Raw genomic sequence first — 72,089 nt, 5'->3', positions numbered from 1 at the left:
AGAGGAAGACTGGAAAGACTTCCGCTGTGGAAAGGCCTGGCTGGAGATGGTCCAGGCTGCAGTGGGGTGGGCAGGAGGGCAGTGAGCAGCCCTGGCCTGCATATTCCAGCTCTATTGGGAGAGCAAGGGCAGTTGAGATGAGGCGAGTAAACATTTTTTAGTTAATGGGCAGTTACTGCAATTTCACATAGCACTTCAAACTTGTGCTGTGGCTCAATTTCCCTTCTGCAGTCAACTTGCAGCCTTTTGAAACACATTTGCAGAGTTAAATTTGCTTTAGCGCTTTTTAAAACATCTTTTGGAGAGGGCGGAGACGAGCTTTGGCTTGGCTCAGGCTGTCCACTGATCCTCTTTTCCACTTCCTTAAGTCCCTGGATTTCCGTGTCCTGGCTCGGGGAATACACTGAGGCTCCTCAGGGGAGAGTCACAGAAAGTAAAACATACCCAAACCTAGGTGTGGACTCCTCCTCAGGGGAGGGTCGCCCCGGGCACCTTTCCGTTGTTCGGATTCATTAGGAAGAGCAGTGATGCTTTGGGTGCCTTCCTTCAGCTGCATTGGCCTATGGCAGGGCAGGATGGGGCCAGGCGGGAAAATCCAAGAGAGACAGTGAGAGGAGAAGAGAGAGTGGGGACAGACGCCAAACCGCCATCCAAGGAGCAACATGTGATGGGACACGGGTAAAGCCACGGAACACATGGCGATGCACAGATAAGCGGCTGTGGGACCGTGGGGCTGGGCAGAACCAGAGAAACTTACAGGTACATCATACACTTGAAATTATTCAGAATGTAGACAGAAGTCACAATGTGCTCGAGGATACTTTTTTTTTTTTTTTTTTTTTTTTGAGACAAGGTCTCATGGAGTCCAGGTTGGACTCAAACTCACTTTGTAGCTGAGGATGACCCTGAACTTCTGATCCCCCTGCCTGTGCTAGGATTACAGATATGCATTGTTGTGCTCAGTTTATGCAGTGCTGGGATAGGATCCCGGGCTTCGTACATGCCAGGCAGGCTCTACAACCTGAGTTACCTCCTCAGCCCGCAGTGCCACGGAACAGGCCTAGACGGTGAGTTACCTCCCCAGCCCGCAGTGCCACGGAACAGGCCTAGACGGTGAGTTACCTCCTCATCCCCGCAGTGCCACGGAACAGGCCTAGACGGTGAGTTACCTCCTCATCCCCGCAGTGCCACGGAACAGGCCTAGACGGTGAGTTACCTCCCCAGCCCGCAGTGCCATGGAACAGGCCTAGACGGTGAGTTACCTCCTCATCCCCGCAGTGCCACGGAACAGGCCTAGACGGTGAGTTACCTCCTCATCCCCGCAGTGCCACGGAACAGGCCTAGACGGTGAGTTACCTCCCCAGCCCGCAGTGCCACGGAACAGGCCTAGACGGTGAGTTACCTCCTCATCCCCGCAGTGCCACGGAACAGGCCTAGACGGTGAGTTACCTCCTCTCAGGGAGCTGCATGGGCAGAGGAACGGAAGTGACTTTCTTTAAACACACACTCATCTGCAAACGTCAACTTTATGACTACGTGGATGTATAATTCTATACAACTTTTTAAAAATTAATTTTTAATGGAAACAAAGCCACAAGAATTATACATATAAATTGGGGCACCATGTAAGTTTTTTTTTTTTTTTTTACCCATTTGTATTTTGTGTAAGGCTGGTGGCAGGCCTTTCCATCATGAAGCCTTTCTTTATGGTGTAGAGTTAGTGCCTCTGTCCTGGCTTGGTGCAGCATTGTCCAGAGAGCTTCTGTGGCAGTGGTTCCTAACCTTCCTAACACTGCGACCCAATGCCACTCCTCATGTTGTGGTGACCCCCAACCATAAAATTATTTCAATGCTACGTCATAAATGTAATTTTGCTATTGTTACGAATCATAATGTAAATATCTGATATGTGGGAGACCCTTAAAGGGGTTGCAACCCACAGGTTAAGAACTGCTGCCCTAGAGAGAAGTGTTCCATGAGAAATTATACAACAAAAATGGATCCTTTAACAATGACAGCAGGATTCACAAGGAAAATAGGAGAGGAGGATGGAGAGCAAAGCCGCTGAGAACTTTGAGGCAGCGTCTCCGTCAGTTACAGTGTACAGTGTTCGGTTCTTGAAACAGACCACCGGGGGAAAAGGGAACACATGGCAAGGCAGTTGGAGAAATCAGGATACTACCTGAAAAGCTGATGATGTTAAGGAAGTATTGATGTCTTTTCATAATCACTTAGTGTTTAAATACTGATTTACAAAATGAAATCTGAAGGTGACATAATTTACAACTCAGTTTGTTCCTGTGACTGATCTTCCACACACACTACAGCTATGATCACTACAACTATGATCCTGTGTGTGCCATGGAATAGCTCAGAAGAAGCAGCTGCTTTGGGGACTTGGCTAGGCCACCAGACTGTGAGGTGAGGGTCACCCTGTCCTTGCTGGACACACAGACCATTTCTGGGTGATGACTCACCTTCTCCCCACATAGGCAAACCCTGGACAGAAAGCCAAATACCTGATTTTTTTTTTTTTTTTTTTTTTTTTTTTTTGCAGGTAAACTCTTTGGACAACTTCTCTCCTACTTAATTTCAGCCATCCTTCTGCCTCTAGGCCAAGATGAACTTAGTTCTCTTCTTGGCTGTCTACCAATGAGTGCCTCCTGACAAGCGATCAGGCCAGGGCTTGTGCTCACAGCTCCACCAAAAGGTGCTGCCATGGTCTTGAGTCTGCACACACACAAAAGCACCATGACCAAGGTGACTTTAGAAGGAAGGGTTATTTGGGACTTGTGGTTCTGGAGGGTCTACACCCTATAGTGGGAGAGTGGACAAGCACCTAGGGTGTTGGCAGGGGTTAGGTACAGACCCCTCTACCCCCCATGGCAGTGCAGGTGACGTTGTCCTAAACAGAAGGACTTTGGCCAGGTAAACCGAAGGATTGTTATTGGGTAAACAGGCCTAAAGATGGGTTTCTGTTTACCAGAAGAGTTGGTTGCCTATGGAGGGTTCCTGTTTACAAGGAACCTCCCTTAACCTTCCCCCAAAGGTCAACTACCTTGGGCAAGGGCACCTCGTTCTCAGCCAATCCGAACAACCCATACCAGCTCAGATCCCCACCCTGCTGCCTTGAAAATGTGCTTGCTTTTCTGTCCTTTGCTCTTCTCTCTGCTGCCCCCAATGGTATTGACAGTTTGATCCCCAATAAATCTTTCTTTCGGTCCACAGAGTGGTCTAGTCTGGAAGTTTCTCTGGATTGCTGCTTATAGCAGGAATTTCCGGGAACTCACATTTTGATCCTCAAACAGGAAGCAGAGAGAGAAAACTCCAAATGGCACGTCTTTTTTGAACCTCAAGTCCTGCCCCCAGTGACACACTAACTCCCGCAAGGTCCTAAGCCTCCCCCCAAAGCCACTCACTGATGACCAAGTGTTCAGATACACAAGGCTATGGAGGCCATCCTGTTCAAACCTTATAGCAACAGACGTAGAGATATTTAATGACCAAGTGGTGTCTAGCATGTTTTCAGAATAATTCTAGGGTGAAATAGGTGATAGGTACTTGAACTTAAAGTGTACATGTTTCAAAATAATACACAGAACCCCACTGATTTGCATACTTTTCATGCTTTTATGTATCAGTTAAAATCTAAAATGTTGTGTAGCATTTGGATATGGATATGGAAGTGAACACGTGAACTGGTAAAGTTGAACAGAGATGGGAAGAGAGAGAATGGGAAAGGGAAGGACTGTGGGGAGGGTCAGCCGAATCCTAGAATGTAGACAGAAGCTGTGTAGAAGTCCAGTGCTTCATAAGCTAACGAAAGTATAATTAGAAGAGTCTGAATGGAAGTCCCCTGCATAGGTGGACAATGATGCTCTCAGAAGTCATAGATGGTGTTAAATGAAAATCCTGGAGGCAGCTGTGGCCAGGAAGCTCTCAGAGACTGCCAGAACAATAGAGGCTGTTGATATTGCTCTTGGCCACCTCCTAGAACCAAATGACAAGTCCCTTTTGCTGAAGACATCACATGCTCAGGGCATAGAGAAAGCAAGCCGGGACTGAGCTAGAAGTGTGCTCCCTGTTGGCTAGCATTCATAGCAGCAGAGGCGCTATACAGGTTACTGGGGGTGAAAGTTCACCACCAGCCTTACCCAGCTGCGGACCCTGCAAGCTACAATATTGATGTTCCAGACAAGATGTGCCTCCTGATGCAATCATGGCATGGCTGTTTGTGCGTTAACACCCCCTCACCCCAAGTGGCTGCTGTCAGATACTTGGTCACAGTGACATGGAAATAAGAAACAAACCATTGTTCTGCTTTGGGATCCATTCAGTTCCTCAGGCCACACCATCCATGTTCAGAGTGGGTCTTCCACACTCATTGACCACATGCCAATTATTTCTGGGAACATCCTCACAGGCACACCTGGAAGAATGCTTTATTCTTTTCTAGGTACCTCTCAATCCAGTCAGGTACCGTAAGCCACCGTCATGTCTGCTGTTTCCTCGTGGGCGCCTATGTCCTGCAGCAACAGTGTCTTAAGTGTTTTTAGCACATGTGGTTTGGGGAGTCTGTTTTGGACTTTTGCTTTTAAAGATGCCACACAGCAGGAGGGTCATCTCTAGGAATATGTGACCTACGCTGAGGCATTATTATTGAGGAAAAATTTCAAATAGACTCTAATGCTGTTTTCAGAAGCAGGATGCAGACGAGCATGGGGAGAGATGCAGAAGAGGAGCTGTGTGAGAGTCAAGTCTGTGCAGAGAGATATTCCACGCCACTGACCTGAAAGGGGCAGGAGACAGCAAGGAGGTTTCGTAAGCAGACCTGGTGCATTTGTGCTGTCCTCCAGGTGGTTGCTTTCTCTGTCAGCTCTCAGAGTGTTGCACTCAGGGCACTTGATTATTCTGTTCCATATGGACTGTAAAACAGGAATAATGGTGCCTATCTGTTAGAGTGATTGATGGCATTTTAAGGAGGGCCAAGGGTGTGGCTCACTGGTAGGCTGCTCACTGAGCACATGGGAGGCTCTGGGTTCCATCACCAGAACCAACCACCATCACAACAGGACCAATGAAACTACTAAAACCTCTCTTAAACATCACTGATGGGGCATAAAAGTTAGAGTGATGCTCACGTACGTGTGGGTATGTTTGGGAATGTGTAAGCATGCTACTCTTTGCTTATAAGCTGTTAAATTTCTGTGAGAGTAGGTCATTGAGTAATGTGAGTCATGAGAATTATCACCAGACTCAGCAAAGATGATCATGTTATCACCACCATCATCAATTTTGTGTTCTTAACTATGGGTGAAGAAAGTAATATACTTTTGTCTAGTTACTGGCCAATCTAGTTGTGAAACTGCTTCTGCTCTTACTAAAAGCCCAAAGGATAAACATTATCCAGGCAAAGAAATTATTCAGCAATATCCACTGGAGATCCTCTGTGGCAACACCACACATACTCTTTTTTCAGAATCAATCCTCCAGGTGTTAACTAATGCTGAGTTGCCTGAAAAACAGATGCAGGAATCATTGAAAGCACTCATTATGACTCAGCAGTTGATCTGGGAAGATAGCTGGCCAGATTATAGCTGATCTACTATTTTGTCACAAGTATTTAACACACACTTAGCTTGTTGTATACTTAGGTTGTCTATGCCTAACTATGGTGGTTTAATATTACATTCCAATGAAAGTAGACAACTGCTGACCTGTTTACAGATAGCCACTGTCCTCAGTGACAACAAAGTAGATTATCCTGACAATCAATTCTCAAGACAAGAGTCCAAGCTCCGCTTAGAAACTTTCCTTATGATTTTGCTGAGGTTTGAGCAAAGATGGTGCAAGCTGGGAGACAAGTTTTAAAATGTTGTTAGACTAATTGATCAAGGTGTGTGTGCGTGTGTGTGGCCATGTCATGACATGGGTGTGGAGGTCAGCGGACAACTCTCAGGAGTCAGTCCTCTCCTCCCACTGTGAGTCCCAGCGACTGAACCTGGGCTGTCAGACTTTGTGACCTTTATTTACTGAGTCATTTCACTGGCCAGAGAGGCAAGTTTCATATTTGACTATTATTACTGTTGTGCTCATCTTAGCTATAGTTGGTTTTAAATAATAAGCGGCGCTGTTACCATGTGAGAAAGGTCACAAGGTATGACAAACCCCAGTATCAGAGCTTTATTAGGAAGAGGTGGGAGGGACAGAGGAGAGTGACCAGGTCTGTGGAAGACACATGTAGAGGGAGGAGGAGGAGAGAGCAGAAGAAAAGAAAGGGGAGGAGTCTGTGACCAACTTTTTAAGGATTTCCCTGCACATGCGCATGTGTGCTTACTGAGCTACTCCACGCATGCACAGATTGTGTGACCATGCTGCGCTCATTATGCAGTCACGCAGTGCACAGATGACGTAAGACGTAAGACCCCTTGCTTAGCTACTGAGTTGCTCATGTGTGGTCATGCAGCTGGAGGAGTGGCAGAATCCTAACACTCCAGACTTTTTGCTTATTGTAAAAAGCAGGTGAACAGGAATAGGGGCATCATTTCTCCTGGAAAAACTATTTCCAGTTGACCTGGTGGGTGTTGGTTGACTCTTGGGGGATTAGGGAAGGGGGCTTCTGAGGTAGCTGGCTGTCCTGGGGTCATCTGCTGCTTTGGGAATTGTCTGATAAGGTGCTGTCCAGGTGGATTCTCTGGAGCTCAGAAAATTTTTGAACATATTAAGAAGCAGCCATGAGAAAATTAAAGTCTTGGACTGGTAACCATGACATGACATTGTAGTGTTTATTACTCTGCTTATATTGGCTAGTGTTAGTGAGGAGAGAGAGAGAGAGAGAGAGAGAGAGAGAGAGAGAGAGAGAGAGGATTTTTGGAACATGTTTTTAATTTTTACCTGAGATAAGCTTTATCAGAGACAGATTATTTTAAGGCACCTGTTTCCTTTCTGTTTCCTTTATTAGTTTAGCATCCAGGAGACACAGGTGATCAACTGATGAGAGCTAACAATAATAGATTGTTATATTAAAGTCTGTTTTCACAGAGCCCAAACCCTTTTTGGTCTGGGGGTGTAAATACCTTTTAACTGTTGCTGTTCCTTACCACCTGGGTGTATACTTGATGATCCCTGGCTCCAGTTATATGGTGGTCCTGTAACAATTAGCTGAGTAGTTAATTAGAAGAGGAAACCAGGAAGAGAAAAGCTTGTGGGGTGAAACCTCATTCTTCTGGAATTGGTGACAAGGCAGTTGATCCTGGTGTCCTCTGGAACAGAGAGAGCAGGGCCCTGTCTGTGTCCCTGTGCCTGAGAAGCACCACCACTGACAGGTCTGGAGTGAGGCACATGGAGGGAGCAAATGAAACGAAAGCTCCTACCTTAGCTGGAAAATCTCCTCCCATTAGGTACCCCTGAAAGTACAATTAAGTGGTGGGGTCTGGTGAGGTGCATAAGGTTGTCCCTGTACCTCAGCAATGGGGAAATGAGGAGAGGTGGGACCCCGAAACTCCCTCACGACTGAGTAAATGGCTTGGTGTCCAACAGGAAGGAAATGGATCGCCCCCATGCTGCATCCTGGGTTCCCTGGGAGCCTGTGGCCAAGCCTAGGAGGTCTGCTGGAGGTCTTTGTTTGGTGTCCCCATGTCACAAGGTGCATGAGGGCAGTCAGCTGACCAGCATCTTTCTAGGTGCCTTTTTGAACAAGACTCAATTGATGGCCTGAGGGACAGGGCACGCACAAGCCCACGTGGCCTTTGTTAGCACACATTTAAAACAGGGACCTAGAAGCCCCTATGCAGCAGCTGCTCAGATAGCGTGTGCCAGCATTTGGCAAATCTGTTCATGGGCTTTCTCATCTCTCCCATGGTACCTTAAATGCCACAGCTGAAATTTCCACCTTTGGGGTCAGGAGACTTCTCTCCAGATGCTTAAACATAGCCCTGATGTCAGTAAGCTCTGGGAGACAAGAGATGGATTTTATTCTGTATCTTGAATTAGGTTTTTTTTTTTTTTTTATTGATAGTTTGATAGTTTGAGGACAGCTTTAGGAAAACCTGCCAGGAGGCAGGCTGTAAACTGATCTCTGGCTAGAGAGCCATCTGGATTATTATGATCCCAATATGGGTCCTGATCGGAAACTCACTTGTGTGCATCCTAGCCTGCTTCCAGACCAGTCTGTGCTTCTCAGGGCAGCTGGGAACGGTGACAGTGAGAGTGAATGTGGGAGCCAGAGTTGGGCAGTTAGAACAGCCTGCCTGATACCAGAAAGCAGAGTGGAGGTCTGATAGGTGGAGGTTCTTTGGAGTCAGAGATTCCTCGGGTTCAGGTTGTACATGGGCAGGAGAGAAAGACTCAGAAAGGGAGGGTTCAGAGCTTAGGTAAAAGCGTGGGGATAAGGTAACTCTTTCCATTTGCCTGTTCGCTGGCAGAAGTTAGATAATTTCCGTGAAATATCGGAGTTCAAGCAGCCATCATGTGGCCAAATTTACTGGTATCTAGGGATATTTAAGGCATTTTTCAGAGGAGGAATGGGACCAAGAGGAAGCCTTTATGTTCCATGACTGTAGCCAAGAGAAAATAAAAATTAAAATTAAAATAACAAATGAGATCCAAGACTCCCATCCTGGTGTCCCCGAGGGTAGGTAATCTGTGGACCAGCATAAATTAACAGCACCACTTACCCCACCCTCCGTCAAGGGAGGGGCAAGGGCTGGGGGTCATGCGTACCAGAGGACTCCCTGGGAGTCCAGACAGCATTCAATACTTTGTCAAGAGAGAACAAGTCGTGGTACAGCCTGAGGACCCCCAGGGGTCTGACATGGGAGAAATATATCTCAGGCTACAGTCGTGGGAAATGGCGAGAGATCAGAAAGGGAAAACTCACCAATCTAGGTAGCCAGTGTGTTGTGCAGTCCTGGAGGCTGGGCAAATGAAAAAGCGGGCAGTAGTCGATCCAGTACACCTCGGTACAGGGTCCTGGACGCAGAGCGCTGGGAGAGCCTGCTTCGTTACAGCACCAATGTTGGTTTTAAATAGTAAGCAGTGCTGTTACCATGTGAGAAAGGTCACAAGGCGCGGCAAACCCCAGTATCAGAGCTTTATTAGGAGTGGGGGGACAGAAGAGAGTGGCCAAGCCTGTGGAACACACGTGCAGAGGGGGAGGAGGAGAGAGCAGAAGAGAAGAGAGGGGAGGAGTCTGTGACCGGCTTTTTAAGGATTTCCCTACACATGTGCATGTGGGTTTATGGAGCTACACCATGCTTGTGTGACCGCACCACGTGCATTACATAATCATGCAGCACATGGATGACATAAGACGTAAGACCCCTTACTTAGCTACTGAACTGCACATGTGTGGTCATGCAGCTGGAGGAGTGGCAGAATCCTAACAATAGTGAGGAAGGCAGTACACATTGTCTACTAGCTAATCTGCTTATGAAATTGCTTTTGCTGTTATAGAAGCCCAAACTATAGCAGGCAGAAACTATCCAGGGAAAGAAACTGCTCAGCAGAGACCTACAGAGGTATACTATCACAATTTCAGTGACAAGTCAGTTTTCCATGTTCTGAGTCTAGATTTCAATATTTTCCCCATTAACTCTGGACTAGGCTTGAGAACAAATTGCTCCGAGCATTACCAAGTTGAGGTCAAGCTTGTCTTTCACACCTGAAAATGAAGTTCTTTGGAAATAGGAGTTGTCAAAAATACAACAGGAGCATGATTTGTAAACATGTGTCCTGGGTTTAGCCAAGCACACACTGTGCTAGAGAGATGAAATGGTCGCAGAGCTCTGCCCTGAAATGTTCTGTTGTTTTGATATTGAGACCATATAAACCACAAAGCAACATCCTGAAAAACACTCACCTCTGATCCTGTTCATCTCAATAAACTAGGGTCCTTGGTAGGGAGTGGAAGAAAGAGTATGACCCCAAACTAAATAAACTTCTGAGGAAGACATGGTGTTCCCTTGGGGTCAAGCACATGTTATGAGTTATTCCTTTATTACAGCCATGGAAAGATTGGCTAATAAGCTGCCAACAGCAGCAGGAGCAAAAGCAACTTCATTGGTGTGCTGTGTCAACCATGGGGAAGCCATGGACATTATAGATGACCTGTTCTCTAAAGTGAGCTGGACATTTCCTGAAAAACAGGTACCCAGAATACTTTCCTTAGGCCTTTTCATTTATTTCCTAATTAGAGAATATGTAAGCATTTAATTGTCTAAGAGTGCCCTGCTGATAGACAAAGTGGTAAAGGAAGTAAGTATAAATGACAAAAGGTGATAAATTTTTCAATACCATCTAGAGTTGAGTTCTTTAGGGTGGGTAGCCATGAGCCACAGCTCATGAGAGCATCTCCTCTTAAGGTGTGGCTAGAGTACCCAAGGGACTGACATTTTATTTAATTTACATTTCAATGGATACTTAGAGATTGCAAACAACTATTCCCATCTCCATCCTCCTTTTCTTCCCTTGTCATCTTTTCTGTCTCCCTCCCTTCTCACCAGGGCTTGCTAGGTAGCCCAGGTTGGCATCGGAACTCACAGTCTTCCTGGCTCAGCCTCCAAGTCCTTAAATTCTTCCCTTCCTCTAGTCTTGTATCTCAGGAGGCTCATCACAAAAGAACAACTGTAAAGCCTTTTGAGAGCATAAGACAGACACTAATATTCTAAGTACCAAGAGGAACACACCACAGTAAATGAAGAACTCACTATAAAACACAACCGCCACACACCACAGACCACTCCTTCCCAAAAGGTACCCTCTTAAACTTAACTTTTTTTTTAATGGTAAGCTAATTCTAAAAATGTCTATGTAAGCTAAATATTTCATGTAAAGTATTTATTATGTATACAGTGTACTGTCTGCACATATCCCTGCAGGCCAGAAGAGGACACCAGATCTCATTACAGATGGTTGTGAGCCACCATGTGGTTGCTGGGAATTGAACTCAGGACCTCTGGAAGAGCAGCCAGTGCTCTTAACCTCTGAGCCATCTCTCCAGCCCCGGATTTTTTTTTTTTTTTAATACCGGAATGCCGTTTATTGAAGGAGGGAGGAGGTCTTAAATACAGGCTTACAGCAAAATGGGAGGACCCTGGAGGGCAGAAGTTCGCTACTGATGTTTTACAATCTTGCATCTAAGCTGTTAACGTCCATTATGCAGGATACACAGACAAGGAATTTCCCTTAAGCATTCAGGAGGGTGGAACCCTGGAGGGAATTAGCATAGGGAGGATATCAAGGTCAAGGTCAGCAAGCAAGGCAACAGTTACCCAAAACAGGGGCCAGGACCCTACAGGTCCCCCCCCCCTTTTTACTAAAAAATGAGCTTCTGACTTAGATTGTGTGGGACATCAGCAGGTCGTCTTACCCGTCATGGAGACACCTGCCCAGGCCACACAGGCACTCTGTCTTAGGTTGGTGAGTGCCCCCCCCAGGAATTACCTGTCTCTGAATACTCATTATCATACAGGTTCAATCATGTGTGAGCTGCAGCATTAACTGCAGCCCTGGATTTTTAAAACTATAAATGATGGGTTGTGATTTGCCAGCTCCTGGTTTGGTTCATGTCCATACATCTCTGAGACAGCAGATGTAGGATGATGTCCAGTGGCTGCTTGTGGATGCTGGTTTGGGCTTTCTAAAGCTCTTCTTTGCTGGACAGTTTGTCAACTGAGTGTAGGCGACAAATCCATGTCCAGTGCTCTTTGTGCAGGGATAAGTTTCTACCTGGTAGCACTTCCCATTGTCTTGAAGAACTTTCCTTCACACAGAACAAACATCCGAGGTGTTAGGAGCCACCCAGCATCTTGATGTCATCTTCCGTAATGTCCCCTTTAAGCGAACACTGCCCCCCCCCCAATTCCCACGAGGTGTGCATCTCCTCTCTCTCCTTCCTTCCAATCCGTTCTCCCTTCCCCAATAAACTGTCCACGTGGACATGCGTCTGCGTGGCGTAACTTTCCACCGCTCCACCATGCTGCTGCTGCTGGCCGCCACATCTGCCTGGTGTGTCTCCCTCACGCATGGGGCACCTTGGCCCAACCCGCCAAGGCCTCCCGGGTTGTATCACCACACGAGGGACGTCCTCTCTGTTCTTTTGTCTAGCTATTGCTGGGATGTAAAGTGCTCATGTGTCTGAGACTTGGTCCCCAGGTGGTGGTGCTCCTTTGGGAAGTCGTGGAGTCACACCGAGCATAGCCTGGAGAAGAAATGGGCCACTGAGTAGGTACGTGGTTTAAAGTTGATAGGCTTTCCCCACCGCTGTTGTTTCTGCTTCCTGATCTTTCTAGAGCTGAGCAAGCAGTCTCAAGCTTCTATTCTACCACCAGCCTAGAGCCGCGGTTATCAACCTGTAGGTCGTGACCCCGCCAGGTCGTATATCACATATTCACAGCACAATTCTTAACAGTAGCAAAATCACAGTTATGAAGTAGCAATGAAATAATTTTATGGTTGGAGGTCACCACAACACAAAGATGGGTCACAGTTTTAGGAAGGTTGAGAACCACTGACCTAGAGCCGTTTGCACATCCATTCCTTCTCCTCCACAATGATGATCTGCATTGTCAAACTGAGTCAGAGCAAATCCCTCCTTCTTCATGTTGCCTCAGGGTGCTTCCTAGTCTTTGGCTTTGGTTAGCTAGCTTCCATTTCTCTCCATGTGTTTTTCTTTACATTTCTTTTAAACTTCTGGTTTTCATATTCCCTTCTTTCCATTAATTTTTAGATCTAATAGATTTTCACCTGAGTGTGAGTGAAAAAGATGTTTTCCTGATACCTTGAATGGTAATTTTGATCATTATGAATTTCCTAAAAGCTTATTTTTTTTTTAAAAGTGTTGGCCTTTGTTCTATTACCTACACGAAGAATTAAGAGAATCTTTCTGGACCAGGAAAGTTATTGAAAGCAGAGGAATTAAGGACGATCGTATGCTGCACCAAGACCCACGTACACAAAGGCCAAGGCAGACTAGAAGCCTTTCAAACTTACTGTGAGCCTTTACTAATGTGTGGTTTGGGAAAATTCTATTCTTCTTCTGTCACTGTTCTTTTAGAGTATCAACAATAGTTTTGAAGATGTGGGTAAAATCCTCATTCTGATGTTGTTTACGGGCATGAACCCACTATGGAGCTGGTATTAAAAACCAAAAATGTCTGCCACTATACAGCACATCGATGAACACTTAAGGTTACGCTAATTTTCCTGGGGGCAAGCCCCAGGAAGAAGACCCCTCCTCTGGCCCCAAGCTCTCAACCAGCATTCACATTAAAACCACATCCTCACATGCAGATGTCCTGTGTTCACGTAATTTACTTGGTCTGGGATGAGGCCTGCACATGGATTATTTCTAAAAAGCTTTCCAAGTGATTTGTTTTGTTTGTTTGTGAGACAGACAAAACCAACCGTCCATGTAGCTAGCCCTGGCTGTCTTGGAACTCACAGAAATGCTCCTACTTCTGCTGGCTGAGTGCTGGGACCAAAGGCGTGTGCCACTGCCACCACCTGGCTGATTTGTGTTTTGAGACAGGGTCTTTCAATGTAGCCCTGGCTGTCCTGGAACTCACTCTGTAGCCCAGGCTGCCTAGAACTCAGAGATCCACCCGCCCCTGCCTCCTGAGTGCTGGGATTAAAGGCATGCTACTCTCCACTGGGCTTCCAAGTGGTTTTAACAAAGGTGTAATGTGGAAAAAAAAGCAGCAAAACCAACAAGCAAAACCCTCAAAAGCTCCTGACAATCCAGCAAGTGAAACCAAACGCTTCATTCCTCCCAGTCACTGGAGAGGGTGGGGGTATTGTGTGTGTGTGTGTGTGTGTGTGTGTGTGTTAGTGTGTGTGTGTGCGTGTGTTGGTGTGTAGCACACAAGAGGAAAACAACTGCAGACTCTAACAGACACTGACAAGACTGGCAGTGAACTTGGCTGACTCTTAGATTCTATTTTTAATGTTAAATCCACACAGGTTATGTAACACTGGACTAGAAGTTTTACATAATGACTGGTGAGTTTATAGAAATGTTAATTCTCATTCCTTTGAAAGTTACTTCTATAGGAATTTACCTTTGCCTGGGGAAGCTGCAGTTTAACAAGCTATTTTTTAAAAGCACTGTTTACTTTGAATCCAAAACAACAACAACAACAACAACAAAAAACCCAAACTCTTTTATTTGGAGGTTCATTCATTTCCAAAAAAAGGACTCTATAAAAATTAACCGAGCAAAAGGGAAAAAAGCCAAACAGCGAAGCAGTAGACAGTTTGGCAAATTTGCTCAATATATGACCAGCTTATTGTTTCATGTAGGATGTCTTCTAATTCTGACTTCCTTGGTACTGAACTTAAACCTCAGTTATAGGATATCATCTGAGATTTAGTATTATTCTTCCAGATGATGCCACTCAAGTTTTAGTAACAGTCAACACTTCTTGGGTATTTTAAAATAAAACATAAACTTAACCTTTTCCATCTCAGGAAGTTTCAGAAATCCAAACTCAATAGAAACAAAATACTATAAACAGTGAAATAAAGCACAACATTTTTTTTTTAAAGACAGGATCATCTTTGTCCCAGGCTGGCCTGATCCTCTTGCCTCCGCTGAGATTAAAGATGTAGGTTACTAAGGCTGGTTTACAGGTGGGTGCTCGAAATGCAACCCAGGGATTTTCAAATGCCAGGTGAACACTCTGCCAGCTGAACTGTGCCCCTAGCCCTACCATATAGAATTCCTAAGATGCTACACACAAGTGTATGGTATCATTGCCTTTGAAACTCCCTTGAAAAGTGCTCTAGAGCTTATGTAGAGTATATATAGAGTATACTATGTAATGTACATACCTTGAGCAAACAAATGTCGAAGTGGTGACTTCCCGTAACCGGACAAACTGTACCAACTTTTTTCCTTACAGTGTAATGGGCACAAAATAAGCTTCCAATTTTCATTTATAGAGGGACAGGATTAAAGGGGTAGTTCATGAAAAGAAATATTTTTGTAGATAATACCATTATAAAGAATAAATGAGCAAAGAAAACCACACATTTTTATTTCTAGTGTGCACACGTGTGGGGGTGGGTATGCTTGCGCTATGGCACGTGTGTGGAGGTCAGAAGAGAGCTAGCAGAAATTGGTTCTTTCCACCATGTGGATCCTGAAGATTGAAGTCAGGTCCTCAGGATCGGTGGCAAGCACCTTTATAGACTGACCGCTATTATGGATTTAAGACTAACTTTTTCTCTTCCCAGATGTGATGTAATGGACTGCTTAAAACCGTCAGAAGGATCCCAGGACCTCTAAGACACAACGAGGGACTCTTGTCTCTCCATCAAAGGACTCTAGCGGCATCTTAAGGTACAGACGGGTTCTGGCTATTCAAATGGAAGATGATGCTTGGAGAATGAGCCAACTGGCTAGGTAAGTGTCAGGAGTCAAGAGTTGCACATGACCCACTATGGACATATTAAATGGGCTTGCAAGACTATGCTCTATATGCATTTTCTTCTTGCGTATTTCTTTGTGGAAAAATATCCCAACTTGTACAATGTATCAACAGATATCTTTCAGAGGCACAGACTTACACATCTAGCTTTAAGTTTTGGTTTACAGAGAAGCCTACGGGCAATTTCATTTGAGCTGTCTTGCACTGACCTGAACAGAAATAACAATGGTCCTCTGGTCAGTCTTTTAGCATGAGATCTCAACCACATTTACAAAGAGCATGGAAAGGACATGGAGTACAGGAGACAGAGAGGCCTGGTGTTAGTGTATACATGAGGCAGCAGTAACAGATGGGTGAGGGGCAGGGCAGTGCAGGGTGCCGCCTTATTAAGTTCAGCCGAATGGGCTTCTCACTTTGCAAACACATGAAATCCAGCAAACCATTAGTGTGTGCCATTTCTCATCTTAAAAGAAAGCCCTCAACTTTGGTATTGGTTATCCAACTAAAACTTGCATAATCCTAGTATTATTACTAGAATTTAGACTTTCTCATTTACAATTATGTTTTGACACACATAAAATCCTTGAAATATTTGGTAGTCATAGGTAAAACTGGGGGCTTACTGCCTTTGTGGAAGTTCCAGAAGCACATTCACCCAATTTTAATCCAATTTCGGCAAATGCTCTGACAGAATCTGTTAGAAGTTACCATTCAGCCTACGGCTGACTGAACACGGGGTGACTCAGGAGATCACTCTCAGGACTAGAGGAAGCCAGTGCTAACCATCTGCTTTCAGTCCTCTGGTGACTGGAAACAGGTTGAGGTTGGGGCAGCAGGATGAAGACGAGGAGTTGTTTTTAATCACTGCCACAAAAGCTTGGGAAAAAGATAAAATTAAGTCACCAAAGGCCATTATTTCCTTAAAGTGTTTTCAAAATAAATATGTGACCAATCTCCAGAACAATACATGGTCATGGATGTGGTAAAACAGCCAGGAAGAACGGTATTTGAGACAACGCTTGAATACTGTATAATCAAGACCCAGGAGGACATGTTTCCAGTTTCCTGGCCAAAAGAAAAACAAAAAGAACTCCCCCCTCCCCCCAAACAAGAAACACCCCAGAACCAAAAAAGGATAGTAGGGATGGTGGGGTGAGGCATTTTGAGTATTTTATGAAGCAGAAACTGTGGAAGGCATGTATCTCAAACAAAGAAAAAAATCCCAAATATACAACTCTAAAAATGTTATCAATGTTTAATGTTTTGAGGATTGAGTAACAAATCAATTGAAGATTTTTTACTTAAACTAGCTTCATTTCCTCAGAATTTTTCTAAGAGTTAGAAACTTATCATTACACTTACTGCTTTAGAACCATCGGCTTTTACCTCTGAAAAAATCTAATACCTTTAAAAAATTATAATTTTAATGTTAGCACAAAATTTATTTCCTAACATTTTGTTTTAGAAAACTTCCTTCAGCCAAAGATACCTATTTCTGAATCACAGTACTGCAAGGCACATACAGGACTCGTCTCCTCTGAAACACACAGGAGATACACTCCCTGAAACGGGATTTTAACATCCGTGGACAACGGGAACGACGACAAAGTTAGGTTAAAAACACTGCCCTTACAGGGTCATGCACCTTCTGTGAATTCACTCACCACGTGTGTGTAAATAATCCTTTAAAAGACACCGTTCCTGAAACTCAGAGCGACACCGAGGACAGCGGAAGCAGAGGCCCAAGTCTGGCAGCTGAAGGTTAAACTGTTATCGCCTCCAGAGACTGATCATCCCTACTGTTTTCAAAGACCTGAATTTCATAATGGGGCAATTCTACCAGAAACAAAAATTTCCATTTTTCTTAAAACAACGTTTATATATATTCACTGAACTTCTAGCATCAATTCTTTTATAAAGAATGCTAAATGGATTATTTTTGTTCAGTAAAACTGAAAATACACCATTTAAATCCTTCTACCAAATTTAATGCAGCTTAATTAGGGACCAGGTACACTTTTTTCCTCTCAACATTTTTGGTCAAGCACGTCTAACCATAAATGCAAATGGAAATTTAAGAGGTAGATTTTTTTTTTTCCCATGATGCATTTTGTATTTCAAGAAAATAAAAACAACCACCAAGTGTGTTTTCCTAAAGTATTTGGGGTCTAATGAAAAGAAAAATAAAAGATAGATGTGCTATCGGTCACAGCCTGACATTTTAACAGCCACAGTATTGGATGTTTTGCAACCAGATGCATTTTCAGTTCTCTCAGGGTCAAAATACGAGTCTGCCAACGGTATTAAATCCTCCTCCGCCCCCTCCACCAGTCGGCCCACAGCTTCCTGGTGGATCATTGTCGTCAAATCCATTGGGCCGAAATGAACATGAAGCAGATGCAGCCTGTAGGGCCCGGGCTCGAGCATTCAATTCTTGTTCCTAAAATTAAAAGTAATGTCTATGAAATTAAAAAGCTAAATACAATGGATGAGTACAGCACATATACAAATCTTCTAAAACCATCTTAGTCTTTACCAAGAATCCTTCATTTGAAAATACTAACATCAAGCCAGGCATAGTGGCACATGCCTCTAATCCCAGCACTCGAGGGGCAGAGGCAGGTGGATCTCTGAGTTCCAGGCCAGTCTGATCTACAGAGTGAGTTCCAGGACAGCCAGGGCTACACAGAGAAACCCTGTCTTGAAAAACCAAAAATGAATGAGATAAACTAAAAACTGACATTTATCTTTGCTAAGTAGTTATCACTTAAGTACACAAGTGAAGTACACACCCACCTTTGGAGGAAACAAGGCAGAAGGGTCAACTCCTCATACCTGTAGAGTGACAGCCCCCGAAAGTCACTGCTGCTATTCATTTAACGACAGAGGCAGGGGAAAGGCCTGCCAACTCTCAAATACATTTAAGAATGGAATTCTTTAACAGCTATACTCCGTTTTGGAAGTGTGTGAGTACAACAGGTCAGAAACCACTACTAATGCCTGAACTGTCCCTACTGATTCCTTAGGTTAACGAGTCAGGCAGACCTCAAGGAACACTCATAGGAAAATGGAGCTAGCTTTTTACAGGAGCACTTACAACTCTCTCCCACTAGTGTATCAGAATGTTTATCAGGGAATCAGAGGTACTTGTCTATGTGCTAAGTACGTGTTAGGTGCTTAATAAATACCAATACTCTTAGAGCATTATTAGCTACTGGGAAGGTGAGATGGTCTGGCAACGGGAATATCTCTGGAACCCTCTTGATAAAGTGCTGACTTCCACAAACTGTTTCTCACTTCCACATATGAACAACACACATGTATACACTCTTTCAAAAAAAAAAAAAAAAAAAAAAGTAAAAAATTTAGAAGAGGTCATTATCCAGTCTTACAAAGAGCACCCGTGAATAGATAATGGCAGATTCATGTGGCAGGGTGTAAAACCGGACCCTGAAAGAACAGTGAAAAGAATGGCTGCTCACACTCAAATCCCATGTAGCCAGAGAGACTGGGTAAGCCAGAACACGTGGATCTGGACGGCATTCTGTAGGAGTAGCTGTGGCTAGAAAACATGCTTGCCAGTCCAAGCCTGGAAACCACTTTCTCATCTGATAAACCTCTTACAACACTATCAGTCTGTTTCCTTCAGAAGGGGGGGGGGCTACAGTGGGCCTTGGGACAGCCCTCAGCTCTTCCTTCCATCCCCCCAACCTTGGAACACTGTGGTGATTGACAGTGATAAGCTACACGAGGCCAGGAAGCGAGGAGTGGATATATCCTATTTCCTTTACCTGGATATTAAGCCCTGAGAGTGGGTATTTATTAATGCTAATCAGTCCAGTTCTAAAATTCTAATTATTTTGTAAAGTTAATTAATTTTGCAGCACCCTAGAACACATCCCTTTAAAATGTATCATATATCATCCTTTGGATATTTTATAATTCAGTAAATTTGAAAGCCTCTGAAAAAATTTCCCCATAAAAATCAGTATTAATGGTTCATTTCTTCTGTTCTAATATTTTATGGGTTCTATGACCTTAAAACAGAGAATTTGAAAGTTACTATTGAAGCTCATAAAATTACTTGAACTAGCCACTTCTTATTCCTGTAATTTCATCTATAAATTACTGCTGATCCTTCCTTGTCTGTTTGTGGGACAGGGTTTCCTTATGTGGCACATGTCAGTCTCCAACTTGCAATCCTCCTGCCTCCAGTTCCACAGTGCTAGGCTTGCAGGCATACACACACCACCACCACCCCTTGCCTCTGCTGGCTCTTGTGGACACAAAGTTGGAAAATCTGACAAACAAATACTTGAGGACTCTGATTAACATTAAAGGAAATAGTTTCTTGAAAAACAATATATTCATAGATAAATTTACCTCATGTGGAACTTCTGGTCCACAGCTTTTACTCAGTAACTGTTCTACCACCCCTTGGCTCTGTGGCAGATTTTTGAAGAACAAACATCCTGCACATGTTAATTTTAGTTCTTCCTCTGATTCACCTGAATGTCAATGTTTTCCTTAAAATACTATAAAGAAGACCCTGTAGGAATCAGCATCAGACTTAGCTGTGGATGGTGTGTGGATGGTGTGGGATGGTGTGTGGGATGGTGTGTGGGATGGTGTAGGATGGTGTGTGGATGGTGTGGGACGGTGTGTGGGACGGTGTGTGGGATGGTGTGTGGGATGGTGTGTGGGATGGTGTGGGATGGTGTGTGTGGATGGTGTGGGATGGTGTGTGGACAGTGTGGGATGGTGTGGGACGGTGTGGGACTCAGAGTGGCTGCTGTGCAGGCCTTGGGTCAGTTCAACAGACCATGGAGAGGGAGAAGGAGAGAACTGGTTCTACAAAGTTGTCCTCCGACTTCCACATGTGCACTACTCCCCACAATAAATGAAATGGAAGAAGAGTTAGCAGCTGCTTTCCCTGTGGGTGGAACTGAGAGAAGCAGGGGAAGCAGGACACTGACATTCCACTAACTTCCTGTTTCTGTGTGGCACGATTGTACAATCTTTTCTAGTTAAAATGACATCTTCTGCAGCTATCAACAACTGAGGCAGAGTTGTGTAGTTAAAACAAAGTCTTCTACACTGCATATAATTGGCACCTTTGGTACTACATTTACAGCGAGTTGAAATATATAAATCCAGACTTAAGCTTCAGTATCCCTGGAAAATGTGCCCAGTTTAAAATGAGAGCAGTGATTAGCTTCTTACTGGTCACCACTGTCCGGAAGTGACCCCTGGACCTGCAACTCACCTGTAAGTACAGTTTGTTGTCCTTGGTTATGGCGTCCATCAGCTCTTTCTGCAGTGGTGGGTCTCCATTGACCCAGACGCCACTGGCCGGACTGTCACTGCGCAGGCCATTAGCACTGCTCTGTCTTTTGTACAAGAGCACGTAAGCGGTGTCTTTTGGAAACCTACTTGTGATTTTCTGGACCGACTGAAATGAAGTAAATGTCACCCTGCTGTCATTAAATAAAAACCACTCTTGGGACATTTCCTTATTTTCCAAGTCCTGTTCAATGACTGCACTGGGGCTTTCTCCCCCTAGTAAACAACTCGGGGAGGGTGCTAGTGCCAGACGTCCAGACTGGGGGCACATCTGGTATGAAGACTCTGTACCTGTGATGTTTCTGGCATAAGAATAGTAATGTCCACTTTCAGAGGACACCCCAGAGTGCACAACAACAGAACTTAATAGGTAGGGCACTAATGTGGGGCAGAAAGCTTCTTCAGTTGCAGAAGGCTTTAGTTTTTTAGCTAGGTTCTCATTAATATCAGTGAAGTCAACATCTACAGACCAACTTTCTGACAAGGAAGAGAAGGAAGCAGTTCTTTTAACTGGCAACTCCAAAACCAGTGGCAGTGACACATTGTCTAAAATTTTTCTTCTCACATGGTACTTCTGGTCATACGAGAACCTCAGGAGCGTAAGGATAAGGTACTCAGGCTCCTCCGTGATTTGCATAGTTTTCTCAGCGTTCTGGAGAGAGGCACAGTTTTCACAATAGTACTGGTTGTCCCCAGTCAGGATCTCTGGAGCCAAAAAATAATTTAGTAAGTCAGTAACTGAAGGTGTGGCTTCACCTCCTGGGTTCTGAGGTCCGTCTTTACTGACGAGGATCTTCGCAGATTCACTAGGGACAGAAGTGCTTTCTGCACAGTGAAACTCAACAGGAGGACTGCCTAACATTCTCTGATTCACAATGGAGTCACAGACGAAAGCAGCTGTTGCTGGATTATAAACTACTGGCTCTTCCTCTGGGTCAGCCACGCTGGTTTGCATTAGGCTATCATCTTGCACACTGGGTAACGATGCTGGGTCTTGAAAAGACAAGTCTTCCACAGAAGGGGTAGGACAAAAGGCCAGGGAGAGGTCTGTGAAGGCCTCCACCTTCTGTGAGGTGCTCCTGCAGTTGAGGCAGCAGATGTGAGTGCGTAGCTTCCCTCCAAACATCTTCTCTATCAGCGTCTTCTCACTGTCACTTGTGCCAGGAGACTTTGTCACGGCAGCTGCCTTACTGGCCACTTCTTGTAAGGAAGTGTCAGCGCAGTCCAGACCTTCGGCAGGCTCGTGTGAGGACTGAACTCGCAAGATCTTTTCTTCTTCATGGAGTCTGCGGGAGGGCACATCATCCCATGTTATTTATATTTTGAGACCTTGGTGGCTTAGAGAAACGTTAATTTAATCAAGAAAACAGCTGAATTTAAAGTCATTTTCTCCTCTTTTAACCATGGGTACGGAGGTTAGTCTGGGAAAGCCCTGGGGACTGTGACTTCTCTTCATTTCCTCTGGGCTCTTGGTCTACAGCTCCCGTCACCCTGCAGCCAACGACACACCCTGCTGCTACGCTGTCTTACACACATCTCCACGTGCTTGAGATCTTGGCAGCCCAGGACCAAGAAAGCACTGACTGTACTCAAAGACCCTCATAATTATAAATTGGCTCTTCAAAGGTTTTGGTCTCAGGGCCTTTTTATATTCATTAAAAAACAACAAAACAAATCCTTTGAAACCGGCGTCCCTAGCTGGCGCTGTTCCGGAAGGTCATGGAACTTTTAGGAGGTGTAGCCTTGCTGGAGTCCATTGCTGAGGGAGGCTCTCAAGTCTTTCTAGCCTGGCCTCACCTTCTTCCTGCTCTCTCTGCTTCCCATCTGCAGGCTGGCCTCACTCCTGCTGCCAGGCCTCCTTTGCCCTGATAAACTGGTTGCTCCCTACAATTGTGAGCATAAATCCCCTTCCCTTCTTGTTGATTCTGGCCATGGTATTTTATCAAGCAACAGAAAAGTCACTGACTTACTTTACTGTATAAAACAGAATAAAATATATAAAACAATATATAGAAAAATGAATCCATCACATATTAATATGCAGCATTTTTAAATGAATGGCACTGCTTCACCCATTGTAAGTATTCTAAGCATCTGGCTTCATAGAAGACAGCTGGATAATGGCACCTGGACTGCATCCTTTCCTTTCTGACTGATATCTGCTTTTTTCCCCTTGGGGGAAAAAAAAAAAAGACAAGATTTCTACTACAGCTACTTTCAGCTACAGCTTTTGGCTCTCCTAGAACTTGCTCTGTAGACCAGGCTGCTCTTGAACTCACAGAGATCTGCCTGCCTCTGCCTCTCAAGTGCTAGGACTAAAGGCATTCACCACCACTGCCAGGCCCTGATATCTGCTTTTGAAATATGTGAAGAAAAGCTGAGCTCCCACAGATATGTAGTTTAAAAAGGGAGGACTCAACAGATTTTTTGGGGGTCTCTTTATGAATCTTCTACTATGTTTGATAACAGGTACTTTAAAGTGAAAGCATCCAAAACAAAAACCAAATTAGAAACAAAGAAAACTTTAAAAACACGCAGTAACACAAGGGTATTTTGAAAATCAATTCTGAAAATGTTCTCTAAAGCTAAAATCAGTGTTAAGTGGAGCTAAAGAACTAAGAGAAGATACAGTTGAAATGAAGTTTAAAATACTCTGTACCTGTCCAGCAGAAACCTGAGGTACTCAGAGCAGTCTTGTTGTGATCTGGGAGTAAACCACGGAGGTCTGGAAGCCTCAAAAAATATCCGAGGTGCGTACGCTTCCCTCTTGATAGCAGAAAGGAAAATGCAAGAAAGTGATTCTTATAGCACACCAGTAACTGAACCTGTAACATGACGCCTAATAACGATTTCTTAAAAGCCCACTGCACTACATTTCTAGAAAAACGTGCCAGGCCTGGGTGTAACTCAGAGGCAGAGAAAACTTTATGTTAAGCAACCTTTAGTCACAAATGAACTCTGCAGAAAACTGATGCCCAGAAAAGCTGAGGGACCTGCTTAGATCAAACAGCCAAGTGGACAGCAGGGTGATTACATCAGGTCTCAGATGTCTCTCACTCTTTACACACCATCCCTGGTATTCATCCCTCTATGACACGTATGTGTTTGAGTCCCTTACTGTGTGTGTAATTGTGTATGTGTCTGAGTCCCTAATGAGTGTGTGTGTGTAGGATAGAGCAACAGGAACCACCCATATCTACTTGGCGGAAAATTTCTGTCTGTTGTAAGCCATACACATGTGGAAGGGGAGCATTCTGGTTAGGACTTGATAATCTCCCCCACCCCCCTCCAGAAGTACAAAGGCAGTTAAAATGGACTCTGGGGTCACCAGGCTCAAATCCCAGATGTTTTTACAAAAAGGAACTGCACAGACATATGAAAAGACCCTGATTACAATCCGGAAGTCTCTCAATATTTTAAATACTGCGGCAAGAAAACTGTATGTATATTAGGGCTGTTTTATGGTATTGTGAAGGGAGAAGGATCAGCATCCCAGTTGGGTGCCAACTTCAAGTTAAGTTCATTTTTCCATCGCACCCTAAATAAACTATTGACCAGACTTCTGTGGGTTCTCACTTCAAACTGGATACATATTTTAATCAGCAGACAGATTACAGATCCTCCTGCTTCTGCCTCCTGGGTGCTGGGATTAAAGGCATGCATCACCACCACCACTTTTCTCTTTTTCTTGAGGGCAGGGAAACCTAAGGTTTTCTTTCCTAATAGCTCTGACTTAATAAATAATGGAAGTAGACATGTCTGCATACATACACACACTTGTCTATGTATACAGTCAAAACAGACTAGCGATTAAATCACTAAATGACTAGAAAACAATAGGAGGGGAAAGCGTTCTGTTTTCAGTTATGGTTCAGTACTGTTTTGCAGTCTCCCTGATCCTCCTGCCCATCTCCTGAATACTGAGATTACACCTGGCTGACAGGCAGTTTCCACTTCCCTGGGTCCTGAAGTCAATTTGTTAACTATTTTCCCAGATGAAAACATCTGAGTGCATTACCAATTCTAAAGCCATGGTTGTTGCTTCTCAATCCTGTTCTTATTTTTTTCCATTTAAAAAAATTATATTTGGGGGCTGGAGAGATGGCTCAGAGGTTAAGAGCTCTGACTGCTTTTCCAGAGGTCCTGAGTTCAATTCCCAGCACCCACATGGTGGCTCACAACCATCTATAATGAGATCTGGTGCCCTCTTCTGTATACATAATAAATCTTAGAAAAAATTATATTTGATCTGTATTCCCAGCACTTGGGAGGCAGAGGCAGGAGGATTAGAAATTCAAAGCCAGTCTTGGCTACATAGTTTGAGGCCAGCCTGTGTCACATGAGATCCTGTCCAGAAAAGCAAATTATCCTTGAATATTCCTCAGCTTATACATGGGAAACAAGGCATTCCTATAACTCAATTCTATCAATTATTATTCCCTTCTTAACTACGACCCTTTCCTGACAATAGGTCATCATAATAATCATACTGTGAGGCCATTAGAATGAACCAGAAAACAATAGCTCATGTCACATATGAGTGACATACACAATTCCTATGTATGGCCAAGCCTTAGCTAGAAGTTCCTTGGAAGCAGGATCGCCCTTTGAGTCTCGCATAGGCTGCGAATAAACCTCTCAAATATGTCTGTTCAATGAATCTACTCCATGACCTTTAGCCACTGCTAAAGTTGACTTCCCTGAATTAATTTGTGGATATAAAAGGTCACCACAAAGTTTTAATTCATGAACTTAAGAGATGAACAATAATTTATAAAGATCTGCAATTATAATGAAAGGTACATAAAAGAAAACAGAAAAGCTGGACTTGGTGGCTGGTGTATACCTTTAGTCCCAGCACTTGGGAGGTAGAGGCAGGCGGATGTACATGAGTTCAAGGTCAACCTTGAACTACACAGAGAAACCTAGTCTTGAAAAACCAGAAAAAAAGTCTAGACCACAAAATCACTTTAGCTGTTCATTATTATGTCAATATATGCAAGTCCCTGTAAACTAAAAAACAAAACAAAAACCCAACCACAAGAAATCCCAACCACATTTTGAGCTCTTTCCCTTCTCCCTCGGTCCGTCCCTCCCCTCTGAGACAGGGTCTGCACACACACAGCCCAGACTGGTCCTAGACTCACTGCAGTCCTGCCTCAGCCTCTTGAGTGCTGGGATCATAGGTGTTCGTCACTAAGCTTAGCTTGAAAATTCTTCCTTCATGAAGGAGACTGTTTAATGACAGGAAATTAGACTTTATGTGCAGTATGTTTTAGAACAATATATTGATCATGATACTAATCATCTACAGGGATGGGAAGCGGGAGATGAGATGCTCAGGCAGGACCCGAGGGAAGACATGATACAGAATTCCATCAGTTCAAAAGACCCATTATACCTAGGTTAAAGAATCTTATCATGGAGCTAATATGTACATATTCACACAGATACTCACTTGTGTATGAGCCAAAAAGGCAAAAAGATGTTGTAATTTTTTCATTAAGGAATTACACCCATTTAGATTTAAAGATAACACTTGTCTTCTGAAACTGAAAAAGAACAAAATATGTTATATACACAGACATACACTTTTTACAAAAAGCTAAAGGAAATGATTTGAGAATTATGCTCAGTTACCTAACTTCCAGGGCGGCCTTCACCTAACAGTTACTAGTACACACGTGATGCCGTATGTGTAATGTGTGTACAACAAATGGGTGGGTTCTTGCTACATGACTAGGTCTATATGCTGTCATGTTTCTATTTTCCGGGTCAGCAAATATAAACTGATCAAAGCATTGACTTATAAAATGAACTTTTAAATTATTTCAAAATAATCACTGAGTAAAAACCACACTGCTATCAAAACGTCATAAAGTGAGGGCGATTTAAAAAGTGTAGGAGTGCTGCTAGGGGCGGCTCAGGGCTAAGAGCACTGGCTGCTCTTCCACAGGACCTGGGTTCCGTTCCCAGCACCCATAACCACCTGGGACTTTAGCTTCAGGGGCTCTGATGCCCTTTTCTGGCCTCCACAGCACCAGGCACTAAGGTGGGGGCACAGACAGACACGCAGGCAAAACACCTACATAGATAAAATCAAATGAGAAAGAAGATCAGAGTTTGGTTCCTGGTATCCATGTCAGGCAGCTCACAGCTACCTGTAACCACAGCCTCTGTAGACACCTGAATTTTTCTCTCTCTCTCTCAAAAAACAAAAGTCATTCCTTTTGGGGGTAGGAGCAGGGGGACAGTTTTCGAGACAGGGTTTCTCTGTGTAGCCCTGGTTGTCCTAGAATTTTCTTTGTAGACCAGGCCGACCTTGAACTCACAGAGATCCCCCTGCCTCTGTCTCCTGAATGCTGGGATTAAAGGCGTGCACCACTAAGCCTGGCCTTTTTTTTTTTTTAAATAAAAGCAAATCTTAAACATAAAAGGGAGTGTAATGCAAGCCAGGTCTGGTAGCATATACCTATAATCCAGCACTTAGGAGGCAGAGGGGGAAATACTAGTTTAAGCTGGTCTGGGCTACAGAGTGAGTTCCAGGCCAGCACTAGAGGAAGAACAGGGAGAGGGGAAGTCCACTCAAACAAATAAAACAAGAGTGTAAAAGAAAAAACAAACAAAAAAAAGGGGACAAATTATTCCAAAAAAAGTATGGGAATAACTGGTTAAACATCAGGAAAAAAAAATCACTTACAAGTAAAAAGGGATTTTTTTTTGTGGGCCTAAAATCTAGACAACACAAAAATTAAAGATGTGACTATATAAAACAAGAATATATAAAATTCTATAAATTTGAATGACTAGACGAAAGCAAGCACCACAGAATTATCATACAGAATTTATATAAACTGACATGAAATAAACAAAAAATTAACAGAAAGACATACGAAGAAAATAACAGCTTATTCATTTCATTTTGCTCTGAGTAAAGAGGGAAAAATTCCACAAGGTCAGCAATGTTCAAATAAAAACACAAAGACTAACTGTGTGCAGGGTGCACATGTAGTCCCTAAAACTCAGGGGGCTGTGGCAGGAGGATCATGAGTTTGAGGCCATGCTGGGCAAGACTCTATCTTTTCTAAAAATAAGAAAACAAGAATGTGTTTTCACAAAACAAATTGTGAAAAATTTAAGACTGATTAAATCAAGTGCTGTCAGAAGTATAAGGTCACAGGTACAATCATATACTGGTTTATAAGGTCACATTTGGCTGGGGAGATGGCCAGTGGGTAAGGTGAGGACCTAAGTTCACATCTCCACCACTCACGTGAAAGCTGGGTAAGGTGCCCCTCCTCTATGACCCTAACACTGTGGGGCAAAGGCAGATGGATTCTGGGAGTCTGCTGGCCAGCCAGTCCAGCTGCAACAGGGAGCCCCAGGTTTCATGAGGGCCATGAGGTATAGAAGTAATTAAGGAGATATCCAGACTCTACATGTGTCTACAGGGTGAGCACCGCCCTCACACAGACACAGACACACACACAAAGTGTTTAAGGGAGAATAATTTGGCATGTCCTAGTCAAAGAAAACCTCATCTATACATGGTTAGAGAAATGTTAGCTATGGGCAAAATAATCTGATGTTCAACAAAAGTATGGGTAAGGGGATGTCAGGATGGCAAGATGGCTCAGTGGGAAGGCACTTGCCACACAAGTCTGGAGATCTGAGTTCTAGTCCTGGGAGAGAGCTGACTCCACAGAGCTTTCTTCTGGCTTTTACAGGTGCGTCATGGCATACATGTATGTTCCCATCCCACACTAACAAATAAATTTAAAGCAAAAATAAATAAATAAAAACCATGTTCTACTTACTCAGAGTAACAGATTTGTAGTCTCACATGGCAAAGTTATTAAGTGCTAAAAGCAAGTAAAATTTCAACAGGATTCTCTCCACGTGTGTGTACGCATATATTAATTATATGTAACTGCTTTTGTATTAGATGATTGTAGAAAAATAATCAGGAACAATGCACATAATTGACACTTTTGAGAATGTCTACATCTTGGTTTTTATTGATGATATGATTTTTAAAACCATGAAAAAGAATTCACGTATTCCTCAAGAGATCTTCCTGTTCTGAGATATAATTATTTGCCACCACAATGCTTTCCAGTTACAGTTGCTTTTGGTCCATACTTTGCATCATGCAAGATGAGTTGGCTGGCAAGGTGACCTCTGGTGGTGAAATGGACTTAACATTCTGATTTGAAAGTAAGTACAGGAATGTTAATGGACTCTTCAGTCTTACATCTAAGACCACCTGTGTCTAAGAGTACACCTTTATTTTAAAACAACAAGAAAAGTTGTCAAATACAAACCAGCCAACAACAAAACTGAATGAAATCCCAAACACCCGGGTTCTTATAATTGGGGGACAAACACAAAAACTAAAGCAAAACTGCATCCAAGAGTCTGATGCCTCCAGGCGGGTGTTAACAATGCCCATCTTGGGGTCAGCTCAATTTTATGGGTACTAAGAGAAAAATTCATTTTTTAAAAAGGAAAAGTTGACCATAATTTTGTACCTTCAAGGACAGTATTTTTTTATTTTTATTTTTTTGAGATAGAGACTCATGTAGTCCAGATTAGCCGTGAACACACCATATAGACAAGGGTCACCAAGAACTTACGCTCCTCCTGCTTCCACCTCCCACGTGCTGGGATCACACACGGGCTTGCTTCATGCACTGGAGGCAGGCACTCAACTCTATCTGAGCTGCATCTCTAGCACAAGGGTGCCACTCAGCTAAAAACAAACTAATTTCAGATTTGTTGCTTACAAAAGAAAACTGATGTGAAAGTAAGTACAGGAATGTTAAGGAGCATGCCTCTTTTACACATCTGGTCAGTAACCAGCATCTTGACAGGGAACTTAAGTCTCCTAACAAAAAAAAGGAGCCGTTGATATGATCAACAGCAAGTACCTATGGCCAGAGAACACTGTGTGTGGGGCTCTTCAAGATACATGGATTAAAATACAGTGGACAGTAGAAGCAAAGGTACAGAGGAAAACACACAAGTACTGTAGGGCATGTAAACTCTTTGGAGTAGGCTCAGTCAATCCCTTGATTACATTATAAAAATATCAAGGCAGACTGATTTAAAAAAAGTGACACTGTAAATATGACGTACAATGTAATCAGGCAGAATTTATATGCTGGCATTTCAATTGTTCCCAAACATTAAGAGCAGTTTCAGAATGAAACAACTGAATGGCAATTATTGTGGTGTATTTGTGCACTGAGTGAGGGCACACTGTGTGAGGGCATACTGCTGTAACTGGTGTAATATAAAGTTCAACAGCCAACAGTAAGGCAGGAGGTATAGACGGGATTTCCAGGGAGAGAAAGGAAGAGGAGGAGGAGGAATCTAGTCACGCAAGAGGCCAGGAGAAATGGAGAGGAAACAAGAGATGAAAGATGGAAGAGAGGTAATGCCACGTAATGGAACGTAGATCAATATAAATGGGTTAATTTAAGTTTTAAGAGCTAGTTAGGAAAAAGCCTAAGCTATAGGCGAGCTTTCATAATTAATAAGAAGTCTCTGTGTCATTATTTGGGAGCTGGCTGTCAGGACAGAAAAAGACCTGTTACAGGCAATGTTAACATTTATGGTGCTTCCATGGGAGGGGTGATTCTCACCTTCTCAGCATGTACTCAATTCTAGTTACACTCAGAAAGCTCACAGGTAAACTTACTCTGTAGCCATAAACAATGCTTGTAAAACACTGTTCATGTAACATGTGTTTCCCAGGTTAATAAGACCAGTTTTCCCAGTTTCAGATTTTCCAGAAAGTCTAGACAAGCAAGATGCCAAAGCATTGGATTGAGAAGTCCAGGCACTTTGATTGAGAATCAACTTAATCTTCTCTTCACTGGGTTTAGGAAAATCCTAGGTCATAAAGAAAAGAAAAACAAAAAGTTTAAAAGTAAAGTAAAAGTTATTTTTTCAAATTACACAAGCTAACACCATATAGGATTTTCCCCAACATTTAAGCTTTCTTTGTTCTCACTCATTTTGTGTATTACTGACAACATTCAATCAGCCCTGTATACTACAGGTAATAGCTAATTTCAATTGTCAACTTGCCTGAATTAAAGACAAGGGGGGAATTAATCAGGTACACTTCTGGGTATGTATGTGATGGTGTCTCTAGACTGGATTAACTGAGGGACAAACTCACCCTGAATGTGGGCTGTGCCATCCCATAGGCTGGGGCCCAGGACTAAATAACAAAAAAGAAAAAGAAAAAGCTAGCCGAGTGCTGATAGTCACCTTTCTCTGCTTCCTACTCTGCTCAGGGTGGACGATTCTCGATTTACAGCCAAGAGCTGCTCTTGCTACCATGACTTCCTACAGGGACGGAGTAGGCCCTCAGACTGTGAATCAAAAGAATCCTTCCTCCTTTTTATGGTTTCTTGACACTAACTAACTTCATCACAACCAGAAAAGTAATAGATATGGGAAATAAATGTCTCCTAAAACCTTGAGGGGCTTTATTTTTTTGAGAACAAAATCTGAATCTGTCGCCCAAGCTAGCCTTGACATCACAACGGTGATTAGACTGTCCTTGAACTCACAGCAGTCCTCTTGCCTCAGTATCCCAAGTGCTGAGAAGACAGGCATGAGATACCATGCTGTCAGAAAATACTTTAAAGTCAACAGGAATTCCAATCACATGTCAATTACTTGTACTGAAATTCTGGTTCACTACTCACTCAGGACTAACCCTTAGAAATGATGGCCTAGAGTAGAGATAAAAAGTGAGGTTAGCATGACCTTGGACTGTGAAAAGTAAAATTCAACCTCATGTTTGCCATCTAGAAAATCACCACTGCAGCAAAGCAGTAGCTCATACTTTAATCTCAGTACTCCAGAGGCCGAGGTAGACAGATCTCTGAGTTTGAGGCCAGCCTGGTCTACACAGTGAGTTCCAGGACAGCTAGGGCTACACAGAGAAACCTTGCTTAAAAAACAAACAAACAAAAAAACCCCACAAAAATAAAAAAAGAATAAAAAAGGAAAATCACTATTACATACAGTCTTCTTTCTTAGTAAAGCAGGAAATAATGAAATAGAAATTTAAGTGTAAATGACTTCATGCCTGAGCAGAGCAATGGGCAATAAGGAACACTGGAAAATCCACTTAGGCTTAAATGATTCGTTTTTCTATACCGAGCTTACCATCTAATGCTTACACCACAGAAAACTAACACTTTGAAATAGCAAATTAAGCTGCCCCCCTTTTTTTGGGGGGGTTACTGACAGCTGGTAGAAAACACTTTCCTTGGGCCGAGAGTACTGGAAAACTGAGGAGTGTCGGTCAATAGAATGGCAGCAGTGAGGACAAACAGTTATGACCATGGCAAATGCTTCTGTACGTAATCTACTTCTGAAAGGGCAGTGTCATATTAGCACCATAGACCTAACAGCCTTGTGTTCTTAGTCTGAATTAGCTGAGTAGATATGAAAACAACGTTCTAAATTTCCCTTACACATACGGGTAGTAAGGCAATGGGGCCTATATATTATATTTTCAACATTCATAACATGATTAGAATTGGTATTAGTAACTTCTGATTAAGTCTGGCTGAATTAAGTTCTCCAATTCTTTGACTATACTCTGATTTTCCAGTCATCCATTCCTTAACACAGACAGAATCAACACTTTTTAGGACCTGCCTTTTAAGAACTTGAAAAACAAGGCAAATAATTTAAGTAACAATTATAAAAAATATAGACATTCATGAAGTCTACAACACAAAAGAGAACCAAAATGGTAGGGAATCAGTCAAGTATTTCCTTGATTCCAAGATGGATTTAATTGTTTAATATTTCTGATACTGAGATGCGAAACCACGTCTGTATGCATTTGATGCAGCATACTGTCACTAACCAATCTCTTTAATAGCTCTTATAAACTCAGAGTGACACCTTTTACTTGACAGCACTACAGAACTAAGAGATGTGCCTACTGATTTAGAACGGTGGTGTCAAATTCGAGATCATGCCCTGGCATTAATGAAACCACCATCTTAAAAGCGGTTTATTACTGTACAAGAATACATTTCCCCAGATTTGTCCATTACATTCGTGCAGCTCACAGGACTGATACAAAGCTCTCATACCTTTACTGCCTCCAGAATAGGTTCGTAGAGATCTGGAAATCCGGAGTAGTGATACATCATACAGTGCACCAACTCTGTTACCTGCACTAAGAAGGCTGTGCTGGAAGGCAGGCCATCACTTTTGAAGGAGTGAACCAAGTTAACTACATGAGGGACAATCTGAAGAGAAACAGACAAGCACTCTGCTCACACAAGTTGACAGCACATTCCCCAGCCTACAGACAGAATGCAACTGTTACATGATAAGCACACACTTTTCTGCATATTTAGTCATGCTTTTTCTTAAAGAAGTCACACACTGTTAGACTAGCAAGGTAAACCTAGTTTTTGAAGTCACATGATTGTAACTGCATTAAAAATTTATTTTTTATTTATGTGTATATGTGATTGTATGAATGTCTGCCACATGTGTGTGGGTGTCCACAGAGGACAGAAGAGGGTGTAGAATTTCCCTGGAGCTGGAGTTACAGGTGGTTATAAGCTACTTGGGTCCTCTGGTGAAGCACTTTTAACTGCTGAACCACTTCTCCAGCCCCTGTAATTTAATTTAATATGCTTCTCCTTCAGCTCAGCAGTAAAGTGTCTGTTACCAAGCCTGACAACCTAAATTCAATCCCTGGAACCTACATGGTGTAAGGAGAGAACTCACTGTCAAATTGTCCTGACTTCCACACATACATTGTAACCACCCCCCCTCACACACACACCCACCATAAATAAAATAAATTTTTAAAAAGGGCCTTTGTAGGTAAAGGGCTTACTAACAAGCCTGAGGACCTGAGTTCAATTTTCAGACACACATGGTAGAACAAGAGACCCAACACCCATAAACTGTCTTTGACTCCTGTATGTATGCCATGGTACACATACAGTCCACCTAAAATACAAACTAAGTGTAATAAAGAAGTTTCAGCCGGGCGGTGGTGGCGCACGCCTTTAATCCCAGCACTCGGGAGGCAGAGCCAGGCGGATCTCTGTGAGTTCGAGGCCAGCCTGGTCTCCAAAGCGAGTTCCAGGAAAGGCGCAAAGCTACACAGAGAAACCCTGTCTCGAAAAACCAAAAAAAAAAAAAAAAAAAGAAGTTTCAGTCATTGTTGCATTGAAAAAATACCATCAGCTGAAAAATGCTATGGTTATTCTGTTGACTAGATCATTTGTTTTTAAAAAAATTGTTTGGGGTACTGTGGCTCAAGCCTCACCCTTGTGTATGCCAGGCAAGATCTCTACTATTGAGTTACATGCAACCCAACCAGATTATTTAACAGAACATTAAAAAAAACCAAACTAGAATTAGTTAAAGAGCTCCATCTAGTGTGAGTTCAAAATTTTCAATTGAAAAAAATTATATATACATTTTGCATAGCAATGTGTACTTCAAGAAAGTCTTTGAAATAACTTACATATGTAACTAAAGTTGTGCTCAGATATCAGGATTATATTGTTTGATAAGCACAGGAATGATACCTTAGATTAGACCAAATCCTCATTTACAAAACAGCTGCTCCAAAAATAAAGCCAATCAAACATCTATTTTTTTTTTTTTTTTTTTTTTTCCGAGACAGGGTTTCTCTGCGTAGCTTTGCGCCTTTCCTGGAGCTCACTTGGCAGCCCAGCCTGGCCTCGAACTCACAGAGATCTGCCTGGCTCTGCCTCCCGAGTGCTGGGATTAAAGGCATGCGCCACCACTGCCCGGCAACATCTATTATTTTAAGAAACTGGAAATAAAAGTAAATTGAAAAATTTTAATGCTCATTACTGATAAAAATCTTGAATATTTAATACTGGTAACCAATACAATGACCTTTAATTTAAAATCAGTCTAAAAGCCAACTCATATAATGAAAAAGGTTTAAGATATTATAATCAAAATGAAACATTTTATTTTACAGAAATGGCTATTATTGGGACAGAATACTTTTTCAACTAGTTATTAATCACAATCTGATACTCTATATGTATACTTCTGAAACTAAAGGTGTCTCAGGTTCTGTATGCAGAACAACTCCCGATGCACTTTGAAAGAACCCTTTGCTCAAATGGCCTGTACATGATGGTGCCAAAAGACAGGAACAAATGTTTTCTCTTCTGGAGCATTTTGTTTGGATGCCTAGTAAATTAGCCCCAAATTGAGATTTGGCTGATAAACCATCAATTTCACCACAATGAGAACAATGACTACAGAAAGCACTTATCCAAAACATAAAACGAAATGACTTATTGCCAAGGTTTCCCCAGAGGAAGAGGCATTGGGCAGCCCATGTGAGCCTACGGTGCTATGGCCTGCAGCTGAGCACAGCCAGGCGGCGTGAACTCATTCTGCACTTGACTTGTCCCGTGCACTGACATCTCTAAGGTGCTGTGTGCTGCTGCTGAGTTTCTACTCTTGTAAAACGCGATCAGACCTTGGAGAACGCAGATAACCATGTCAAGTTTCCTGAAATGGACAGATTCCCAAATAACATTTTGTCATTCGTCATCTGCAGTCACCGACAACTGCAATCCAATCAGAGCCAGCGAGCAGATGGTGGCAGGGAGAATTGGGACTGCTGTTACAGATGGCGTTAGTGGACTGAGAAAGAGGGAAAGGTCCCAACTCCAGGACTCAGCTGCTTTGTGCTTTCCAGTGCCATCACCAGCAGTTTCTGTCACCCTGGTGCTGCACTGTTGACGTGCAGAGGCACCCTGCAGCAACAGCTCGCGTACAGCAGTAACTTCCAGTTGCTGGCAATGGCCATGCGTGGGCCAGTGTAGGTGAAACACAAAACTTTCTGAAAACATATTCTTTTCCAGGGTATTCCACAACTTCAATTTGCTAAGAATTTACAAAGTTACATGAACTACTACAAAGCTAGCCTACAGTTTTTCCGTTGTTATGCATGCAATGTGAGCTGCCCTTTGACAAGTGTTTTGTAGACAGCTTTTATCATACTCACCAAATGGAATGCCTCTGGAGAATGCTGAAAACTGAGCAGCATATGAGAGAGAACTGCAAGAGCACCAGGTCTCACAAGAGGAAACCAAAGTCGATTAAAAACCTGCAGAACGAGACAGCACCCTCAGAGCTGACAGGAGAAGCAGTAACCCTTCCCTAGGGCTGACGGTCCTTTATGTGAATGTCCCCTGTTTCCGTGAAATCCCTGTCATAGCACATTATTAGACTTTGGGGGAGAGAAAGGAAATATAACAGGACTGAAATCAAAGAGAATTTAATGAGCTAAACAATTCTCAAAACTCTAAGTAAAACAAAAAACAAACAACTCTCTACGATTGTTTGGCATTGCTCCAGGTACTGTAGGTCATGCATGGCTTATGGTTAGAGGACATGTAGAAGATGACAAAAAGTAGTAACAGCGATACATGCTAAAAATACAAAGCAGAATACAGGGACCAGGAAACACTGGGTAGCAAGGGAGTCTGTCATTTTATAGAAGGTGTTCAAAATGCCCCAGGAAAAAGGTCACATCTGAGTGTAAACTGAAGGGACATCAGCTTCACAAACACTTAGGACAAGAACATTTAGAAAGAGGGCAGACAGTACTGCAAAGGCCCTAGGTCCTCCAGATTGGTGTGCTAGACAACAAAGGACAATGTCACTCGAGTGAGAAGTGAAGGTGAGAGCATCTGGAGAAGGGATAAGCAAGCCAGCAAATGGAGCCCTTGTGCAACATTTATAAAGAACCAAAGGCAGAAGCAAGGAAGCCACTGAAATCAACAGTACAAGAGAAGATGACAACTTTGGACAAGGTAACAGTGATGTAACTGGTTAAATGTGGTAGTAGGATTCTGGGTATATTTTAAAAAGAGTTAGAATTTGTAGGACAATAGCTGAGGCAATAAAAAGATATAAGGGTTGCTTCAAAGACTAAGGCGTAAGAGAGGGGAAGCTATTTGACAGCTATGTATCAGAGGGAGAGGAGCAGGTTTGGGGGTAAAAATCAGAAGACTGTAGATAAGCTGAATTGAATATTTCTGAGTACTGACAGGCTACTCACTTCTTGAGTTAGTTAGTACCTATGTTTTTGGAATGTACTTTAGCTTTCTCTTGCTGCAATAAATATTTTATGAAAACAAAAACAAAATTCAAAACACCCCTATCCCCTCAAAAAAGGAAAGAAAAGAAAAAGAGCTGAATTTAGATACTTGAATAAATGTGTGGTGGTTTGAATGAGGACAGCCATCAAAGGTTCATATATTTGAATGCTTAGTCACTAGGGAGTGAAACTGCTTGAGAAGGACTGGAAGGGTTAAGAGGTGTGGCCTTGTTGGAGGTGTGCCACTGGGGGTGGGCTCTGAGGTTTCAAAGCCCATGACAAGCCCAGTGTTTCTCCCCTGCCTCTCTGCCTGTTATTAGGATATAAAGCTCTCAGCTACTGCTCGAGAGTCATACCTGTCTGCTTCCAACAAAGGTGATCATGAACTGACCCTCTGAAACTGTAAGCAAGGCCCAATTAAGTGCTTTCATTTATAAGAGTTTTTCTTGGTCACAGTGTCTCTTCTTACCAACAGACAAAATGGATATGGAATTCAAGGGCAAACAATGAAATAAAACATAAATCTCTCAGGCATAATTTGGAAGCCTTATTTAAAGCTACAGAGAGAGCATCCATGATTACTGCATGGTATAGAACACTTGCTGCAGTAAGTATGGACTGAGAACAAAGTGGGTCAAAGAAATGTAGAAGGAGACTGATACCCCAATAAAAGACAAGAGACGAGAGCACAATGTCCTGGAATTAAGTAAAGAGAGTGTTTTGGGGGGCTAGAGAGATGGCTCAGCGGTTAAAAGCACTGGCTGTTCTTCCAGAGGTCCTGAGTTCAATTCCCAGCAACCACATGGTGGCTCACAACCATCTGTAATGAGATCTGGTGCCCTCTTCTGGCCTGCAAGTATGCACGTAGGCAGAACACTGTATACATAATAAATAAATAAATCTTTGCCGGGCGGTGGTGGAGCACGCCTCTAATCCCAGCACTCGGGAGGCAGAGCCAGGCAGATCTCTGTGAGTTCGAGGCCAGCCTGGGCTACCAAGTGAGTTCCAGGAAAAGGCGCAAAGCTACACAGAGAAACCCTGTCTCGAAAAACCAAAAAAAAGGTGTTTTAATGAGTGTTTAATGATTTGGCTTAGGATGTGGATCAGGGGTGGAAGTTGTCTAACCTTGATCCCCAGCACTGTGGAAAAACCAAACCCCACCAAAAAAAAAAAAAAAAAAAAAAAAAAAAAAAAATGTGGCGACCAATTGTGTCCTGTTTAGTAACAGAGGAAGCACAGGCTCAAAGGAAGTTAGGTAAAGCACAGTGCTACAAGTTTGGTGACTTGGACTTAAGAGCTCATGGGAGTCAAGCATGGTGCTAAATACCTATAAGCTTTCTATTTGTGTGGCTACGGCAGGAGGACTGTGAGCTGGAAGTCATCCTGACCTCCAAAGTAAGACAGTCTCAAAAAGCACAAGATAAAAACAAATATCATCATAACCATAAACAACAAAGAAACAAACCTGAAAAACAAACAAAAAAGCTAATAGGTGGACTGTGTTTTCACATTAAATGTCTGAAAACAGCAAACTAATTTCAACTGACTATCCCTACACTGCAATGGCTTTTGCCTCCTAAAACTTACTTAAAGCGACACCCAAACTGGGAACAGATTCAGAAGTCTATGCACTCCAATGGGCTGATCCACTTCTACTCACCAGTTCTATTTTCAGTAAAGTAACGTCTATCAAAATAGTAAACTTCTGAACAGCTGCTAGTCCTTTCAGGAGAGCAATCACCCACGTATCCACATGCTGAGCCAATGGCCAAGACAGCCAGTCAATCATTCTGAAAAGTGAAAGAAGACACAATTATCAGTATTTAACAACAAGTCAGGAGTAGCAAGAGTTACAATAGGTAATCATTCATTTTGTGACTCAAAGTGCCTGTCTTCAAGCACTTTCTAATATTGTAAGCTGACAGTTTCTTTATTCAATATATTCTCATAAAAGACTTTATGATAAATGATCATTTCTCATAACTACAAAATTTCAAATGGGATGCTATATGGGATATCAAGAACTTGTTCAACTGTTAAAAGAGGAGTTTAAAATCAGACATCTGAACTAAGATGTATAAATATCAACCAAGATTTTGCTTCTTGCTAAGTAGTGAAATGTGAAACATACCATTAAAGAGGTTACATTCTGTATCCTGGTGCAAGTGTCTCCACCTCTTTCAAAATCCTACACACAATGACAACAGAAGAAAACTTCCAATCATAAAAAACACTGACTAATGACCTGATTTTACATTATTGTGTATTTCCTTTCTTAAATATTGAGCCAGTTCAGTGGAAAAAAACCAAAGTAATATGGGTTCTGATGGGACCTCTTTCTAAAGCTAGATATATAGCACACTGAAGACTAATACAACTCTTTGGAAAGCAGCCAGGCTATATGCTTATGTAACCCAATGAAGTAATTACTTAGATGGATTAGATACTAATAAAGAGTAAAGAAAAAGACCTCTTCAGGTTTCTGAAGTGTAACTGGTTTAAAATCTCAATTCACAATTTATTAATTGGGAGAATCAAACTACCTTATTTTCTCTTTCTTAATTTCTTTATCTATAGGTTATAAATTTACTTATTTATAGGGTCATTCTGAAGATTAAATGAATAACACTGGAAACACTCATCATGAATGTAATCCTCCACCAAATACAAACCCAAAGAGCAACTAGCATCTTTTTTTTTTTTTTGAGACAGGGTTTCTCTGTGTACCTTTTTTTTTTTTTTTTAAGATTTATTTATTTATTTATTATGTATACACTATTCTATTTGCATGTATCCCTGCAGGCCAGAAGAGGGAGCCAGATTTCATTACAGATGGTTGTGAGCCACCATGTGGGTGCTGGAAAAACAGCCTGTGTTCTTAACCTCTGAGCCATCTCTCCAGCCCCTCTGTGTATCTCTGGAGCCTGTCCTGGACCTCGCTCTGTAGACCAGGCTGGCCTTGAACTCAGAGATCCACCTGCCTCTGCCTCCTGAGTGCTAGGACTAAAGGCGTGTGCCGCCGTCACCACCAGCCGGCTAGCAATTAGCATCTTTTAAAAAAGTTTATTATTGTTGTGTGAGTATGGATATGTGCGCATGTGTGTGTATATGCATGCCTTGACACACACAAGGAGGCCAAAGCGTGGGTTCTAAGGAATGAACTGAGGTTGTTAGACTTGTGCAGCAAGTACATTTATCCCACTGAGCCATCCTGTTAGTCCAGCAATAAACACCTTGATTGCACAAAATGTCAAATATAAATACTGAGGATATAAACTGTGACCATGTTAACCAAGTCAAAAGTACTGACACCGACATCTTATAACTATCTATCTTAAGACTGGAATACCATCATTATCAATCTTTTTCTTTTGGCTTACAAGACAGGGTCTCACTCTGTTGCCCAAGCTGGCCTTAAACTTGTAGAAATCCTCTTGTCTCAGGCTTCCAAGTATTGGGTTTATAGCAGTGCACAATGATGTTTTTTTACTTTTCAGATTTAAATGTTCTAAAAAGTATGAAGTGTGGGTCCCAAGTACAATGCATACTAACTGCCCCTCATTCCTCACATAAATTTTACTTATTTTCTTCTTTTTCTGGCTTCTTCCAACAATAATGGTTACAAGTCATTGAATTAGTTACTATTAGCTATTCTTTTATCATCCAACTATTGCAGGGCTGTTTTTCAGAAAAATCTGTAGCTGTTATATCTGTAGAGTATATTCCAGCTGAGGGCAGGTACATGGTTGAGCTGGTAGAGTGCTCGTTGGTTGATCATGCACAAACCTTGGGTTTGATCTCTAGCACTTCATAAATCAGATATGGTGGTACATGTGTGTGGTGGCACACGCTTTTAATTCTAACACTTGGGAGGCAGAGGCAGGCAGATCTCTGTAAGTTAGAGGTCAGAAAAGGAACATAATAAGACTGTCTTGGGGCTGGAGAGATGGCTCAGTGGTTAAGAGCACTGGCTGTTCTTCCAGAGGTCCCGAGTTCAATTCCCAGCACCCACATGGTGACTCACAACCATCTGTAATGAGATCTGGCTCCCTCTTCTGGTCTGCAGGGATACATGCAAACAGAACACTGTATACATAATAAACAAATAAATAAATCTTTTAAAAAATAAAAAGGCTCTGTCTCAAAGGAAAAAAAAAAGGCAACATAAAACAATAAAACCTACAGGAGTATCCTCATGCTGGGAACATCCCTTAGTGGTATGTGCAAGGCAAGGCCCTGGGCTTTGTCAGCAGTATGCAGCCCTCACTCCCAATGTTTATGACATGGTAGAACTGCAAACAACGTAAATGGCCACCCATAAGGTAAAGATAAATAAAATTAATAGAAATATAATAAATAAATAAATAAATAAGAAATAGAAATGCACTGTAGTACCAACAATGCAGAATACTGTGGAGGAATCTGAGTACTGAGGAAGTTCTATATAAAGCTACCCAGAGCAATCTAAAATAGAAAGATATGAGCAGGGCCTGTGGCTCATCCGTAATCTCAGCACTTAAGAGCCAAAGGCAGGAAAACTGCCATAAATTTGAGGATAGCTAGGTCATAGGGTAAATTCTAAGCCAGCCTGAGCTAGACTAGAGTCTCAACCTGTTCTCCTCTTCCCCCCAAATAAAAGATCTGAGATACTGTTAAATTAAAATTAATGGAGTAAGCTAAAAACAGCAGCAGCTCTGTATTTTTGTTGAAGTGGAAATATGACATGAACTGAGGTAGTGTGAGCCCCGTCCGTCTTTGGCTCTGTGGACTCACTGTCCTGTGGACAGCGGCACTGCCAGTGCAGGACAAATGCATGGGGGCCAGAACTTCATCTCAGTCTAGGAGAAGACCGACTGGAGGGAGGGAGGAGTATTGACCACTTGACAGTGGCTCTTGATTATTGTTAATCACTTATTCAATCAGCCTTCTCCTTGAGTCCTCTTCTAGCTTCTCATCTTCAAATGGTTTCCACCTGCTATGGTCTGAGTCTCTGCATCTTTCAATCTAAGCCTAAGTTGAGAAGTGAGGCCTTGGGAGGCACTAAAGCCATGATGAAAGACGGCCCTTAAGACTGGATGAGTACTCTGATAAAGATGCTCAAGGGGAGTGCCCCTGCACCTCCCACCACATAAGAACATGTGGAAGGGTCCATGGTCTTGATTTCAGAATTTTCACCCATCAGGACCATAAAAAATGTACTTTTGTTGTTTATAAATTACCAGTCTAAGGTTTTTTTTTTTTTTTTTTTTTTTTTTTTTTAAATAGCAGCCTAAACAGGTTAAGACAGAAGTCATTCATGAGACAGGTATTTGAGTGTGCACTCTATAGCTAGTACAGCATTAGGTACCAAGAACGCTGTGGTCAGATTTGCTGTCTGCCCCAAATTGGAAGGAAAAGCCGGGAAACCTGTCAACTGTCATCAGGAAACTGTCAACAATCACCAAGCAGTGTTAGCCATGTCTGCACTATGCTCTGGAACAGACACTGCAATTCTGGCTTATACTTGAATCTTCATGGTGGCAGTCCTTTGTATTTCAGCCTTCTTTCCTTCACTGATTGCGTTGTTTCCATCTAATACTTTGAAGTCTAGTGTCTACAAGTAATGGCATTTATTCCTACAGCTCAAAGAAATAAAGTTTTAAAACCATAACATTAAAACAGGCAATATTGTGAAAAGCAATGAAACAGAGTTAATCATAAATTATGGAAACTAAACCAACTTTCACTTCTACAAGGCATCTTGAGGACCCCATCCAGCTTCAGTCTTCCTTGACCCAATGCTTTATAGATAGGAAATTTTATGCAAATTGACTTCAGACTTCTTTTGAAAATTCTGATGAGGCAAGACCAGATTAGGGTTTCTCTGTATCAACAGACACCTGGAGCTGAGGCCAATCTTTCTCTGTCAGAAGTTGCTTACACTGCACCCCAATCACCATCATTTCACTGATTGCTGGCCTGTTTCATACTAGAATGTTATCCATGTTCTTGGACTATATTTACATCTGACCAACTAGAAGACTACTGTAACAAAACAGGTTTGATTTCCACAAATGGTAGAGACAGAATTCAAAGGACTTAGTGATATTAATCAAAGTGAGTAAGAAAAAGAATGGAGTTATACTTGCTTCTAGATTTGTGATCTGAGAAGTCAGAAGCACAAGTCACAGATGAACTAACTGGTTCCATTAATTAAACAGTACAAAGAAGCTAGAGTGAGTCTGTGTTATAGAGAGTAGCATTAGTGAGCATGGCACTTTCTGAGTGCTCAACATAAAATACTTCAGTTCACGTCACTGTCATGACAGAGACAGAAGCCACTGTAATCCTCACCTCCCATTTAACCAGGCTAAATACGTAAGCTAGAAAAGCTCAAGAAACAAATTAAGCAGCTAAGAAACAGGAGAAAGTTCGAGCTCAATCAGAAACCACTACTGTCATGACAACGCAGAACTCGACAGCTGGAACAAGCACCATGGCTGGGCACCGTCACAGAGGAGAACGAGCAGGTTTTAGGACAAGGCAGGTCCTCCCTGACTAGGACAGTGCTCGAAACCTTTTCTAAGTGGTAAAGACCGTAAGGAGTAAAGCCTCAACTACATACAACAACCTACCAAATACCCTGATTTAGCAACCCAGTCCGATGTAGACTACTGGGTGCTACCCTGCTTGTGCGGCTGACTCGGAGCTGTGGCTCCCTGTGTCTACCCAGCATTTCCAGAGTGTATCATACTCCATACTCTAGCCCAGGAAAGCAGAATTAAAAATCCGAAGCATGGCTTCTATTGAATGCTTGTTTTGGCACCATCAGCAAGTTGAGAAATCATAGACTGAGCCCACCTAAGTCAGATACTGTCTGTGCTGGTATGTCCCTCTAAGAGCCACGGCGTGGCTTTCTCTTTTACTTTAGTACACAGTCACCTCAATGAACCTTCCTTCAGCCATCTGAAAACTGCAAACCACTTATTTACAGCCTACCTCTCTTCTTGTCTACCTTTCTCAATAAATACTTATTATCATTTAACATATTAAATTATTGACTGTATATTCTAAAATGAAATTTAAATCCAAAACAAAATCAATTTTGATTATTCAGCAGTATGACAACAAAGCCAGGCCTGTCTAACGACGGCACCCATTACTACACATTTTAACATTTTTAAAATCAGGATAAGTGCCGGATCAGTGGATTATTGCTACATTACTGTTGGGCTCTCTGACTATAAAGGAAGCTCATGAAAGTATATATTTTTATCAATTTACTCAGGGTATTTTGAGCGCTGCCTGACACTTTTGTTAAGTGCTCAGTAAGTCACTTTGTTTTTTTTGGGAGTTTTGTTTGTTTGTCTTTTTGAGACAGGATTTCTCTGTGTAGCTTTGCACCTTTCCTAGAACTCACTCTGTAGACCAGGCTGGCCTCAAACTCACAGAGATCCACCTGCCTCTGCCTCCTGAGTGCAGGGATTAAAGGTGTGTGCCACCACCGCCCAGCTTCAGCAAGTCACTTTGCATGAATGCATAAAGGTGTTGCAAAGGGCAAATCTATTTATATTTAGACATGGGACACGAGACTGCAGATCATTTAGGATAAGAAGAAAAACATGTTATCAGAAACACCTGACAATCACACTAGCCACAGCTTCCACCAGCAACAGTAGATGCCCAACAACAGTGTGCTATAAATTTCAAAATGTTAAAAGAAAACAGCTATCAAACCAGAATTCTGAATCGGGCCAAATTCATCCATTTATGGATAAGGGAGAAAAAAAATTCCAAAGAGGCGAAGGTAGGAGCTGGAGAAATGGTTCAGCAGCTAAGAGCACGTGCTGCTCTTGCAGGGGATCCAGGTTCAATTGCCAGCACAAACCTAGTGGGTTCACAACCATCCATAATTCCAGTTGCAGCTGACCTCTTCGGACACCAAGCATGCATGTGGGTACACATACATACACAAAAGCAACACACACATAAAATAAAATAAATCCAAAGAGGCAAGTGCAAAGGTATCATCTATGGAGTACGGTTGAAAGAGAAAATAAAATCCTTACCTAGCTAAGAGGAACAGAACCAAATAACGATAACAACTACCACCCCACCCAGGAAGGCTGCAGAAAATAGTTAAGGAATAAAGAATCTAGAAAAACAACCCAAGCAAACAAGTTCAGATGAGACTATAAAGAGGTAAGTCATGCTAATCAATTTGGAGAAACTACAAATTTATTTCATGATTTCCATTTCAGCCAGAAGAGTCTCTCCTCAGACCTGTACTTATCGTCAGGTATAAACATCCACGAACCTGCAGAGCGCGTGGGTCATACTTGCATCTTTCACATTCGGGTCGGCGGTCAGGCTCCTGATGAGGACTGTGATCATCTGCAGAGGAATGTGCTGCACAAGGCTTGCCAAGGCGACTGAGGGCTCAAAGGACGCATCTAGTTTTTAGTTAGAAAGACAAATACAGCAAAGAGGTTCAAAGTGTAGTACTTCACGGGAAAAAAACCACACACACACACTTGTAGTAAAGGTGCTAGAAGAAGTTGTTATACTGTATCTCATGAGTAGACTCTAAATTGAAAAAATTACATCATAGAAAAGAGAGGTTAGGAGTGAATAGCAATGATCACTCATTCTATAGAAACAGTGCTGAATTATAAAAACTATTGTTAAATTTAGTCAACAGCTACTTCATTGTTAATGTTACTTTTTGGGGGGGCTTAGATACTGCTTTGAAAAGCAGTAATCAGAAAAAATATAGAACCAGTCAGACATCATTCTAATTTCCATGTCAGAGGTTCTAAAATAATTAAGAAATATTATAGTAGGCAATATACTACTCTAAGAGAGACTTAAAAAATCTTGAGTAGACATTAAGATGAAGGGGGCTAGCTTTGCTTATATAGACCATCAGGCATTAAGACAGCCAGCTTCACTACTACAGTTTAAAGACTTGGAAAAGAAATTAACAACTATGACAAACTACAAGTAAAATTATAGGAAGGGGAAGATAATGTACTTGGTATATAATAAATGCTTTACATTACAGGAGCTTTAAAAACTCAATCTTCATTTCTGGTTAAGATAAAAAGAGGACAGCTTCACAAGTTCAGTCTGACTGACAGATTTTAAAGCACCTCCAAGGACAGCACAGACACATAGACAAAATTCTTAGGTCAAAGTGTTTTCTTAGTCCTTTAAACCATCTCAAGTTTCTAAGGATGCAGTTCCTGATAAAGACAAGACAAGCATCTCCCTAAGCTGTCATATTGCCCTTGTCATACTTCCTGTTTTCATGCTACCTGGATCTCTTGACATAGACTGTTGTGGGGTGAAAATGACAATACTTTGATAGATTGTGCACCACCCATGATTTAAAAAAAATGAGAACACTGAAAAACAGAAAAATAACTTCAACAAGGTGAAGTTACATACAGTAATAATAATATGGTAAGCATCACATGAGACTATTAGTCAGTAATGACTAGAAGCTTTTCATAATGGCTGTCAGCCTGTAAGCATTCCAAAACTGGAGCAGAGGCTGCGTAGTTGAGTGACCTGTTCAGTGACAAAGGTCTTTGGACTTAGGCATCCGCAACCTTTTGGCTACAACACAGGATTCTGAATAAGGCAGTGAAGTGGAATAAAACTCTGGATAAGGGTGTTTAGATTTGTTCTTCATCACGAATGCCTCTTACTGGAGGATTTACTCAAAATATGCTTGCCCACCTTCCAGTCCCCCCAAAGAGAATGTTTTCGGGCAGAAAGTGTAGTGTGTTTGGGACACGTTGTTGGATTTCCAAGGCATAATTTCCTGAAATAACGACCCTTACCTGTGGAAGAGATGCTTGCAAAAACTTCTTGCAGAGAAGGCAGCAGAGTGGAGGGCTCAGCCTTCCAGATGTTTTGCAGTAAGTTACTCACTTTTGTCACCTGGGAGACATACTCCCGCAGCTCCTTCTCCTGGGTGGACACACACTGGAAATGACCTATCGTTCGAACCAGCTGTTGACAGAAGGTAATGGACAGTTTCCCTTTGGGGACGCACTGCACGAAATCCGTCAGAAGGTCGCTCAGTCGGGCACAGAGCTGCGGCTCCGGCCTCTCACAGACCATTCGCAGCACCTCCACCTGCAGCAGGCTGAAGAGGTCCAGCACCGACGGGCAGCTCATGATCAGCTTCAGGCCGTTGTGAATGTAGTCCAGGATGGCTACGTCCTTCCTGTCCAGTGAGTGGTAGCCCTGTTGAAGGAGGCCCAACACGAAGGTCTTGTTGAAGAAGGACTCGAACTCCGGCCGGTGGTACCGCGCGTAGGCCTCCAGCACCTGGTGGCCCACTTGCCGCTGGAAAGGGTCCGGGCCCTCCAGGATGAGGCGGGTCGTCAGGTCAAACATGGCCTCGCACTGCGCCTCGTCGAGCCAGTGCTCCGCGGATTCCACCACCTTCCGCACAATCATCCGCTTGAGGGGCAGAGGGTGTGAGGAACTCACCAGGCCCTCCAGGATCTTGTCCATCGTCGCCACGCTGCGAGGCCAGGCCCAGGGGAGGAAGAGCGGGCGACGGCAGCCCCGGGGGGCAGCAAAGCGCCGCGGCGCAGGTGAACTTGGAGCCCAGCAGCAGCAGCAGCAGCAGCAGGTCCGGCCACCACCGCCGCCGCCTCCGCAGCCACATCTACCGGGTGGGCGGGCCCATGCGAGCCGGGACGCCTAAGGGCTGCGGGTCCCTGCGGTCCGCCTCCAGCGCCCGAGGCCCGCACACGGCAGCCTCGCCGGGCCCGCGGCCCCTCTCAGCATCCGGGCGCAGGGGCCTGCAGGCCCCCAGGCTGAGCCGGAAGGTGAGGAGCGCCTCCGCGTCCCGGGACGGTGCGGGCGGCCAGGCTCCCGCGGGTGGGCCGAAGAAAGCCGCCCCGGCTTGAGTCAGGAGGCGCTGTCACTGAGAGCACCGCGAAGAGCCAGCGAGAGGAGCTGCAGGCGGCGGACACCCCCGACCCGGAAGCAGAAATACCGGCAAACAGGAAGTGAGGCTCCGAGGCACCCCAGATAGGTCCGCCCTCGCCCCACCCACTTCCTTCCGGTCTTTTCTCCTCCCCTACATTCGACCCACTTTCCTCTAGCCCCGCCCCTTCCCCCGCCTCTCGCCCCATCTAGCTCCGCCCCTCCCCTGCAGGCCGCGCCCCTTTCCCTGACGCGCAGGCGCCGCGGCACTGAATGGGCCGGGCGGCCGCTTCCGCGTCACTGGAGAAGGAGCGGCGCGTCACAGGCAGCCGTCCGCAGCAGCCGCTCAGACACTCTCGAGGGGACCTCGCCGCTCTGAGGTTCTTGTCGCCCTGCTTCGATTCTGTCGGTGTTGGTTAGAGACGCGGACAGCACCGAGCACGACCGGATCGAGAGTCTGTTAGGCCGCTGGCGACTGCCCGGAGACAAGCACTGGTCACGGAGCGGCCGAACGCACTTTACAGGAGCTTTAAAGGCAAAGAACGCAGTACCTTACACCACGTCCTTGTTTGCAGCTGGCAGGGGGAAGTAAGCAAGCAGCTCAACGGAAGCCCAAACTTGCAGTCAGCCGGGGCGTTTCCCCGGGATTCTAGGACAGGACTGGGTACAGGACTTTTCTCGGTGGGTAGAAAAGGGGGTGGTGGTGGCGGTTTAAGCTTAAACCAAGGATGGCTCCAGCCGAGACAAGATGGAGGAACCTTTTACCCTGTCCCAATCTGGGTCACGGTGCTTCTGAAAATTCGAGGAAGTGTGTTCATTTGAAAATCTTGTGTCTGAGAAAGTTTTGGAAACTCGAGAAGTGAGGAAGTGAGAAAAGTATAAGAACAAACAAACTTGAGAAATCTTTCAAAAGATTTCTTGTTGGGTCAAGACATGCTCCAGTGCCTAAGTGACTGGATTTTCCCCATGAAACCATTGCTCAGACATTGAGCGATGATTCGAAACGAGGCTGTCTGTGGTAAAAATACAGTTCGTCAGCTTTTGTATCCTGTGCACAGTGTAAGCTGCGCCTCAGGTAGTCTGGAGTGTGAATCTGAGAATGAAAGTACGTGTATGGGCCTGCATAAGAGTGCTTCAGAACGAAAACCGATGATGCCATAAAGTTAACATTAAAGATCTTTTACGGCAAGGAAGGACAGATGCGGTCATCATACATGTGCCCTTTCAAGTTCACTCCCAAAGATTCAAAACGATTTTAAACTCTAGGCCTGGGCATGTGACCATGTGCTAAAAGTATCCAACAAGGTCCAGGATTTGACCCCCTTGTACAGAAACAAACAAAAACTTTAATCACAGGCTTTCACTTTGGAAAATGTTGCCTAATTATAGCTTATTTCAAACTTGTTTAATAATATCTGTGAAACCAGACATTGTTGGTTATTATTATATACCTTTTTATTGTCTAATAGAAAAAAAAGGTGGCTTGTTTCCATTTTGCCGGAATGTTTCTTTTTTGTTAAGTTGCAAACATGATCACATCTATATTTAACACATCCATTTTCATAATATTAAAAATAGCAGTTGAGAGGCATCAGGACCTGGGTGAAGGGGAACTGGGGACTCAGTTTGTGCAAAGAGATGGAAAAAAGAGGTTGGATCTAGACCCAGGAATGGCTTTCAAACGCCTTTTTTTCAGGTAGGTAGAAGATAAAGTGACAGAGAAAAGTCTGTTTGTCTTTCCTGCTACATTTGAAAACAAATACAGCAAAAGAAAGTAACTGTGGCATTTGTTATTGCCTCTGTCCCAGGCTGCCCTCAGAAAGGCTTAGTTGAGTGTTGACTTACTGATTCCTCCTGCCTCCCACCTCTCTAACGCTGGGCCTACCTGCCTTTGCCACTGTGCACTTTCATGAGGAATTTAAGCATAGAGTAGTTCCACTTCTAGGCATGTACTTCAAAGAATTAAAAGTTGACTACAATATATCAGCGTTCCTGGAGTCATTATTTAAAATGACCCACAAGTGAAAACTATTCATGAAGAAATGAGTGGTTAAGAAAGATGTGATGCATGCATACAAAGGGACATTATTCAGCCTTAAAAGAATGAAATTTTGATACACAAACACTGGACACAGTAGCCTAAATGAATGAGCTACTCACAAAACAATAAATACTGTATGATCCCATGTGTGTGCATTAACTAGAATAGTCAAGTTAACAGAGACAGAAAAATAGGGTGTTTATTTAGAGGGTGTTCATTTCTACTTAGAAAGATGAACAGTTCTGGAAATGAACAGCACTGGTGATTGTATGATAGTGTGAAAATATTTTGCCACTGAACTTAACACTTTAAAGCTAAGTGTTATGGCTGGAGATCACAGTGCTTGTTTGCCTAGCATGCATTAAGCCCTAGACCTCACAATTGGTAAACTGGGTAAGGTGGTACATGCCTATAATACCAACACTCGGGAGGTAGATACAGGAGTATCAGGAGATTGGCATTATCTTTTTTTATATAGGTCAGTCCAGGTATGTGAAACGATGTAAGAAGAATATATAAAGAAGTTATCCAGCTAAAAATGGTCAAAGTGCATGAAACATTTAATTGAAAAAGGCATACAGATGGCAAGTACATATAGGAAAAGATACTCAGTATCACTAGCCACAAAGCAATGCAAAGTAAAACCATGAAGTACCAAAATATACTTGTTAGAACTTTAAAACTGGTGACAATTCTGGCAAGGATGCAGAGAAAATAGATATTATTGGTGTTGATACAAAATGGTTTAGCTCCTCTGAGAAATTATTTGGTAGTTTGTTTTTTTCTTTTTAAAACAGGGTCTCATTATATAAACCCAGGTTTGCTTCAACTTGTAGTCTTTCTGCCTCAGACTCTGAAGTACTAGAATTATAGGCATGCTTCTCCACATCCATCTTACTCGGCAGCTTCTTAAAATTAAACATGTTGGCTGGAGCGATGGCTCAGCAGTTAAGAGTGCATACTGCCAGCATTTGGATCAAAGTCCCCACATTGGTTCATTCACAGAAGCCTGTAATTCCAGCTCCGGAGAGACCAGTGCCTGTGGCCTCAGTGTGCACCTGCACTGAAGTGTGCATACGCACTCCCATAAGACATAAATGCGTAACTTAAAAATCTTTCAAAATTAAACATGTAATTATCACATGACCATGTAGTTGAACTATATTTATTTCAGAGAAGTGAGAACTTATATTCAAATAAAAATAGTCATACACAGATGTTTACAGTAGTTTATGTGTAATAGTCAACAATAATGGCAATCAATGGAATGGTTAAACTGGATAAATAAACTGGTTCATTCAAAACAGAATACTAACAAGAAAAAGCAACAGGCTATTGATAGGCATACCCACTTGACAGATGTCAAAAGCATTATTCCAAGCTAAAGAGGGAGTCTCCAAGGTCATACACTAAGTCCCTTTATATAGTATTGTCAGGAAATATTTTTAGAGATGAAAGACGGGTGGTTGTTACGGTTTGGGATGGTAGGGGAGGATGGGAATGACTGAAGTGTAGAACACAGTTGACTAATGGACTGGTTCTATACCTGGATAAGATGGCATGCAACTGTACATACATGCATGCATGTATACATCCATCATGCCAGTGTCGACTTCCTAATTTTTATATTGTGCTATATTTAGGTAAGATGTATAACACTGGGGGGAATGAAAGGAAGGGTTCTAAGGATCTCTGTGTTTGTAACTCTTTGTAATCAACTTCAAAATAAAAAGACAAGTGACCTCCCACTCTCATATCCAGCCTTAGTTTGTAAGCGGTCAGAGCTTATGATTAGGTGATTCTGCTGCACTCTGTATTATTCTCCCCAACAAACAAACAACCACAGCATGTAATATTTAGAAACAGTGGTGCTGGAGCTTTCCAAATCATATTTCAAGAGACAAATGTAAACATGACTATGCAGAAATAATAAACTAACTGAATTTTCGCCCTTATCTAGTTATATATAACTGAAGAACAATGTATGGATAAGTTATGGTGGCCAAGAATAAAAGTTCTTATTTCTACTCATCCTTAAGCTAAAAAAGAGTTAAGAGTTCTGTGTAATAAAGATCCCAGCATGTCTGGGCTGTACCCTTGTGTAATAAGGAATTGCTGATTGTGAAGAAGTGTAGACAGACTTATCTTAGGTTGCGTGGGATGCCATGACAACGTACCACACACTGGGAGACTTAAACAACTGAAATGTAGTCTTTCACAGCTCTGGGTGCTAGAAGTTTAAAGTCAGGTTGCCGGCAGACCTCTTTCTGTCTGTCACCTTGCTGTGTCTTCATATGAACACTTCTCTTTGTGTGCAAGGAGAAAGAAGAATTCCTACTCTTTCTCATCCCACTCTTTTCTCTCTTGTCCATAGGAACAGAAGGACTATCTGGGGAGAGGAAGGGGTCCAAAGAGATTTTATTTACACACACACACACACACACACACACACACACACACACACACGAAAGCAGAAGTGCAATGGTTTGTGGGGAGGAAGGGGGATAGGAATAGGGCCAAGGGAGGGTCCTGGGGGTTAAATATGCTCTCTCTCTCTCTCTCTCTCTCTCTCATATATATATATATATATATATATATACACACATACATATATGTGTGTGTGTGTGTGTGTGTGTGAAAATGTCATGATGGATCCTATTTCATATGCTAAACAAAATTAAAAGGCTTAATAAAAACAAAAATAAGAAACACAAAAGAACATTAGTTTTATTAGATAAGTGCCACATTTAATTATCTTTTAAAGGTTTCTATCTCCAAATATGATCACACAGAGGGGAAGTGAGGAAGTCAACATATGGATTTGGGAGTTAGCCATGGGGGACAAAACAGAAATCAGTTTCCCCTACTGTAGACTATTCTTGCTCTTATCTGAAAAACAGCCGATTTTAAGTCAGTCTATTACCTGAAATAGAGGTCAATTGAATTTTAAATTGGGGTAGAGCTCAGAAATATGAAATTTTTAGCACCCTGAGTGATGCTTACCAAAAGACGAGTACATTAACTTAAGGATCTTCTTCCGTATCTTTTTTTTTTTTTTTTTTTTTTGGTTTTTTCGAGACAGGGTTTCTCTGTGTAGCTTTGCGCCTTTCCTGGGACTCACTTGGTAGCCCAGGCTGACCTTGAACTCATAGAGATCTGCCTGGCTCTGCCTCCCGAGTGCTGGGATTAAAGGCGCGCGCCACCGCCACCCGGCTATCTTCTTCTGTATCTTATAGTCAGAAAATAAGTGCAAACAGGCTAAGCCAATCATTGACATAACTGTAATGCTACAGGTTTTGTATTCTTTGTGGATAACTGTAATAAAGCTGCTTTTTTGTTTGATTTTTGTGTGTGCATTGTGTGGAATAGTAGAGAAAGAAACTCACTTAGAAAGATCTAGAAATTGAAGACATCTTAAAATTCAGGGAAAGGCCAGACTGAGACGCAAACCGACCTTACGTTTGTGTTGTGAGCCACATGTGGTGTTAGACACTGTAACCCAGCACCGGGGAGGTTTGAGGCCTTGAGTTCAGAGTCATCCTCTGCTACAGAGTGCATTTGAGTCCATCCTGAGCTACAAGAGACTTTGTCTCAAAAACCCAGTGTCCTTGGAACCTACATGGTAGAAAGAGAACTGACTCCTAAAAGTTGTCCTTTGACCCCCCCCAACACATGTGCTGTGTTACCCGCTCCCCATAAATGAATTAATATTTTTAAAAGAAATGAAAAAGGAATTAGATGTGGTTCATATGATTCCTAGACAGTATTAGGGCCCTATTTGAAGCTAGAGATCATGAATATTAATGAGACCTGTCTATTTGTTTTCTTTGCATATAGCCATGTTCTACTTTACAGATCTAAGCAGAAAATAAATAAGTAGAGAGTGTTTCTTCTTTCTCATCTCTCTTTTGTCCTTTTTGAGAGTGGGTCTCACTGTATATTCAGACTTCCTTGAACTCATTATCTTGTCTCACCCTCTTGAGAAATCACACCACACATATGCCCACACACATGTAGGTGCACCACACATGCACCTACACATACATGTACATACATATATACATACATACATACGTACATATATATAAATAAAAAATCCATTTTAACATAAACACTAAGATATAATTTGCTACTTATGAATGATAGGAGGAAAACTTAAAAATTTTCATTTTCCATAGTTAAATCATTGTTTGTATAAGAACGAAGAATTTAGTATACACAGTAAAAACTTGATAACATAGAATAGTCTTGAAATTGTTTCAGGCAGTGTCCACTGGCACTGTGTGTTGGGATGGCATTCACATGTGAAGTTTGAAGCATATTCTGTATTTAGAAATAAGGCCACAAAAAGATGCTGTTATCTCACACAGGCAAACACGCTAGAAACACCCTATCCTTATTAAGTGTTTGAATTTATTTTTGGCCATATGTTCAGAAATCTTTTTACTCTTGCCAAAGTTTTCATGACCTCTGCCCCCTGTTTAGTTATGTGACTCCGTATGGGGTCACAAGCCACAGTTTAAGAAGCTGGGCAGCAGGAGATTGAATGACCTGCCCCCCCCCCACCTGCCTGCTCACTGATTAGAAGAACAATGTGAAAGTGATTATGTCACCAAAAGAGTTCTGCAGACTCTAGGCAGCCTCTGTCAAGATGTCAATGCTGTTTTTTTTTCACAGAACAAGAAAACAGTCTTGCAATTGATATTGAGGCTTGAAAGACTCCATATAGCCAAAGCAATTTTAAGCAGGAAGAGCAAGGTTGAGGCATTACAGTATCTTATCTCAATTTATATTAACAGAGCTATAGCAATAGAGATTTTAGGGCTGGTACATAAACAAACATATAAATTAATGAGACAGTCTTATGCCCAGATTGTGACCCCAAAGAGACCACTGAAGACCGAGGATGTCCAGAACGCAACAGCAAGGTTTATTTTGTTTAAGTTTACAAGTCGCAGCAGGGAAGCTCGGTCCAAAACATTCACTCACAGCAGTGAGGCTGGGAGGAGCTCGCTCTTTCTTTGTAAGGTTAGCTATTTAAAGGCAAAAAACCGCAAGCCCTTCAGGGCGTTTGGGGGGCATTGGGGGTTTTGCACAGGTGCAACTCGGATTGGTTTATTTTTATTTTTGAAGGTTGCCACACCAACTCCAGTGTCGTCCGTGTGACATGAACAATTATGTCAATAATAGCGGATGGGAGATACATGTCCCACGGGACTAAGCTCCCTGGAGGTCCCTGGCAGAGTGCCCGTGTTATGCCTCCTTCTCCATTCTTCACGGATCATGAGCTCTCTGGGCTATGGGTTCTGTATAACTGCTTTTCTGATAATGTTCTAATTAATCTATAAAACACAGCCAAAATTAATGAATTCTTGGGTTGTGAACTGTGGAGGAAAGGGGAAGCTGGACATGGACCTTATTTAGATGTGGCAGAATGAACTATTCCTTAAAGACCTCAAGCCTCAAGCCACTAGATAATAGAAAGTATAATAGTTCAGGCACTTCTAGGGAATGAACACTCACCTACTAGGAATCCTTTAGGAATCCTAACTAAAGTGATTTATGGCAGAAAACATTATCTCATAGGAGGCAGATGGTGGGCCCCTCTGTTGAGGAAGTTCAGCATAGAAAACTTAAGGACTACAGCAGAACCCCTTCCCCTTACAGGTGTAAAAGTACAAGTGTCCATATTCCAGTAGGTAAAAAGGTTTTATATTAGAAGAGATATATGGTGAAGAACTGAAGAAATACTTAGGGAGGATCTGCAGCATACAAATTGGCTAAATGGGTCATGAGAACCAGAAAAGTAGAAGTGCATAATAAACTAGCGAGCGGCTGAGATAAAGATGAAGGACACAGCCGCAACCGCAAAGAAGCCTACACAAGTCTAGAAACTGTACTAAGTTTATAAAACACAGACTGATCTTTGGGTCATAAAGTTCTTGTGAGTGAAGGGATATGTCTAGTGCCGATTAGTAACTGTGTGCTTGATTTTTTTTTAAAGATGATGTAATTGAATTATTGCCAAGCTCTTGTTGTTCCCTGTATGACTTGATAGTTTTCTTTTCTGTATATAAACTACTGATTTGCAGGAGTAAAATTGCAGCAGATTCAAACCACTTTTGAGTGTGTTGTCTGTCTGTCAGTCGCCGAATCCTTGCCTTCCTGACTACCCAAGCCCTGATTCTCCTACCGTCATGGTACTCCCGGTGGGCCAGTCCGTGGCAGAAGGTCTCTATTCTCTTTTAATTGGGTGAGAGTATGTAACCTTTGAACTTACTGGTTGGGGTTTACAATTATCATTTTGGGGGCTGTCCGGGACAAGTCCCAGGCTCTATCCTTGAGCTGTCATGGGGGCTGGCTGGCCTAGCATGTACTGACTGTAGGGGCTGGCTCAGTGGTCCAGGCTCTGTCCTTGACCCATGCACGTAGCTCTGAGTTGGTGAGGGGTCCCAGACAGTAAACAACTGAGTACGTGCAGAAAGGGAGCTACTGCAAGGACTATCTTTTGTTCATGGCCCTCCCAGAAACTGCTTGCTTAAGTCTCAGGAAACTGAAATTGAGGCCTGATCTCTGAGAGAAGACTGAGCAGCCTGTTATGGCGTCTGCTTGGTCCTTCAACAGAAGGCCCGGAAATGAGCCCACACAGCTACCTTGTTTCTGACAAAGCTTGAAAAAGCACACATTAGAGATCAGACAGCCTCTTTATCAAGTGGTGCTGGAAAAACTGGATTTCTACATGTAGAAAGTGAAACTAGATTCTTATCTCCCACCCTGCACAAAAATCAATTCAAAATTGGTCAATGACTGTAAGACCTGAAACAAACTGTTAGAAGGAAACACCAAGGAGACCCTTCAAGGTAGAGCATATACAAGGGTTTTCTGGAAAGGACCCCAACAACTCGGGAAATAATCATAAGTGCAGGAATGACTGTACAGTGGAGGGAACAATCACCAGAACGTAGAGACAGTCTACAGAATGACGAAAAATCTGCTTACTACACACCAGTGGCCAGATTAGTATTTAGATATAAATAACTATAAAAATAAAAACATCAAATCATTTAATGAATGAATGAGTGGGTTAATGAATAGAGCAGACAGTTTTCTTGTTTTAAATTTTTTTTGATGTGTATTGGTGTTTTGCCTGAATATATGTCTGTATGAAGGTGTCAGATCCACTGAAACTGGAGTTACAGTTTTGAGCTGCCATGTGGGTGCTGGAAATTGAACCTAGGTTTTCTGGAAGAACAGCCAGTGCTTCTAACCTTTGAGCTATCTCTCCAGCCTCCCAACAAACAGTTTTCAACAGAAGAAATACAAATGGCCAGTAAATAATCTTAAAAAGTGTTTAACATCCTTAGCCATCAGTGAAATTTTTTGAGATTCTGTCTCACACCAGTCAAATGGCTGTCATCGAGAAAACAGTTAAAACATGCTGGTGAAAACGTGGGGAAGGGGACCAGTATGGATTGCTTATGTGCAGCCTCTATGGAAATCAATGTTCAGGTTTGAGAGAGAGAGAGAGAGAGAGAGAGAGAGAGAGAGAGAGAGAGAGAGAGAGAGAGAGAGAGAGACCTTAACATAAGATCCAGCCATGCCACTTCTGGGTATGTACTTAAAGGGTTCTAAGTCAACATAACACAGAGACACTTGCACATCTGTATGTACTGCTGCTCTATTCACAATAGCCAGGAAATGGAACTAGCCTAGATGTCTATCAGCTGATGAATGAAAAAGGAAGATATAGTACATATTTACAATGAAATTCTATCCAGCCATAAAGAAAAATGAAATTGTGACATTAGCAGGAAAGTGGCTAGAACTGGAGATAATTGTGTTAAGTGAAGCTAGCTAGTCTCAGAAAGACAAACACCATGTTTCATATAAAGAAGCTGGGTTTAGCTGGGTGGTAGTGGTGCACGCCTTTAATCTCAGCACTCAGAGGGCAGAGGCAGGTGGATCTCTGTGAGTTCGAGGCCAGCCTGGGCTACAGAGTGAGTTCCAGGACAGCCAGGACTGTTAAACAGAGAAACCTTGTCTCGAAAAACAAAACAAAACAAAACAAAACAAAACAAAACAAAACAAAACAAAACAAAACAAAACAGTTGGGTTTCATTGTCTCTATTTCTGTCTGTCTGCCTCTTTCTCTCTCTCTCTCTCTCTCTCTCTCTCTCTCTCTCTCTCTCTCTCTCCTCTCTCTCTCTCTCTCTCTCTCTGTGTGTGTGTTGTGTGTGTGTGTGTGTGTGTGTGTGTGTGTGTGTGTGTGTGTGAGAGAGAGAGAGAGAGAGAGAGAGAGAGAGAATAGAGGACTGTAAGAAGGGGGTGAAAGAGTGTGAAGGAATGCATGTGATATGGAGCAGAAAGCGGAGGAATGTTGACTGGAGGAACCCTGAATGGGCAGGGTGGCTGGGGGACAAGCAGAACAGTGGGGGTGGCAGCACACTGGAAGGAACTATAATGGCACCTGTATATGAAAATGCCATAAGGACATCCATTACAACCTACGCTAACTGGAGAAGGAGCTCTGAAATGAAGTGATTAGATTTGCTATCCGAATGCAACAGAAGTCAGGCAATGGTGTCTGGCTGCAAGAACGCTCGTGTTCAGATGAGCCTGCCCTGCCCGGGAGCATTAAACTACTTGTCTCTTTGTAAGTCACTGTGGATCTGTTCTGACCTGGCTCCTTCCCTCCTGCCTTCTTAACTCACCCTTTGGGGTCAGCTCAGAGGGCTCCATGCTCTAGCCTTTAGTCAGGGTGACAGAGTGTCTGATATAAATAACTTCAAAGGAGGGAAGATTCGGTCTGTCACAGGGCGAGGGTTCAGTCTGTGCTCACTTGGCCCTATGTGCTTGGTCAGAACATCATGGAAGTGGGACAATGACATGCAAGAACTAGAGAGGAGTGTGTGTGGGGGTGTAAGTTAAATCCCTCAGGGACATGCCCAGTGACCCCCTTCCTCCATCTAGGCTTCACCACCTTTCTCCAGCTCTTAGTAATGACATCATATTATTGATCTACACTTCAATAGTCCCTTCATTAGGTTAGAGCCCTCATGACCTAGTCTTCGCAATGCCTCACAGACATGCCAGAGCTGTACTTCACTAATCTTCTAGGGGCTCTTTGTTGAAAATTATTTCTTTTGGAGACAGGGTCTCTCTACATAGCCCTGGCGGTCCTGGACTTCACTATGTAGACCAGGCTGGCCTCACAGAGGTCTGCTTGTGCCTCCTGAGTGCTAGGATTAAAAGTGTGCAACATGCTCAGCCCTCCTAGGGGTTTCTTAGCCCATTCAAGCTGGCAACTAAAATTAACCATCTCACCTATCTCCCAAGGACACGTGACCAAACTAACACAATAGCCAACTGGTCTATAAAATGTCCTCATAGTGCTCTGTATTTCTAGCAATTACCACGATTGTATTTCTTTGATTCTTATTTGTTTTATGTGCTAGGGAACAAACTCCTCATAGGCAAGGGTCACCTCTTTTGTTCGTTACCCAGCACCCAGCTTGGTACCTGTTAGCATTTAGCATCTGTACTGGCCAGACAGGATACAGCTTCAGCTGCAGCCACTAAGAGAGAGCACCCATGTGCACATTCACCATGCCCACCTCCTGGTCTCTGTCCCCTTCTCTGCCCTTCTCCCAGTAAACCTCCCACACGAGTCCTATTGTGTGGTGTGACTCCTTCTTGCTGCTTTTAAATTACAACAGTACCACCCTGCTAACCTTTGGGATATTAAATATTCTGTGGTTCTCTTCCTAACGCTGTGGTCACCCCCATCCATAAAATTATTTCATTACTACTTCATAACTGTAATGAATCGTAGTGTAAATATCTGTGTTTTCCAATGGTCTTAGGCGACCCCGTGCCTGTGAAAGGGTTGTTCACACACAAAGGGGTCCTGACCCACAAGTTGAGAACCACTGTCCTAGCACTTAATACTCAAAGATTATTCAAAAAGTTTATCTTTGTTGTAACAAAAGTCCTTTTTGGTATATGCTCATATATCTATTTTCTTCCTTCCTTCCTCCCTCCCTCCCTCCCTCCCTCCCTCCCTCCCTCCCTCCCTCCCTCCCTCTTTCTTTCTTTCTTTCTTTCTTTCTTTCTTTCTTTCTTTCTTTCTTTCTTTCTTTCTTTCTGTTTTTCAAGACAGGGTTTCTCTGTGTAGCTTTGCACTTTTCCTGAAACTCACTCTGTAGCCCAGGCTGGTCTCAAACTCACAGAGATCCGCCTGGTTCTGCCTCCCAAGTGCTGGGATTAAAGGCGTGCGCCACCACTGCTTGGCCAGTCATATATCAATTTTCTTTCTTTCCTTCTTTTTTTTTTTTCCAGAGCTGAGGACTGAACCCAGGGCCTTGCGCTTGCTAGGCAAGTGCTCTACCACTGAGCTAAATCCCTAAACCCATGTATCTATTTTCAAAGAAATATGTGCCAAGAAGATTGTACTATTATACATTTTCTTTATTGTAACATATATATTGTAACGCACACATACACATGTATGTAAATGGCATTCAGACTTTAAGTTTAAGCAAGGCAATGGTTATTGGGGTTTGTATACATGATCACAAATAGTAAAATAAACAAAAAAATCAAACTTCTTAATCACTTCCAAACATAATAAATTATAATTCTAGTGAAAAACTGATTTCTATGCTAATACATTTATTTTTTCTTTTTACTCTTTGACATTTTTTTCTGAATTACAAATTACAAATAATCTTTTGTGTTGTCTTCCTCATTAACACCACAATCACATTTCTTGTTTTGGCTACATTTTTATCTTTTAAGGCAGGATACACTTACTAAACAGGTTATACTTCATAATCTTGTGAATGAAAAAGATGTTAGAAACCAAAGAACAAGTAATGGTACAATTATTCCACCAAGTCTCATATAATTTCAGGAAAAATCACTTTTATAAGGCTGTAATTCTGCCTGGTAAATCCTTTTCATGTCAGGAATAAAGATGAAATTGTAGGAAATCTATGGTAGTTTGCTGTGTGCATTATACAGTCCATTGCTTGGGGCACTGGATAATCTCATTATTAGACTGGACTTAAATTATATTCTAATATGTATAAAGTATATACACAATTAGTGTGAGTGTATAAAGAAGCTGACCAAGATACTTAAATTATGAGATACAAGTACCCACATGAATTTTCCATGTTTCACTTTTTCCAGAACTTTTATTAAAGTTGTTGAATATGTAATTTATTGTTCATTGTAAAGACAGTTCTTTTATCTGATGACATACAGTGGCCATGATAATTATTAACTTGGCTTCCACATTTTGGATAAATTCCACCTCTTCCTAAAATGTTTTGTGTAGTGGGTAGCCATTCCAGCTTTGATCTGGAAGTTCCAACCCCCATTGAGCTTCGGTAACTGTCACAGCTACAAGGCAGGGCTGAGAGAGGACCCTGAAGACACGAGATCCGGATGCGCTGGACACTGGACGCTGGAGGTAGACTGACAGAGTTCTCCAGAGAACAATGCCGGACTGCGCTACACCTTTCCCAGACCCTGTTACCTATCCCTTCACTTGTAAGTTACTCCACAAAATAAACCTCCCTTTTAACTATGGGTAGTGGCCATAATAATTTCACCAGTAGTTTCGCTCTGTATTTCTGAGACAATATTTTTGTTATTTCTTCAGTGTTTCGTGGATCCCGTTGTTCTAGCAGATCTGGCCATCAGCTTCCCTTAGAATGATGGGAAATTCCAGAAGAGTGAGATGGGAGCCATGCTGATGTAAGAGCTTCTCTAGCACTGGGTTTAGGATTTTTTTTTTCTGTCAGAGAGTCCGAGAATCCTGTTGATGGAGTGTGTAGCTTGACTCTCTGAATGTCTCTGCTGGGCAACACCTTCTAGCTACCCATCACAACTAGTAAGGGGGTGAGGGGGGACACATCTCTGCTGAGCAGTTTCCATAAATTGATAATAGACCTTGCTAACCTTTGGGATATTGAATATTTGTTGAAATGTGTTACTGACTTTTTTTTTTTTTTTGAGGTTTTAACCAGGAACATTTGTTTCTTAGATTAAACAAAATGTGATAGTTTGTTACAGGCTTCAAGGTAGAAGAAAATATTTGCCCTTTGGGCAAAGGGTGTTTGTCATATTTGAATTTACAGTGTCTACCCCGGATTCTTGTTTGGAGCCTCCCCCCCAACCCCCGCCCCTTTGGTGGTGTAACATTGGGAGGTGGGAGCCTAGAAGGCGGGAACAGGCCACCAGTGCAGGGCTGTAAAAGCTGCACTTGACCCCAAGTTCTTGCCCTGCTCACAGCTTCCTAAAATATTTTGGTAATATTTTGATGTGAGTGCCTTTGCCACGAGCTCTCACCAATGCGATCGGAGCACTCTGTGACGCCTTCTCTAGTGAGGGCCTGCAATCGTCTGAAACTGTAAGCCAAAGCAAGGCTTTCCTTTCCTACACTGTTTCTGTTGGGTCGGAGACATGCAGGAAGAGCTGGTAAGGGGTCTGATTTGGTCTCGCGTTGGAGCGCTTTCATGTGCTGAGCACTTTGACGAGCTAACTTGAAGTATTCTTTTTAGCTGGAAAATACAGCTGTGGGGTTGCCAAGCAAAGAATCTAAGTGTTGGGAACCAAGGGAGGCCATCTTTCTTCCTGTTTTTGATCTTGTATGCTCTGTCTAGTTTGAATTGCAGATTCATGAAGATATATCCCTGCTTTCCAAAACAGACAAAGCTTGGTTTAATTTACTTCCAGTTAATTTTAACCTTGGGTAAATTACATGAACTTTTAGTTATTCATTGGCAGAATGCTAGTATTACTCTGTTCTCAGAGATGTTCTATAGAGTAAAATGTGTGAATAATGTGACTTAATAGGCTCACATGGAGTAGTTTTCCCTTTGTATTGATAAGAAACTGGTTACAAAAAACAAGAGAAGCTCATGTCCCTTGTGTAGAGTGATGTAGTATTTTGTATGGCTGAAAAAAATCAATAGAGTGTTACTGAACCAAATCCTTCATCACTACAGACCTGGTACTGCTCTCCGAGATCTCTCTCCCTCGTAGCATCTCTCCTTGCTTCGTTCCCTCCATCTTACTTCCTGCCTTAAAAAGCAGAAGTTGTGGTTTGAATTGCCATTGTAATTATGATGCAGATCATTAAGGCATAAGGAGAGTGAAAGGTGTAAACATGTTCAGCTCCTACCTATAAATCTTGGACTGGTTTAGAAAACTCTGAGGGCTAGCAATGCAGTTCAGTGGTGGAATGCTGTACATACCATGCAAGAAGACCCCAACATATCTCATGTGTACACACACACACACACACACACACACACACACACACACACACAGATATAAAAGCTCAGAAAACTGGGCAGTCCTGCTTATTGGGAACAAAATTTCTAGTGACTTATGACACTAAAAGATTATTGTAAAGGTATTAGTAATCACAAATATCAATACTCCAATTACAGTTTCTCTATTAGACATATCAGACAGTTTGGTCATTCAGTCTAAACTAACTTACTTGTAAAGACTAACATTTGATCAGGTATGAAAAATGAAATAAAACGTAATAACATTTTCAAATGATATTTACTAAAGGCACACTTACCTTACCAGCATGAAAGAAAAATGGGTTTTCTTAAACCATGTGTCTTAATTCCATGTTAGAATGTTAGACTGTGGATTGCCACATGGTCCACACCATCTCAGACATCAGCTTTTGAGTTTTTTCTTCAATAAAAAGATATTTTTGCTGTTTGGTATTAAAAACACAGTTAATGGATTTAAAATGTTTTAAGTAAATTTAAAAGGTTACTATTAATATTCTGACCCGCCCCTTGGAAACCAGTGTTAGTGTTCTGACCCACCCCTTGGTGCCACCCTGTGTCCTGATGTAAAAGCCTCATTTGGGGGAAAGGACCCTCCCCTCCCCTCTCTCTCTTTCTTCTCTCCCTCTTTCCTATCTTCTCTTCACTCGCTATTATAATAAACCATTTCCGTGTGGACACAGCATTTGGGTCATGAATGACTGTCTGCCGCCACCCTACTGCCATGCTCTCACAGTGTGGGTCACCCGCCAGCCTGCCACTGCATCTGCCCAGCATGCCAGCACATTCGGGATACCCTCGGAGTCTCCCACAAAATATATAACAGTTACTACAGTTCAAACTTGTTTTCCTAAATCTTTTGAGAGTTGGAGTGATTTGGAGCTAAGATAAATATTTGAGTAGGGAGGTGGTCGCCTATGCCTTTAATCCCAGCAGAGATAGGCAGACCTCTTTGAGTTAGTTGTTTATAGTTACACTGAGCAAAGTGGTGGTTGGGCATGCTTTAATCCCACCACCCAGGGACAAAACTCGAATATAGTTCCTATTTGGTGTGTTTGCACACTAGAGAAATCACATACTATATTTACAGATTATTATAAAAGCCCTCTACAGGGTTACTAGAAAGACAGCTAATTTGCAATGGGGACAGGGACAAAGAGCAGCTTTTGTGACTGTTGGTAAGCTTTTCTCCGTGCATGCAACCCTGACCAATATTGAACCAGATGATACCCTAATTTTGGATATCATATTTATTGGTGAATTGGCAACTGGGGACCCTTCATAAAGAAAAAAAAAAAATTGCCTGTTGGCTTCTATTGCAAATGCTTTCCATACACAGAGAATAAATATTCGAGGCCAGCCTGGGCTACCAAGTAAGTCCCAGGAAAGGAGCAAAGCTACACAGAGAAACCCTGTCTCGAAAAACCCAAAAAAAAAAAAAAAAAAAAAAAAAAAAAAAAATTCTCTCTTTGAGAACAAATTTGGACATTTTCTGAGGCATGGGGAACCTTATACTCAGTCATTGCCAACCACCCTCTGGTCACAATGGCACCTTACAATGACGGATTGGTACTGTTTGAAGCCGGAGTCCTTCACAGGCTCAGCCATGGAAGGAAGGCACTACAGTGCAGCTGGTACCTGTCTGAATTCCTTCCTGACCAAAGGGTCTGTGCCTCCCCACACTGAGGAAAAAACTCAGTTTCCCATAATCCCCATTCCTAAACCACTCAGCCCTCCCCCAGAAGAGGCACCTATTGGACTGTGGGGACCAACAGAGAGATCACAGCATTGATGATGGGATCAAAGCTATATGGAAAGTGTAGCCTATAGAATAGGGTGTGGATGGCTATTAGTGAGGAAGGAACCACCAACTCAGCACAACACGCTGAAGCGACAGCAGCACTGTTGACTACAAGACGAACATAAGGAAGGCCAAGGGAAAGCCTCTGTCCTCTCCAGTTCGCGGTGCGTGTGCAGTGGTACAGCCGTACAGTCATCTAAACGAAAAACCACTGTCAGATTAATGACAAAGACATCTGCATGCACGGGAGGCGTGAGTGGAAAGGGCAGTGCCTAGGAAAACTTAGCAAAGACATCAAATTTCTGTGTAGCTCATACAGGCAAGACAGACAAAACATCTGAAAATAATTAGTGTACAAATCATTACCATATTTAATTAAAATGAATATTAAAATTCAGAATAAATCAGCAAGAAAGATAGCTTACACTTGAAAATTTACCCCTAACACTAAAAAATAAGGGGAAATGGAGAACCAAATTAAACCAAGACAAGCCTATGAGAATAACTACTGCAGGAATCCATAGCCAATTCACACCTTCAATCCCAATACTTGGGAGGCAGAGGCAGGCACATAAGAATTACAGTGATTTCAATTTAAAAGTCACTTGCAACAGGCAGGCTGAAATTCAAAGTGAATGTCCTTTGTGATCTAAAAATAAATCCACTTAAACCTTGAATTTATATATAAAGAGAAAGGGAAATATAGGTATATTTATCACACACACTAAGGTATATTTAGTTTCAAATTTTCAAAGTCATTTTTAATTGAAAGATAATACTTTTTCAGTTGCAAAAACAAAAACAAAACAACAACAACAACAAAAAACCCCACAACATTTTGAGTTAGGGTTGGGGCATGGTTTTGCTTTTATCTTTCCAGGAGAATAAAAGCATTATCTGAGGAATCTGCAGACCACCAGACAAGTGAGACATCTGAAGGAAAAGGACGGATCAGTGAAAGAAAATGTCCCAAGTAAAAGATAATCTTTAAGGTCTCCAAGATGATGGGCCCCTGAAATGATGAACCCACCTGGATTGTGGTAACACCACTCAGCTGACAAACACCAACCAAAGATCAGCTTCAGACTGCAAACTGCTCGTAGCTGAGTTCATATGAGACCAACACAAACATTTTACAGAACTTTGAGCTCAGAAATACTCCTTAAAGTGCCAAATACAGCCAAGTTGGCCATTGTGGAGAGCTTGACAGAAATAGCTTCATTATTGTAAATAGTTTTACTGTGTTCAACTTAAAACCTTTTATTTTTATTTAGACAAAAAGGGGGAAATGTTGCAGGATATTCAATTACACTGTGAACCCCGAGACTGCATTGTTTACTGGAGGAACCTGCTTCTAACTGTAGTGTGGCTCAGCCCTAGCAGACATCTTTAATCTAAGAGCTTTCTGCCTGAATATTACAAACAGGATTAAATAAAATCAATCATAGGTCAAGAGGCAGAGAAAGGGAACAGTTGGCAGGAAAAAGCCATAGAGCATGGGAGGAAGTCAGGAGGATGGAGAGAGGGATGCACAGGAAGTAGAAGGGAGGGACATCAGGTTGGAGGAGATTTTGTTTGAGATGGCATAGGAGACGCTCTCTTTCGGTGACAATGGCCGGGGAGGAAGTAGTTGGCTGCTTTCACTGATTCTCTGAGCAGCAGGTTTCCACCCTGCATCTGGCTCTCAAGTCTTAATTGATAAAATAGAATGATAGAGACTCAGTTAAAAAAAATGACATCAAACCAATACTCTTCCCTACCAATTATCAACCATATATGTTAGTTTAACTCGTGTTTGCAAAGTTGATCGAGTTGATTTGTGTATTTTTTCTAAGCTCTGAAAGCACCAAGAAAGTGAAATAGTTTGCCAAACCCATGAGTGTGGGGAGAAGCAAGTCGCACTAACCTTCTGCAAGTTTTCCTGCAATTCTTGTTTCATTTTATTAGTTAAAAATCTACCAGCTCATGTTGATGTAACCAACAGTCTTATTAAATAAGAGACACAGAAACAATGTAAAAGAGAAAGCAGAGAGGTTAGAGCTCAGAGCTAAAATCTCACCCTTCCTCCTGCGGTGTCCCAGCTTCCCGAAAAAGAGCTGTATCCTGTCTGTTCGTCTTTTTATAGTATTTTGTTCTGCCTTCTCATTGGTTGTAAACCCAAACACATGACTGCCTCATCACTGTCTGAATGTACAGCCCCCTAGGTCTTAAAGGCATATGTCTCCAATGCTGGCTGTATCCCTGAACACACAGAGATCTATGGGATTAAAGGCGTGTGCCACCACCGCCACACTCTGTCTATGGCTCTAATAGCTCTGACCCCCGGGCAACTTTACTTATTAACATACAATCAAAATCACATTTCAGTACAATGAGCGGCAATTAGGAAGCTGTTTTTAGCTCCATTTTAGAATCTTTTCTCAGGTTTTAGGTAGGAACTCTTGCCAACATGTTGGGCGCCAAGCTCAGATGCAAGGTAGACTAATCAGAACCTTATTACATCCTGAGAAATGGAGCTAAAATAATAGGAGAATAATTTTTCTTATTTTAAAAATTTCTCCTGACATCAATGAGTCTCTAGGTAGAAGTCACATTTATTTGGAAATTATATTTAACATTTGTTATTTGGGTGCTAATTAATTATATTTTTATCATTAAAATAGTGCTTGGATAGCCATGCCAGTGGACTTTTAGAGGGCAGCATAGACAGCTAGGCAGCGTGTCTTAGAATTAGGAACAAGAGCTGTACAGGAGGGTTCGGTGTTCTATGCTTAATATTGAGTGTCTTGAGTTAGTAGGCGTGTGGAGCTGGGAAAAGAAGTCTCTGCATTTCAGGCTTCTCATCTATAGACTGGTGATAAACAGATACTGAGTGGCTGCCTAGGGAGGCTGTTTCTATTTGCCCCACACAGAGAGGGCAAATATGGTTCTGCCCAAGTCCAGCTTGGTAAATCAGTGAGTCTGTTTGGGTTATTGACTGGTACAGATGAGTGGTACTTACAGGAGTGTGGACGACTTCAGCAGCTGTATCACCAAAAAATCCTACCCGGTATGCATGGCATGGTGGTTTGAATAGGAATGGCCCCCCTGGACTCAGGTATATGAATGCTTGGCGCTTTTAGGAGGTGTGGCCTTGTTGGAGTAGATGTGTCACTGTGGAGGTGGGCTTTGGGATCTTAGAAGCTCAAGTCTGCCCGGTGTGACACAGTTTTTCCTTTTGCTGCCTGTGGATCAAGATGCAGGACTCTCAGCCCCATTTCTGCCTGCGCACCATCATGTCCTGCCGTGATGATAATGAACCAAGCCTCTGAAGCTGCAAGCCCGCCCCAATGAAACGTTTTCCTTTATCAGAGTTGCCGTGGTCCTGGTGTCTCTTCACAGCAACCCTAACTCAGACACGGCCACTCAGAAGCTGATTCCTGGAGTTCTGTACAAAGCTCGCAGGCAGCTATAACACTGAAGAAGAATCTCATTCCTCCTTCTAGAGGGAAACCTTTGAGTCTTGTAAGTTTTGTGATTGTCTGAGTTCTGTAAGTTTCTTGTGAGCCTCACTCTTCCTCCTATTAGTGAATGTTTCAATCTAAAGTTAACAGCTATACAAAACCAGAACTTGGGGAGTTTGGGGTGATTAAATGAGATTATGGAACACAGTCTGCATAAGCGCCTGTCTCATAATTTACTTTAGAAGTGATAGCGCCATTGTTCCTTGGTTATAATACTATACGGATAACAATACCTGATGAGCTTGGTACTATTCTAAACATTTCCCGAGGTTTACTCACTGAATCCTTAAACAACCCACAGCAGCACTGATCTTAATAAAAAGGATCCCTGCCGGGCGGTGGTGGCACACGCCTTTAATCCCAGCACTCGGGAGGCAGAGCCAGGAGGATCTCTGTGAGTTCGAGGCCAGCCTGGGCTACCAAGTGAATTCCAGGAAAGGTGCAAAGCTACACAGAGAAACCCTGTCTCGAAAAACAAATAAAATAAAATAAAATAAAATAAAAAAATAATAAAATAAAATAAAATAAAAAGGACCCGACTCATGCAAGCTAGAGCTCCTGCCCCATGCCAAGCTTTATTAGACCCGTGACATGTCACCACAGCACAGGCTTAGCAGGGGACATTCCAGGGCCACCAACACTGCTCTCCATATGTTTTTTTGCTGTGTCAGAAATTCACGCAGGCACATGGTAACATATGAAGACTTTAAATAAGTAATGCAGGGAGAAAATATATCAGTGTTTGGTGGGACTTTTGGCCCCAGAACCCCCCCCCAAACAAAACAGACTAGTGCCATTGCTATGGCTGTCCACCATAGCTATATATTTATTGATCATATTTTTGAAGGCACAACACACTTTGGTTGCAAGACATAGAGAATTCAAGCTGGACCTGAAAACTTCATCTCTGCTGGCCAGCTTTCACAGTGCTGGAACATGCTGTGCTGGCTGCTGGGGGAGAAAAGCCATCAAAGTTATTACCCAGTGGTGACCTTTGCATGCTACAGTACCAATCTGCCAGTCAAGATGTGCCCAGTGATGCACCTAATGTCACATATGTTATTGGGGCGGGGTGCAGCTAACCAAGAACTTTTTTTTTTCTTGGATTTAATGTCTGTTCCATAGGAAGGAATTCATGCCTGAAACTATAAACCTGGTCAGAAGTCTGTGACTCAGGAGGTCATAGGCTCTACTGCGGAAGCGATTACCTTTGTTTTGCTAAATGGGCATGCTGTCAAACTGCCTTCCAGATATCTGTGTTTATAGCCACGGATTAATGCTGCTCTCAACCTTGGCCAGGGAAGCTTCTTTCTGTAGTGGACAGCACTTCAAAGTCACAGTGCTGAGAGCAAGCAGCTGTTGAGTGCTCAGCTCTAAATGGGACAGCTGTGTCAACCCCCAAACAGCAGAGAACATCGTGGGAAAGAGGGTGGAAAGAATGTGAGAAGCAGGAGATGGGGAGGTGTTGGGGAACGCTCTCTTCTGGGCGGGGCTTTACACGGCCATTGCGCTTAGGAACCCAACAGCTATGGCAACCAGCACAAGAGCAAGGAGCAGGACCAGCCAGTGCCCGGCAGGACCAGCCAGTGCCCGGCAGGCGGCAGGACCAGCCAGTGCCCGGCAGGACCAGCCAGAGCCCGGCAGGCGGCAGGACCAGCCAGGGCCGGCGGGCAGGCGGCAGGCGGGGCGGGGGGACCAGCCAGAGCCCGGCAGGCGGCAGGACCGCCAGTGCCCGGCAGGCGGCAGGACCAGCCAGTGCCCGGCAGGCGGCAGGACTGGCCAGTGCCTGGCAGGCCGGGCCGCAGGCGGCAGCGCTAACTGGACTTAGTGGGCTAAAAAGAGAGCACAGGGGATGATGGGCAGTGTTGGGGGAGTTAGCGGTGGACATGATCAAGATGCATTTTATGCATGTATGAAATTCTCAGTAGATAAAAGATACCCTAAAAAGAGTTACAGTTTATTGAATACCAGTATAGAGGAGGAGCTACATTGTATGAAACATCTTTGACCAAACTCACATTTAATCCTTCAATAACTTGAAATTTGAAAGAAGATAGTCTGAAAGATGTATAAAATAAGGACATATATGGCGATTCATTGATAAAATACTATTCAAGCTTGGTTTTCTTCCAGTGTTCTCTTAGCAACAGCACTTCGATATAGTTAGGCAGAACAGAACACAGGAACTGTCCATGACTCTCTTTTCAACCAAAGTCTCCATAACAAATCCGGTTTTTGCTACCTCCTAACTTGGCAGGTGATTTATTATAATTTGCTTCACGTCTTCCATACTCTCTTGTCTGAATACTAGCATCTCTCTCCTAGACTATCAAATAAAAAATTGTAGGTGAGAGATTAGCTTATATAAGCACACATTTAAAATCTAAAGCAGTGATTTTTTTTTAAAACACAAGACTGGCTGTGTCATTTTTCTGCTTAATGCGATAAGGATTCCAAACTTTAAAATCAGACGGACTTGTCCTGGCCCCTGGCTGTCTCTCCCCTTAGTCCACACTCCTCTCCACCCACTCTGTCTTTTGCAGATCTTACAATCGCAGTGCTATCCCTGCCAAAGGTCCCTGATGTTATTGTTTTGCTTGGACATTCTCCTATATTCCTCCTCCTGGTTGTTCTTTATGTATTTTGTTTTTCAAGACAGGGTTCCTTTGGGTAACCCTGGCCATCCTGGAACTCACTCTGTAGACCAGGCTGGTCTCGAACTCAGAGATCTGCCTGCCTCTGCCTCCTGAGTGCTGAGACTGAAGTCATGCACCACCACTGCTCAGCCTCAGGTAGTCTTCACATCTGAGTTCAGTTGTTATTACTTTTTCTCCAGTGAAGCTTTCTTCATGTGTCTGAAGACTTCTGCTGCAGGCCCTCAGCACACAGACTTCAGGCAGTTTTGCTGAGAAACAGTTTGTGCAGAGTCAGTTTCACAAATGACCAATCTGCTGACAACAATTTGGCAACAGACAATCTGTAGATTAGTTCATCATCCTGGTCCAGGATGGCTGCCGCAGCTGCCTTTCTGGCAGTCAGAGGCTGGCAGAAGCCAGGGTCGAGACAGTGAGCGCCGCTGAAGGAGACACATTGGAATGCTAGCTCATTGGGCAGTAGTAGATGTGGAGCTTTGCATTTAAAGTGTGAAAACAGGAAACTGACGTTCATTCCAGACAAACAGTCAACTTTGGGGCTAAAGGGCTGTCATGAATGCATCAAAACTATGAAATGAAGACTTCAAAAGTTGTCAGCAATTCAGCAAATTGATCATTTGGTGAAGCTACGATCTGGCAGACTACTTCTCATCAAATTGATTTTCTAGAAACTGGCTTTTGGCAAATTAGCTTTCAGAGAGTCGTCTGTTAGGAAATTCAGTGAATCAGTGATTTGGAAAATTGACTTTTGGCAAATTGGTTTTCTGCAAATTGATTTTTTGGTAAGTTGGCCTTCTTACAGTATCATGTACCTCACCTTGTAACATTTTATACTTAATGTTTTCCATTTGTTTTATGATTATTAGATTTGTAGTGCTTTGTCCCACTCTATGGGAGCATCAA

At 42.7% G+C, this 72,089-nt stretch overlaps 1 protein-coding gene across 2 annotated transcripts; it reads right to left on the bottom strand.

Annotated features, from left to right (window-relative positions):
- Nucleotides 1-14,146: 14,146 nt before the first annotated feature.
- On the bottom strand, nucleotides 14,147-47,936 carry Usp38 (ubiquitin specific peptidase 38). 2 transcript variants are annotated; one of them, XM_028881766.2, is made up of 10 exons: nucleotides 46,764-47,936; nucleotides 45,233-45,368; nucleotides 38,597-38,726; nucleotides 35,839-35,940; nucleotides 32,906-33,064; nucleotides 30,475-30,668; nucleotides 26,230-26,323; nucleotides 23,431-23,537; nucleotides 20,695-22,057; nucleotides 14,147-17,868 (listed from the first exon to the last, which is right to left on the bottom strand). In XM_028881766.2, the coding sequence occupies exons 1-10, from the start codon at nucleotides 47,443-47,445 to the stop codon at nucleotides 17,707-17,709; spliced, it is 3,129 nt and encodes a 1,042-aa protein (XP_028737599.1). In that variant the 5' UTR covers nucleotides 47,446-47,936; the 3' UTR covers nucleotides 14,147-17,706. The 2 variants fall into 2 exon arrangements, with proteins under 2 accessions (XP_028737599.1, XP_037062040.1); XM_037206145.1 differs by lacking the exons at nucleotides 45,233-45,368; nucleotides 46,764-47,936 and adding an exon at nucleotides 39,068-39,485.
- Between the last annotated feature and the right edge of the window lie 24,153 nt (nucleotides 47,937-72,089).

Source organism: Peromyscus leucopus, chromosome 5 (assembly GCF_004664715.2).
Source record: "Peromyscus leucopus breed LL Stock chromosome 5, UCI_PerLeu_2.1, whole genome shotgun sequence".
NCBI lineage: Eukaryota > Metazoa > Chordata > Mammalia > Rodentia > Cricetidae > Peromyscus > Peromyscus leucopus.
This window is presented reverse-complemented; position numbering and strand designations above follow the sequence as displayed.

Coding starts and splice junctions, on each gene's coding strand:
- Usp38 (XM_028881766.2), bottom strand. CDS start 47,445: ATGGACAAGATCCTGGAGGGCCTGGTGAGTTCCTCACACCCTCTGCCC. Junction 35,941..38,596: donor CTTTACTGAAAATAGAACTG/GTGAGTAGAAGT, acceptor CTCGTTCTGCAG/GTTTTTAATCGACTTTGGTT. Junction 17,869..20,694: donor ACAACAAACTGTACTTACAG/GTGAGTTGCAGG, acceptor TTTTAATTTTAG/GAACAAGAATTGAATGCTCG.